We start from the raw sequence: 60,948 nt of genomic DNA on the forward strand, positions 1-60,948 counted from the left end.
CAAATGAATATGTTGTTTTCATTTTTGGTGGGTTTCATACTATCCACACCAGCTTCCAGGTTTCTCTCCTTTTACATACCAAGCAATCAGCTTCCTTTCTCTTTGCTACAGAGCACCTCTTTTCTGTCCACACCTGCTTGGCTGGTAGCTCTCAGAAGCCTTACCTTCCTCACCTGTGCTTTTCTGGTTGCGGTGGCCATATGTGGGTCTGGATGTGACTCTGGAGACACATCCTCTCTCCACAACAGCCCGCACACTCTCAGCGGGGGAATCATCCCACCCAAAGAAGCCCACCAAATTGACATTGAAGCCAAAGCAAAGAGCATCACCAAAACTATGCAAATGTGGAATGACCTGGTGGGTATTCTGCCAGAGAGAGGCAATAGAGAATATCAAGTTGATCTGGTAGTCTGGAAGCAACCACCAGATGGCTGTTGCTTCTGTTGGCCTTTTGACTTCCATCAACATCTACTCAGGCAGTAAAAAGAAATGGTGTACTGGGAGGTAGTAAATCTTGCTAATCAGTACTTGTTTTTGGCCTGTGAAAATACAAACAAACAATACACATATTCAAACACTTCTGAACTACAATTGCTTATCAGGATTTACACAGGCTTATGTTCTTAATAGCTCTTTGCTTACAACTTCATCAAAGCGGTTTTGTTCTACAGTATGTGCAAAGTCTACTTTCCCACACAGTTCACATGAGTCTTGGTTCGTCCTGCTGGTTCTTCATGTCTGTGAATGTGAAAAATCAAACTTTTTTGCTTGGCTTCAAGCAGTGATCCTTTGATTGCATCATTCATGATTCATTTAGGATTACAACCAAGTGGGTCAATATCCAGCCAGAGGTGTACTCAAGTGAGGTAATAAAATGAAATTATTAATGTAATAATATGATGGCAGGAATTGTAAAAGACCAAATTAGGCTTCAGAAGTAAGCAGGAAGTGAGAATGACCAAATATGGCCTCTGTGGCAAGTCCGGGATTGAGGCCAGGATACCACCTAAAGATACAATTTTAATAAAAAATGGTTTTGTAACTTGATGAAAATGTATAAAGATTGAACCCACCTGAGACTGTTAGACATTCTGTGGACAATACCTCGTCTGTATGCAACATTGAGCTCAGAATAAAGATGGCACTGGCTATTCCCTTCAATTAATTACTTTATTTTCTATTTAAAGTGTACTTGAGAAAAGGACTGGAATGTGGGAAAAATCTAGGAACCACACAAGAATGTCTGGAAGTAAAAATTCAAGGCTGCATAGCTATACCTTAATGTGAGAGATCCTCCATTTCAGAGTCTGCTGTGTGAGAGTCCTGTGCCTTTTTTCTCTAGCTTGGAATAGGACTGTTGCTTCTCCTCCTTAAGGTTTTCAATCAACAAGGACGGTGGCTCCACCTGCAATGAACCATGAGCTTGTTATATTGAACTGCACAAGACAGTAAATTAACTCTTGTATTCATTCTGTATGAAGTGTGCCTCACTTGAGATGTCAGTCAAAGTTTAGCAGTAAATATGGTTATCTGCAGTTAAGTGTGTTGCTATTGATGGACATCTTCAGCTAAAAATAAGTCTTCCTTGACCCTACTACACCAAGCCCAGATACAACACAGACATGCATGTGCTGTAGTTGGCTTCAAAACATTCAATGAACTTGTCAGCAACATGGTCCAGATTCCTGCAGCATGTGACATGCGTCTGCACCCATCCTGCCCCCACAGTCTCTGCCTGGCTCCCCCCACCCTCCTCCACCCCCAGTTTGCTCTCTCATCCTGCCCACCAGCAGCTAATGTCCGCCGCCGCAGCGAAGCACCTCCCACTGTATGATGCGTGCTCCACTGTGTGCCTGTGGTAAAACCTCGCCAAGTTTAGTGTTCTAGCCACTGCACTCCCCTCCCCAACTCACACATCAATCTCAGAGGCAGATGGATTCCTGTCTCCCAGCCGCATCCCAACTTTTTGACCAGTACACATACTTGGATAAATGTTCTCTGTGAATACAAAACAGCAACATTTGTCTAGTGTACCGGAGACCTCTTGGAAGTTTTGTAGACAGATGAGGCCGGGCTGTGCTAGCTGAGAGAGACGATATTTGAGCTTGAATCTGACTAGCACATGCACAGAAGCATAGGGTGTTATGAAGGCTCTGCATGATATCGTGACCCAAGGTTGAGCTTACAGTAGGTGGCCATATTGCCTCATATCAAGGGTAGTGTACGTTGGAAGACCATAGCAGAGACGTGTGACCGAACTATGTGCACGAGCGCATAACATGCTGCATTCCTTGTTTTCTCCCATTTTTGAGTGAAGCTAATTGATAGTGCCATCTGCCATCTCCTTTTAGAAAGCCAGTGCAGTGCCTTGGCTGTTGATGTGAGTTGTTTTGTCAAAGGAAAGAATTGAAAATGTGAGCGGTGATCTCCATGTAATACTTAGGCTTTAATGCCCTTTACCACTCATTCAGTGCTTGTCTGTGTTTATGTTTTCAGTGTTACAGTGTGATTTTATTTAGGTGAAATTTGTTTTCAGTCTATCTGCAGTAGTGCACTTAAAGGGCCAGGAAGGTTAGTGGAACACATTTGCTCTGCCTCTGACCTCAAAATTCCACTGTAACAACAGTGTTCAATTCCGTCATTAAAAAAAAAAACAAAAAACTTGGTTTGGTTTAAATTTGTTTAAAGATTTGTTTAAATTGTGTGTGCCAGTGTATGTGAGCGTGTTACAGTCTCTCTGACCCTCCACACCCATTAGTGCGTTCTTCCACTAGCTTCTCTCTCGTTCCTGCTTCAATATTCAAGGGAGGATTGAGATCCATTCAGGTAATTTTGCAGTCTTCAAAAAATGCATTGAAAGACATTCCAGTAGCTCAGTGGTGCACCTGCGCTCCACTCTGCTCCCCAGTTCGGAGGATGCCAGCACCTATGTTTAGTCTTTTATGTTTAGTCTTTTTTAGTCTGTTTCTCTTTATTTCCTTTGGACTCCAGTGCTTTTTAATAATCTGTTTTGGACATGGTATGGCTGCTCCATTACCCAGGAGCCCATACAAAGGTTCATTTCTGCCTGCCTGCATAACTGCTGGAGGGAGGATTTTATGTCCAGAAAATGTTAAGATGGCAACAGCTCGGTAGGAGACAGTATGTGAGAATCACCTCTTAGGCTCATTTTACTGTTTCTCATGTAGAAGGAATTCCCTCACTATGTTCCCATTCTGAGCATCAAAGCCAACTGGGATGGGGGTTTGTCACATTCTGAATTCTAGCTCATGTCATATTTTGTCAGCATTGGCTTTGATAGACTCAGGTTATCAGTACAAATTTACATTCAAGATTAGATTAGTCTTTTACATATATATCCCCTCTCCTGCAATCATGGCTAATTAGCTGCATCCGTCATTGTAATTGTTTAATTTTTCATGCTAGTTCATTCACCCTTGTATTAGTGCCATGCATGTGAAACAGACTCTTGAAAGGTTTTCTTTTTGTATCTTGCATGCCTAGCATAATAGGACATTCAAAATCCCTTGAAAATTTTAAACTTTTTTTTTTTATGTATATATCTCCTCAACATTCCCAGTACAACTGCTGTAGAGTCCACGACTCAACTCTTGACTAAAGTCTTCACTCCGAGCGTCTGAGCCGGCTGCTGCGGCATACGCCACGCTGCTCTGTGACCCTCACTCTCCACTCCTCTCCTCTCCCAGCTTTTCCAGATCCCTCAGATGCAGACAGCCCAGCCTGCCGTTCCAAGTAACAGCGCTTCCTTTCGACCCGTGTCCAGCCAGCTCATCATGATGTTCCTGACACCCATGCCCTTCACCTCATCCCAGACCGCCCAGTACTACATACTCCAGTACTACGTGCCTCAGGTACCCAGAGCAGAGAAAAGCGCCTGTGCAAATATGTACACAGTGTAGCAAATGGGTTGAAAATCTGTCTATAAACAGGTTGGCCAGCAATAAATAAACTGCTCCTAAAATGTGTAGATAAAAATATGTTTTATCTTGGAAGCAGAAATGAGAAGTTCTAGTTTAGTTTTTTTTCAGTGTAAAAACTAAATGTTTTTGTATTTTTTGCTTGTTTACTGCTTTGAATATCTCTTAGAAGTGTCCTATATGAATGGCCATGTCTGGTGCTAGGCCCTTTACCTCTGCTGTTCTGTTTCATTCTCAGTATCACCACAGTGGCCTTCCTTACGTGGGACATCCCCAGCAGTACTCCGTCCAGCCCACAGGACCCAGTACATTCTACCCTGGGCTCTTTCCTGCAGACTGCCCACTAGCATATGGTGAGTTTGGACTTCCGTTTCTCTACCCCCACCTGGGAAACCCACATGCGTGCTCTCACCGATAAAGAGACCTTTCTTCTGGGTATTCCCGCTGGCTGAAACTGGTTTTTCGTTTGCTCTCTAACTGAAACCAGTGCTTTTTTTTGGTCACCACTAGTGGCAGGGCCTTCATACTATCCTGGCCAGACCATATACACCAAATCTCCATCCATAATAGTGCATACAGCTTAGCAGCCTCCACCCACTAAGAGGGTAAAGAAAACAGTGAGTATTCCCCCTGCCTCAGAGATGAAATTAATTTAATTGTGGATTGACTTAATAGATGCAAATAACTTGCTGTTCGCTAAGATCCGTATCCAAGACCCTAACCAGGATGGCAAGGATATCACAGAGGAGATCATGTCAGGAGTAGGCATTAGCCAGAACACAAGCCCACCAGTGGGATGTCCCTGCACTACCCTTACTGCTCCACAGGTAAGCCATTCAGTCCCACAGCCCGAGCCCCTGATCTGCTACAGGCCGCTGCTGCGCGTGATCCACTCCACAGGTCAAAGTACTCTCTCATCTAGTCCTCCCTCATAATAAGCTCTGAGCTGATTGTTTGGTTGTTTGGCTGGCTTTCATTCTCTTGTCCTATTAAAAGCATCATACAATCAGCAACAAAATCTGATGGTGTAGTTTGATTTCCGGCCATTCTCTCTTCCTTCTTCAGTGATTCGGTCGCACCGTTGACCCTCCTCCGTCATATTTGACTGGTTCCAGTAGCTTGTGTGATTGTGGCTGTTCTGATTTAAGAAGGCTTCTCAGATGTGTTTTGATATTCCGACTTGCCGTGCCTATTCTTTCGTCTGCCTCCATCTTAGTTCTCCCTCACAGCCACTCGAATCCTCCTGATCTTCCCTCGTGTTCCCTCTACACAGACAGCCCACGTAAAGGTCCTGTAAGAAGGATTCAGCCAAACCCTGAGCACCTCAGCTCCTCTGAGGAAAGGCCTCTCTGTAAAGGGAACACTCACTACTGCGCTGTTGCACTTACTTTGTGTCCTCTTTCCCTAAATGTTAAGTGTTCCTCTTTCCTCTCTTTCTCTATTTCTCCTGCCCATTTATTTAAGCACCCCATGCTTGTCTGCTATCTCTTGCTGTCTTTGTGTCTTCACCCCCCCCCCCCCCCCCCACCTCCACACACACACATTTTGTGCCTTTGCGGCTGGATCTTTTGCCCTCTTGTGCTTTCTCATTTCCTCTCTCTCTCTCTTTGCCTCTTTCTCTACTCACTTCTCTAATTATGCTGTGCTGTGCTGTGCTGTGCTGTGCTGTGCTCACCCCCCCACCCTCATTGCCATTCCCCTTCTTCTGCATGTGTGTGCAGTATCTCTCTCTCTCTTTCTCTCTCTCTCTTTCTCTCTCTCTCTCTCCCCCTCTCCCTCTCCATCTTTTCCGTCTTTTGCTAGTTATTATGTCCACACCCTCATTATCCTCGCATTTTCTACCTCAAATCCCAGCAGCTGAACAGCCAGCTAGCAGAGCAGGGGAATGTCAGTGTCGGCCTGGCCCTGGAGGCCCACTGTCCGGCGAAGGCTGCAAGTCCAGCAGCCGGAGAGGCGGTTGCCTCAGGCATGCTGACGCCCTCATTGCCTTCCAGCACTGCTGCTCCTTCAGGCCTCACTCTCCCAGGCCAGGCTGTTATAGAGGCAGTCCAGGCCTGTGGAGCCTCCACTGGGGCAGAGCTGAAAGAGACTGGGAAGGAGCCAGAGGTCTTGCTGGAGGATAAAGTGGAGCCCATCTTACAGTCCAAGCTTAGGCGAAGCTTGAGTCAAGGTAAATAACCACATGCATGACATGCTATGTTAGGACACTAAAAAGACACCAGACTGATTTGTTATGTTTTACAGCTATTAGTTTATCCAACACCTGGAAGAAGCCAAAAGAGGACACTCCTGTGGGGCAGGCCCAGTGTCCTGACAGAGAGGTGATTCCTCTCTCCAGGTGCTCACTGTACCCCTCTCTGCATGCAGAGCCAGAGCTGAAGGATGGGAAGAGGCAGTATGATAGAGACTTCCTGTTGACCTTCCAGTTCATGCCTGCCTGCATGCAGAAGCCAGAGGGGCTTCCTCCCATCTCTAATGTGGTACTGGACAAGGTTAGCCTGCTAAAACATTGGCCTTAGGGGACCTTTAAAACCATTCCATGGAGAGGGGCTGATGGACTTCGACTTGACTCTGTTGTTTTCTAGATCAAACAAAACAAGCTGCCCCTGCAGCAGGTGGGCCCTCGCATTATCGCCAGAGACCCAGGCTTCAACCCAGCCTCTGCAGACTTCAGCAGGCCACTTCCTGGAGGCAGGGGTGCACCGGTGGGTCTCTCCGCTCATCCCTTCTCTTCTGTCACAAATGAATGAGCGCCTGGTCATCTTATGTGACCGAGGTCTTTGTGACATTGTTACCGCCCATAATAAAGAGCACCCATTCGTTGCTTCAGCTGCTCAGTGTAGGCCCGAGACGGCCGTCTCCCCGCAAGATCATCACCAACGTGTCCATGAACGACGAGGTGCAGCTGAAGAAGGCCGAGAATGCCTGGAAACCTGGCAGGAAAAGGGAGAACACCCAGAACCCCGAGACCCAGAAAACTCAGGTCAGCACCTCACTCCGCCATGCCCTGTTTTCAGATTTCAGAGTCACAGCCTGTTATGGTTGGCTTGAAAGCTACTTAATTTTTTTTGCGATATGCTCTTCAAGAATTGGATATTTAAATTATAGAGTCGTTGTTTAATTGGGTGGGTGTGTGGGGAGTGTGCACGAATGTAGCTATGCAGGGGGACATTGGTTTCTAGTGTAAACAGGGGGTGTGATGATACTGAGGGCCAGATCTTGTGTGCTTGTTGTTCCTTTTGTTGATTGTGGTGTTGATTTTGGTGAGAGAGTATTGTAGATTATTGAAGTGAGGTGTTCAGACTTGAGTTAAAAAGAGTAGTTTTGTTTTTGATGCATGCATAAAACTTTTGCCATTGCAATTCAGTAGTAAGTTTCTCTAGTGAGTAATGGTACTTTCTTGTTTGTCAGTTCAGAAGTATGGTTTTCTTGGATTAATGTTGTATGCTTTGGAGGCCCTCTCTGTCCCAGTGATTGCTGATGTGTCTCCTAGCAGACACTGCTGGAGATGAGGGCCGAAGGATATTTAGAGAGTGTGATAAAAGGTTGGCAGCTCCCTGCCAAAAATGTTTTATGGGTGTACTGTGCCATATGGCATGCATAGTTATCTACGGTGTTTTGTGTGAACAGTAGTGTATTCTGTGGATGATCTTGTATAGGTTAGCGCCCAGTGGTTGTGTTTAAAATATTCTTGCAAATTTGTGCGCAATTCAGCATTGGGAGAGATTGACAGATCTTCATTGCATTGTCTGGTCGGTAGGGTTATTATTGGATCAGATTTGGTTATTATGTATATATTATTTTGTTTGTAGGAGTTATATGTTGATTAAATTCTTGTAGGTAGTTCTAATGGGTTTTCTTTTAATTTGAATTTGGAGCACATGAGGGGTTTTAGTTGATAAGATTTGATAAACTGTTTGCTGCCAGTGCTACACTTCTGGGAAAGTGTGATTGATGTATGATGCCTTTATCGGTCTATATAGTAAAGCTGAGTGATTTTTGTTCATGACGAAGTTCCAAATGGCAGAGTAAATATTTGGTGAAAGTGAGGAGTTAGTCATTATGTGGAAGAACTGCTGAATTTAACAAAAGATTGGGTTCTTTGTAATGGAAAGCTTAGTCGGTAGTCTGTTTTCCTCTCCAGGAGCTTTTCCAGAAGGTATGCAGTATCTTGAACAAACTGACACCACAGATGTTTAACCAGCTGATGAAGCAGGTGATGGACCTCACCATCGACACGGAGGAGCGCCTCAAAGGCGTGGTTGACCTGGTTTTTGAAAAAGCCATTGATGAGCCCAGCTTCTCTATGGCCTATGGCAATATGTGCAGCTGCCTGGCTATGGTGAGTAACATGTTCCCATACATTGCTGCTGAAGTTCCATACAAAAGCATATGCCACACAGAAGTGAACTCTCTTTGAACCACTCTAAACTGACATGGAGCTTTAATCAGCTTCTATTTAGTAACAGAACTCTCAACACTGTCTTATACCCAAGTGTTTCTCCTATATGTCTTTCCTGTGTAGTTAAAAGTGCCCATGGCAGACAAGCCCACCAGCACTGTGAGTTTCCAAAAGCTGCTGCTGAACCGCTGTCAGAAGGAGTTTGAGAAGGACAAGGTCAACGATGATGTTTTGGAGAAGCTGCGGCACCAGCTGGAAGCGGCCAGTTCAGTAAGCAGCACTCCTGTCTAATTTACCCGACTCACCAACCCACAGATCAGGAGAAAGGGGACTGAAATCGGCAGCAGTGCTGGGAGGCGGCCAGGTCGTTATCGGGTCCAAACGCGCTGTTTCTTGCTTTTGTCTTTGTTCTGGTTATTCCTCGCAAGGCCAGCGAGCGGGAGAGGCTGGAGGAGGATCTGGAGGAGGCGAAGGACAAGGCCCACAGGAGGTCCATCGGCAACATCAAGTTCATTGGGGAGCTGTTCAAGCTGCACATGCTGTCGGAGGCCATCATGCAGGACTGTGTGGTCAAGCTGTTCATGAACCACAGCGAGGAGAGCCTGGAGCGTCTGTGCCACCTCCTCACAGCCATCGGCAAAGACCTGGACTTGGAGAAGGCCAGGGTAAGCAGGCCGCGGGCCTGGTCTGGGTTGATTTAATATTCTCAGCAGATGCTCAGCACTTGCATCGGTTTATCTTTAATATGTCATGTAAAGGTTTACGGTGCATGTGTAGATGAGTGCTAGTGTGCAGTGCAGCGACTGCACATTTTTCCGGATTTTGTCCATTATGTGTTTTTCATAGCAAGTACTTTACACAACAAAACTGAATGAAGATATTTTGAATATTGTATCTTGACTGTCCATTTTGTCTCTGGTAGGAACAACAGTTGTAATGTTGACAGTTCAGTCACCACCTAGTGTGACAGTTATTTGTGTTCAATTTTCCTGGTCTTTTTTATTGTATATTTTTTTTCTCCATGCACGCTTTTAACCAAAAAACAAGCATGTTGAAATGTTGTCTATAAAAGTTTTGCCGTCAGTGTTTTCTGTTGCTTGCCTGTTGCCTGCACTCTGACTACAGGGTAGCCAACTAATTAGGATCATCATCTATAGTGCGACTAGCATGCTGTGCTGATATCAGTGTATTATTAGGCCTTGGCAATGATTTTAAAAGTGTCCAAGTTCATGTTGTTTAGAGAAGTTGTTAGTGTGGTTGTTAGCTCTGCTCCTACTGCAGCTGACAAAATGAAAGGCTTTTATTCAGGACTGGTCAGCTGTTAGAAGGTTTTGCTCTCACAGCCTCCTCCACGTTTGCCGCCTCCTGCTGCTGCACCCTGGATTCCCCAAAGCCAAGTGCAGCTGATGACAGCACAGCTACACCCACAGTGGCAGTGAACTGCTTTACAGCACTGACCAACGTGCAAGGCAGCAGGGTTTACATAAGAGTCATAAACGTCTTGCGACATGAGTTCAGCTGAGAGCACACCTGATCGAATCGAAAGGTGAAGAATATCTGAAATTTGTCAACGTTTCTCTTACACACTCTCTCCTCTCTCTCTCTCTCTCTCTCTCTCTCTCTCTCAGCCAAAAATGGATCACTACTTTAAATATATAGAAAAGACAGTGAAGGAGAGGAGGGGTTCCTCACGCATTCGGTTCCTGCTCCAGGACGTCATCGACCTGCGATTGGTTAGAGACTCTGCCTGTGTTTGTGTGTTTGTGTTTGCCATTCCAGCGCATGGTGATGCAAAAGTATGCATCTGCTGATTTTGCTTTTCTAGAATAACTGGGTGTCGCGGCGAGCTGACCACGGGCCCAAGACCATTGAGCAGATCCATAAGGAGGCCAAACTTGAGGAGCAGGAGGAGCAGAGGAAGGTGCACCAGCAGCTGCTGTCCAAGCACAACAAGAGGCAAAGGTGTGGCCCTCAATTCCGTGACAGCCTTTTTCACCTGGCTGTGTGAGGCCGAGGACAAGTCCAAGGACAATCGACAAGAGGATGGACACATTTGCCAATGTGTGCTAAAAGACAATACAATAATTCAAAAAAATAATAAAATTGTGTGACAAAGAAACAAAAGTTTGACTCTAATGTATTTTTGCTTTTTCCTTTATGAACTGCAGACAAAACTATATTTAACATTTGCAGATGTTCAAAAGAAAAGACAGAGGTGAATATAGAAATAATATTATTTATTTTTTATTTTATTCTTCCTTGGCTTCTCCTGAATTCATTAGATTTCACTTTTTTGTTTGTTTGTTTTTTTTTTTAATTTTTTTGCTAATTTCAAACCAGTCCTAGGATTTTCGCACAATCTGAGTGAAATTGGTGTCAAAATATTTGCAAGAGTCTGAATCTCAATAATGATTTAAACAAAAACCTGATATAAAAAATACAGCTGTCCTATTCCAGTCTAATATTAGTCGTACAAATTAGTAGTACAAAGGTCAGGCTTTAACTTTAACTAGCTGTAACTCCTGAAGGACATGTTCAGATTTCATGAAATTTAAAAGACTTATACCAGTATTGACTTTGAGGTAGCTTACCAAATGTAGCAGTTTTGTCAATATGGGGCATTATAATATTGCAAATAACTGTTTCTCAACGACTGCTCTTCTGATCAAGATGAAATTTTGCATACTGCTTCTGTAAGCAAGCTGAAGGATTCCTAAGGATGACTCAAACATTGGCTAATGTTTTTCAGGTAATTGGCTAATCATAGAACTGGCTTCAGTGGACTGCTATAACGTTGATTCTTGTAGAAATTACTTTAAATTTAAATATCCTACTACTTTTTATGTTGCTGATGAACTGTAACACACTAGTCGTAGGACCTTTCTCCAATCTTCACAAATTTGGTATCAAAATGTTGATGAGACTGAAACATGTTGATATTTGTATGGTATATGGCCCTTACATACCTATCAATCCTTCCAAGGTGTACTGATTCATTCAAAACAGCTGAAGACTTCTTTGAGTAATTCTTATGAAACTTGACATGAGCATTGATTTATGGACTTTGAGCTAGAATGGCAATTATAGGACATTTTTGCCAACAGAGCCCCTCTGACATATGAAAAGGTATTTAAAAAAAGAAAAATGAGTCAATCCCATTGTGTACCAATTGTGCATGAGAAATGCAGTTTATACAGTGCAATACTTTGTGACTATTTCATAAAAAAAGTTCAATACGTTTCGTAAACCTTTTTTTAGCCTGATTTTTGATACCTAAATTAGTTGGGCAAATGCACCTTTCAAACAAGTCAGTGACCTTTTGATCTAGAGATACCTTTTAAATGTAAAAAATGCAGATCTTCTTGTAAATAATTATCAAAAATATGTGTATTTAACTATCAATCCCCAAGAGCAGGATTTTTATTAATAGGCTAAAACTTAGCCATAGAGTGTTAGATTATCACCAAACTTCAATGGTGTATATGAACATACTGTGAATGCAAGTACATTTGGGGTGAACTGACCTTCTGGGGGAACTATATTTCTTAGTCATGTCGAATCAGAAAAATAATATTTATATAAAGCAATTCAGCAGAGAAAATTGAGAGATTGGTTTCAAAATACAACATTCCTGGAAACAAAACCTCAAAACCAACCACAAAGGCTGGTGAACTTAATATGGGATGTCATCAGCAACCAAGTTGTGCAGATGTGATAAAATGATTGGACCCCTTAATTGCCACCTGCAGCTATAATAAATGTAATTCTAATGTATGTCATGAATTCCCCACATGCTGGGGAGTACTTTACTATTCTTAATGATGTGTGGAGATTTTATTAATTTTTTAAAGTCCATTATCATCTAAGGCATCTCTTAAATTGTCACTTGTCCCTGTCCTGTTTAGTGGCTTCATACCCTCCTTTTTACTCTCAATGAACCAGATTGGACAGGAAAAATATATTTTAGTCAACAAGTGACAGCCTCTCGGTGCATCTATGAAGCCTATATGAGTGTGTACAGCAGGATGAGACGAGTGTAATGGCATTATGGGCTCTATCTCTCTCCTTCACCTACCGGTATCCTCATACACTCTCCTTTGAATGAAAGCATGACCATGAAAAACAGCAGTAAACAATGAGGAATGGATTATTGGTGATTTATCTGATTGGTAGTTGTCAGGAAAGACTGAGGACTCTCTTCAACATTTGTATCTGACTAGTATTCATTTTCTCACGGTGAAATTTTTTTTTTTCTGAAAATATGTTATTGCCACTCTTCCTCTTGTGCATGCCTTGCTGTGAATGAAAGCTGACTAATGAGAATCTTTCACTTTTTAAAAGTAACACCAATAAAGCCATTTATCATAAACAGGTACAGCTACACAGGATATTATATGAGCATACAATACATTAAAACTGCTACTCTACATGTTCACATGCGTCACTACAATGACTGACGCATTAGACTTCATGTGGGATTTCTAATATATATAACTAAATATCAAAGCATTGTTAGTTGGATATGACGGTGAGCGTTGTTGGATTCTGCATGGACCACCACAAACCCAGAACTGTACAGTACATCCCTCCCCCACCAGATCTCTATCAGGTCCCGTAAAATATACAGAACACTTCTACATGTTTATCTCTGTTTAAAGTGAAGAGACACATCCATGCAGTGTCTCTGTTTAAGCATGTCCATCTGACATTAATAAGATCAATGTAATACATTTTCATGGAAAGGAAAAATAAAATTTTATCTGAAAAGGATGTTAGGACGTTTTGAGAAACAACCTTCATGTTGTTATAATTTTGATCATAATTCTGTGTCTAAAAGATAATTTTGTATTCCTCACAACTCCAGCCTACATCTAACCTTCATCAAGACTAGATGTATGAAAGGAATAACAATGGCTCCAAAATATTTCTAAACAAAAATAAAGTGAAACATGGATATTTGATGGATTCAAATGCTCAACAAACAAACAGCCAAACTCAATTCCACCCATGTGAGAAGGAAACAAACAAACCAGAAGTGAACATTAAGGCCTGTACAATTAATGCAGCCTCTGGTACTACCGCAATATTACTGTTATGCTTAATATCAGCCCAATATCATTTCTAGCTCTTGGTACTCACTCGTAGGTTCCTTTAATTGGTTAGATAATGGCTGAAAAGAGTTTGAACAGGTGATTCTTATGAGCTAACTTTAATGAGAGGCTTAAAAGGAATGCAGACAAACTGGGAACTTGTGTCTGTCTGTGCTTCTCCCAGGGGGAAGGGTTGGTGTATGAAACTGGGTATTGGGGTTTCCCATGTCTAGCAGTACAATGTGGTGGAGCAGAAGGTAGTCATATCCTGTGCTTATGTTATGGTGTTACCTTGTATGTGTTTAAGAGAGTTGATTTTCATGTTTAAATGCCTTTTTGTCTTGTAGGCTCTGGTTACTCCTTGTCATATTTCAGCTGAGGGATGCAGAGGGGCTTGGTGGTAAGAAACTGTTCAGATCAAACCACAAATGGTGATGCTTTGTGTCTATATTCAGGAATTTAAGCAATCTCTGCTCTGTTCATCCCCTTCAAGTGTGGAACAAATCTGCACCACATTGGTATGGTGTAGCAACATCAGCTTCTGTGGCTCAGCCCCAAGAAGTTGGCTACCTACCTTATCTGACCAAGATGGAGGGCTCTCCTTCCAGTGTTGCATCTAAGCAAAGTAGCTCTGTGTTCCCTCAGCAAGGCCTGGAACCCAGTCAGACTGCGGGTGGATGTTTAAGGAGCGGTTCCAGAAGTCAAATGGATTCAAGTGCACAGACTGCAAGTGGCTCTGCTGGGTATTACCAGTCTGTGTTCCAAGGTGGCCAGCGATTCCCTGGACTTGTAGCCAAAGCTCAACTGCAGGATTCTTCTGGTAATGGTGAAATTCAGTTTCAGGGGCAGAGTGCTAATCGTGTCTTTGGCACCCCCCAGACTTCTAGTGGTCTGTTTCAACAAGGTGTCTGGCATCAGGGGTCTGCTGGCAGCTTGGACTCTATATCCAGTGCTCAAGGTTTCCCAATTCAGTATACTGGTTCAACAATGCACACTGTGTCTGTTCAATCTGCTCCTACCCATGAGGGAGACTACAGGGCTCCATCCTCAGGCCACCCAACATACCATCCTTCAAAGAAGGTCCAACCTTCTCGTGTTCCTTCCCCTCAATCTCAAAGCTACACACAGCTGAAATCCAGACTCTTAGCTAGCCAAAGTGCCAGTGGGAGTTCTGGTGTAACCTCTACTAGCCGACAGCCCGTCAAGGATACTGAACAACATGGCAGCTCTCGCGGGGCTGTTCCTTTTCGGTTTGCAAATGGATGGCAGACATGGAGAGGGCAGACTAGCCAGTTGCAGATGCAGGGCTCCAGTGCTGGTTCTTCTATTGCCTCTACAAGCCAACAGTCTGCCAGTGATGCTTCACAAAAAAGCAGCTACTATGGGCCTTTGCCAGCCCAGGGTGCAGGTACAGGGCAGACCACTGGTTGGCAGTCTGCAATGCAACCTGCCCAGTTCCAAATGCAGGGCTCCTGTGTGGATTCTGGTTTGACCTCTACTAGCCAACAGCCTGTCAAGAATGCAGTGCAACATGGCAGCTGTCTTGGGTCTGGTCCTTCTCAGACTGCAAGTAGATGGCTGACATCGAGCAAACCATTTGCATCACAGACGCGGGGCTCCAGTGTGAGTTCAAATGTCTTTACTAGCCAACAGTCTGCCAGTGATGCTCCACAAAAAAGCAGCTACTATGGGCCTCTGCCAGTCCAGGGTGCAGGCACAGGGCAGAACACTGGCTGGCAGTCTGCACAGCAAGCTGGTCAGTCTCAAATGCAGAGGTTGAGCTCCACCCACCAGCAGTCAGCTAGTGATGTGCAAAAAAGCAGCAGTTATTATGCACCTGTGCTTACCCACAGTGTAGGAACCCAGCCCTCTAGTTATGATCATGCTTCAATACAGACTGGACCTGTGCTGGGTACAGGTATGTGGCAGTCCACTAGCCAACAGTCTGCACTACAGACTGCCCAGTCCCAAATGCAGGGCTCCAGTACTGGTTCTGGTGTGACATCTAGTAGCCAACAGTCTGCCAGTGATGCTCCACAAAAAAGCAGCTCCTCTAGGTTCCTCCATTCTCAGGTTGGGAGTACATGGCAGACAGGAAGCCACCAGTCTGCCCAGGCCCAGTTGCAGGGTTCCGGTACAAGTTCTGCCATGACCTCCCCCAGCCAGCGATCCAATGATGCTGCTCAAAGCAGCAGCTCATGTAGGGCCTCCCCTTCACAGGTTGGGAGCATGGGCCAAACTTGGAGCCACCAGACTGCATTGCACACTGACCAGTCCCAGAAGGGGGTCCCAAATCCTCCCCGAACTGCCTCCCGCACAGTAACCTTCAACCAATACAACCCAGCAAGTCAGACCCCATCCAGCATGAATGGGTTTGGGTTGTCCAAAGGGCATCTTGGCAGGTACTCTAGTGGGTGGGGACAGAATGCTGTGATGCAGGCAGGTGGAAGACAGCCAGTATCTGCTGTAGATTTTAATGTGGACCAACAATCTTCTGACGTGCAGTTACCCTACACTGGTTCCCCATCAAGTGTGTCCAGTGGTTCTAGCAGCTACAGCTTCACTCAGGACTTGCCTAGTCACTCCAACTACCCCCACAGTAAACCCCAACTGCCTCCTACTCAGTTCAGTGGGATGGTCAAGCACTAGGCTCAGGCTAATGCTGTTCAACAAAATGATGCTGAAACTATTCTTGGTTCTTCTTAATCCTGCTTTCTTAAATAAAATGTGTTGGCAACACTGCTGTCTGCTTGGTTTCTGTTGGTTAAACAATGCTGTGTGAAATTTGAAGGGGACACTAGACAAACAGGGGACTCTGTAGTGAGGTGGCTTTTTGGTTTGTTTGTTTTTTGGCCCCCTTTTTCTTGTATGCCACAATTACACTAGTTGGAATGAGGATGTCCAAACTGCTTGAGGTCTAAAGCTGTGTGGGTTTAGTGCATGTTCAGCAGAATTCACTCTGACTGTTTACAGTTCACATTTTCACATGAACCTTCATAAGACTGTATTTGAAATGGGACCTGTGAAGTACATTGACTACTGTGTGGAAGTCCTCATTCTGAATTGAGGGTTGTTTAAAACTGGCTCATGTTTACCTAAATGGTGTTCACTTTAAGGTGTATGGGAAGTGTTTTCGTTTAGTTGGTTGGTTCCTCTGTAGTGATTCTATTGAGGCTGAAGGAGCAATGCAGTTTTAGTTGAACTTGGTTTAACACATAAATCACTTATGTAAAAATTGCGTGAGGTGCTGAGACACCACCCAGTCATTTTTAGAAGAGGGTGATTTTGAAAGAAGGTGAACATCCTCTTAAAGAACACTACAAAGTCTTCCTTTCTTGAGAAACTTTTTTTTTTCCTTTTCTAAAAACATTTGTTGAAGGAAGAGGTTGGGGGCACAAACTTAAATCATTAAATGAATCAAATAGATAAGTCAGATTTTTTTTAAAAACACAAATGCTTTATGAAACCTGGTTAAAGAGCTGGCTGAGGCTGTGTTCAACATGAAGTGCAGGCTCTACAGTCCCTGTTTTCTCCTTGTCTTTATTGTTGATCTGTGTGAATGATGTTTCCACTTGTTTCTTGTAACCTGGTTCATGGTCCCTGTAACTTCTCTTTCCTAAGAAAGCAAAACAGGTTGAGCCTTATACTGAAATGAGGATGTAAACGCGTATGTACAATATATATTTATTTCAAGATGGCACCAGTGAAGTCGGCTGCCGTCACGACTGCTCCATCCACACCTGTCACTTTTCGCTATCTTCTTTGCCCTTTTTGTTCTTCCTGCTATTCCTGACATCTATAAAGCCCTTCTTTCTTTCTTCACCACGATACGCATCTCGTACAGCAGAGATGCTCTTATTTCTCTTAGTCTACATAGCACTCACCTCAAGCCATCTCTAACCCCAGACCCAAGATGGCCGACGGAGATCCTGAAGGAGAACAAAAGACGCGACATTAGGAAAAGGCCTCGAGGAAAACGAGCCACCGTCAGGAACAGGCTGAGGGCTCAGGCACACCAAGCTCCCTTACCTAGCATCCTGCTAGCCAATGTCCAGTCTCTGGACAACAAGCTCGACGACCTCCGGGCCAGGATAAAGTTCCAGAGGGACATTCGGGACTGCAACCTCCTCTGCTTCACCGAGTCGTGGCTGAACTCAGCGGTACTGAGCTGAAACGGGAAACTCCAATTCAGAGGAAGGTCACACGCTGGACAGACCAATTGCTGGCTACTCTGCAGGACGCTCTGGATGACACGGACTGGGACATGTTTCAGTGCAGCAATGATGATGTCAGCGAATTTATGGAGGCAGTAGTAGGGTTTATTGGGATTCCAAGAGCCACTATCAAGAAGTTTCCCAACCTGAAGCCCTGGGTGGACAAAACCATCTACGAGGCTCTGAACTCTCACACTGCCACCTGCAACGCGGGGATCATCAGTGGGAACATGGAGGAGTACAAGTCTGTGGCATACAGAGTGCGCAGGGCAGTGAGGGAGGTGAAGCGGCGCTATTGGAGGAAACTAGAGACATAGTTCCAGCAGAGTGGCTCTAGATCCCTGTGGCAGGGAATATGGACCATCACGGACTACAGAAGCCCACCCTGCGGACTGATGAGTGCAGATGAGTCTCTGGTGAATGAGCTAAACACGTCCTTCGCTTGCTTCGAGGCTACATCTAGCAGTGCTAATGCTAACAGCGCTAGCGCTAACAACGCTAATGGTGCTATCGGAGCAGCCAACATGCGCAGAGCCCACCATAAGCCAGTGCCCTCTCATCATCATGGAGAGTGAGGAGAGTATTTAAAAGGGTGAATACCAGGAAGGCGGCGGTAGAGTCCTCAAAGCCTGCGCAAACCAGCTAGCCCCGGTATTCACTAACATCTTCAACCTCTCCCTGATGCTCGGTATCGTCCCATCCAGCTTCAAGTGATCCACCATCGTCCACGTCCCAAAGAAAGCTCGACCCTCTGGCCTCAATGACTACCACCCCATTGCCCTCACATCAGTCGTGATGAAGTGTTTTGAAAAGGTAGTCAGAGACTTCATCACCTCTTCACTGCCAGCCTCCATGGACCCACTGCAGTTTGCATACCGCCACAACCGCTCCACTGATGATGCAATTGCACATCTGCTCCACACCACACTGACCCACCTGGACAAAGGGAGGGGTAATTATGTTAAAATGCTGTTTGTCAACTACAGTTCAGCATTTAATACCCTCATCCCCTCCAGACTCACTACTAAGTTGGAGGATCCAGGATTGCATCCATATGACAAGAGGGCCTACCTGGAGGAGATTAAACACCTGGAGAGCTGGTGCCAGGAAAATAATCTCCTCCTTAACATCAGCCAGACAAAGGAGCTGATTGTGGACTGCAGCAAGAAGCAGGAGCGGCACTACCAACCTGTGAGGATCAATGGAACCACGGTGGAGAGAGTAGACAGTTTCAGGTACCTTGGAGTTCACATCTCGCAGGACCTGTCCTGGTCCCGCCACACCAACTGCCTGGCAAAGAAGGCTTGTCAGCGTCTTTACCACCTCAGATGCTTAAGAGAAAGAGATCATTCCAAATTACCTCTATAAGGCTTCATATAATAAGCTCTGTTAGCTTCAGAGATGTACTATATCTGTAGCCTTTAACAGCAGGCTACGCTTCACACCACGTCTCTTCTGCCCTCAGGCGGTTGGCAGAGATTGCTAACCTGCAGGAGTACCTGGAGAAAGAGGACATCAAGAAGGAGTTATCAACAATTCTTATCAATGCACATGTTCTGGAAAAAACTTATGTGAGGGAAAGGCTATCATGTTATTTGAATAGTCAAAATTTTAGCACAGAGTTACTGTGTGTGGTTCCCACAAGTGGATATATTTCAAAACACTATAAAACTCTTAATGACAGTCCTCTGAACTTGCATAAAGCCTATTCCTTACCCTTCAATGATCCACTGGCGTGATGTTGAATCGTCTTTGAAAACTGAAACATTCTCATAAAACAAATTCAGTGCATTGCAAGCATGTTTAGCATTGATTCTAGTCTTAAATCAAAGATGAGGAATAATACCCGTTTCTTGAAATATTGCAAAATTTCTCTTTGAATTTGGAAAAGAAATGCATTTTAGTCATTTTACATATTTTTGAACCCTGAGTGATACCTTACACCTTGGACAGCTCCTTTTTAAACAGCAGGCTGATCTCTTGCCAATAAAGTCATCAAATGAACTCTAAGTTGATAAAAAAAATAATTAAAAATTGTAACAAATCAGTAATGCCAATTAACCCCTATATGCGCCAACGCAGATACATACACATACAATTAGATGGAAAATAGCCTTCTGTAATTACAAAATTGACTTATTCAACCGTACCTTGTTCAATAAAGTTCACCTATGATTAGGTTTAATTCACTCTATTGTCTTCCAACTTTATAACTGCTGAAATCTGTCAAGTGAAATGACATAAATGCTTGCGCTCACCTTTATATACTTGTAGTGACGTCAAAGCTGTTGTGATGTCATATGCATTGTGACATTTCTAGAATGCTGCACTGACATTTTGGCTATTGGGAAAATAAGTCAATAGTTCAAAAAATATTTGAAATCCCTATTTTTAGCAGCAGCCGAGTAAGTAGCTGATAGATGGGTACTGGTAGATGGGTGCATCTTTCTTCAAAAGAACCCTTATATGACTTTCAACTTTTTTTTCGTATAGAGACCCTTTTGTGTGTAACAAAAAATAATGTGATTTGTCAAACATCCAGTTTCAACAATATTTGCCCCAAAAAAGGCCAAACCAAAGACATAAAGAATAATCATTGTGACATTGTGACAATTGTGACATTTCTAGAATGCTGCACTGACATTTTGGTTATTGGGAAAATAAGTCAATAGTTCAAAAAATATTTGAAATCCCTATTTTTAGCAGCAGCCGAGTAAGTAGCTGATAGATGGGTACTGGTAGATGGGTGCATCTTTCTTCAAAAGAACCCTTATATGACTTTCAACTTTTTTTTCGTATAGAGACCCTTTTGTGTGTAACAAAAAATAATGTGATTTGTCAAACATCCAGTTTCAAACAATATTTGCCCCAAAAAAGGCCAAACCAAAGACATAAAGAATAATCATAATAAATTAATTCTCTGCAAAGTTTACAAAGATTTGTATTGCAAAGAATGACATTTACTGTTTGTGAACAAGTCAGTAACAATAATATCCAGTAAAGTGGTGGTATATTTCAGAGAAAAGTTACATATTAAACTTATTTTCCTCAAAATCTTCATTTTGATTAACATTTGAGGTATGAAACCTAATATTTAAGCAGTTCTTGAAACATTGGTTGTACATGCACTTGCATAAAGTGATCAATCGGTCTGGTTACAAACCGGCACATTCTACAGAAACGGCCCTCATAGCAGTGACGAAAAAATTTGCTGCTAAAGCTGCCAAACTGTCATGTGTTTTGATTCTTCTAGTCCTTTCAGCAGCCTTTGACATTCTTCTCTAATCTAACACGGTCTTGCAGATTTCTCCTTTGTAACATACGAAGGATTCGGCCCGTTCTCTCACAGGAAGCTACCCAGGTGCTTGTGCAGTCTCTTGTAATCTCAAGGCTAGACTACTGCAACTCGCTACTTGCTGGTCTTCCTCCGAGACATCAGACCTCTACAATTTGTCCAAAACACATCAGCAAGACTGTTCTCGACTGGTCTCCCTTTATTGGCTTCCAATAGCTGCACACATCAGATTAAAACCTGAATGTTTGCCTACAAAGCCAAAAATGTCCCTCAATATTTGATGTCAATGGTAAAAGCCCGATCTGTACCTTGAGTACGTCGAACCTCAAGTATGGCTTGGCTTGAAACACCATACTTGAAGTCTCATGGAAGACAAGTATCGAGAGTATTCTCTATCTTGGATCCTAGATGGTGGAACAAATGTCTGCTTACTGTCTGGACAGTAGAGTCCCTTATGGTCTTCAAACGCAGACTGAAGACCCATCTATTTGTGGAATATTTAAATGAGCACTGATCCTACACCTATGTTGAGTAACTGAACCTCTGGTACTTATTATAGAGTATTGTTTACCGAACTTATCGATATCTGTTATAGAGTATTTTGCACTTCTAGGCATCAGCACTGATCCCTGTATTTCAACAGTATTCTAGTTCAATGGTATCTTGGACTCTAACTTACTGCACTGGCTAGGATGTATTCATTCCTTGAGTAAATGATAAAGCACTTTTGTAAGTCACTCTGGATAAAAACATCTGCTAAATATCGTGAATGGAAATGTAAATAAGCCTAGAAAAGAATGGAATTAATAACATCACATACAGAAAAATAAACTTGGTAAAAAAAAATCAAGAAAACAGACACAATCTTTCATAGGTACTGAAAACAAAAAGAAATTTTACACATCAATATGAAATTAACAATAAGTCTCTAACATATGTTACTTATACTGAAACTTGCTAATGTGGTTGGAAATATTTCCAAGAGGAACCTGTGGATACCCAATGTCCTCCTCATGATACATTCCATAATTGAAGCATTCCGAGGGATTCGCCTTTGGAATCAGACTCTGTTTGGACTGCTGACACCTCTAAACCGATCACACAAGTTAAAGACGGGATGCAGGGCTTTTGGGCAGCTGGACATCAACTTATTCTCACAATTTTTCTTCATCTGAAGTTGAACTGAGTGAATTGAGTGAAGTAACCTCATGTACCACAGAAACTATTCAGCCTCCTCTCAACGGCTGCCAACGCTTTTCTCATCTTCATAGTTTCTACATCCTCCAGAGCATCTTTGAAATGGAATTTCATTGCTCCTGCAAACCTGGTGTACATGTAAATGGAGTACTGTATCTGCTTTTACCTCCTGTAATTATACTGTTTATAAACAGAGAAAGAAATGATGCTCATGAAAGAGAAAATGTAGACGTATGGCTTGATCCTCATGGCTGGTGGATTGTTTCTATGGTACCTCTTAAGCAGCTGTGGTGTTACTCACGACTCATTTTGCCTTTAGGTTTGCTTTAAATGCAATTGTGAATGGAACAGCTATAAGCAGCACTACGATACACTCCTCTCTGAGACAACCAACAGCATTTTGTTGCAGGAAATGAAGAAAATTGCCAGGGAAAAAGCAGACATAGCATATTCAAAATACACAACACCAATCAGGAGGAATGAATTGGAAGTAGCTGTAAGGCTGCAAAGACCAAATGATGTTGAAAGTGCATACAGGGCAATCTCTGAGCATACCTACATGGTACAGGAAATGGAGGAGCAAAGACTCAGTTCTGCAGAACCACAACCAGCACGGCAACCAGCACTCCAACCAGGACAGCAACAACAACGGCAACCAGCACGGCAACAGGAATGGCAACCAGCACATCGACCAGCTCAGCAACCAGCAAAGCAACAAGAACAGCGCCAAGCATGGCAACAAGAAAAGCAACCAGCATGGCAACAAGAACGGCCAACAGCATGGCAACAAGAAGAGCAACCAGCATGGCAACCAGCATGGCACCCAGGACAGCAAGAAGAATAGCAACCAGCATGGCAACCAGCACGGCAACCAGGACAGCAACAAGAACATTAGCATTATATGACTAATAGAATATCCTAAATTTCAGCAAAAGCTCAGTAAATATGTTTTGCTGAAAAACCCAGTTAAAACTCAAAGGTTAATGCAGAAATGATTATATAATTTGGGAGCACTGGACTTACTGTGTGGTAGGAGGGACTTGCTCCCAAAGTGCTAAAGAGGAACATTGCTGGGATCATGCAGGCAGTCTGTGCTTTCGCAAGGCAATCAGCATGTGGAGTCTGGTGTTTTCTGCTGAGGTTAGATGTGATGTGAGCTGTTCCTTGAGGGCTGATCCACACTGCAGACGTCATGGACAAATACAGAGCGCTCTGGACGGGCCTGCTAAAGCTATGCGCACCATCGTCACTAGAGTGCACTTTACACACTTTCATCATTGCTAGAGTGAGCCTTACACACTTTCATTGCCGCAAGAGTGCGCTTTACTCACACACTTTCAGACTCTTATATGGATTTGGTCCAACCACATTCTTCCAATCGAGAACCCTCTGGTTGGATTTCTGTGCCATAAATTTGAACATCCTGCTCTTCCAGGCATGTCTACACACACCAGCACACATGTCTGTTCAGAACCAGAGGCTTCAGATGGGTCTAAATGAACAGTTTAATCATGAGTGCCTAAGGAGGTGCTGTGAAGCTCAGAGATATAAACCACTTGGTCTCCCTGTTGCTGGGTGTAGATGTTTTGCAGATCTGCAGCAGTCCCGCCTAACCAGTCGGAGCACAAAGCAGAAGGTTCAGCTCCTGGGAGCCCTGCTTGAGTGTGTTTCAGCCCGCTGCCCTGCATTTGAAGAAGACTATGATCAGGTCCAGTTAAACGGCCCCCTCAGCCATTCAGAACACCTCAGAACCTCACGCAGTACCCTGCAGGAACTGAACACAGGCACCTTTGTGTTTTCACTGCTGTTGAAGTCCAGGAGCAAAGCCCCTTCTGATGTTCTCCTGTGCTGTCCTCCAAAGGATGCCCATGACTTCCTGAGTTACTGCAGCTGAAAGAGGAGGAAGAGAGGCTCGGGGCCTCTTTCTTCTCTTACATCTGCCCTGTGGAAAACTTTTGAGTTTCATATCAAGTCTGTGCTCACATGCACCAGGTAATTATGTATCACTGTTCCATATCTCATTTGTGTTAATGGACTGGTCTTAACCAGTCTTAACGTGTTTGTTTAAAGTGTACATTTTCTCACCGAGAGCAGGCGCTTTCTCCGGACAACTGTTTTAAGTGTTCATGAAAGTTTCATAACATACATAACTTAAATGTGAACATTTAAAATGCTCACCAGTTCAGCTTCTATTCATCACATAACTTTCAAATCCCAGAGTGTGTGAGTTTGGGAAAACATAACTGACATGGACTGAGCATTCTACGTGCTCTGCTGGCTTTGCATTAGTGTACATGTTTACTGTTTTGTTGCTCCACATTAGATAAGCTGTTATCTACTAGTAAAACATACACAAGCATATTAGCATGTGATAACTCACACACTGTATAAGGGATGCAGCAAGTTATTTCTGTGCAAATGTTTTAATATTTCTGTTCTCCATTTTGTGAAAGCTGTGGACAGCAGAGCTGCAGAGTGGATGTCTACAACTACCTCTGTGTTAATCGGAGCCCTACTATGACCGACAGTCTACACACTTACTTTAAGGTCTGTCACGTCACACACCCTCTTTGGATAACACTTCATTACTGTGTTGTAAAGGAGAGAATACAGTTATGACATGCTGCCATTTTGATTTTATCACTCTCAATGAAAGAGTCTCTTTCTTTTTTCAGCCAACACTACTGGAGCGTTTTTGTGAGTGTGAAGTAGGCTGCAAGGCAACTGAAGAGGTGAAGTTTTTCACACTGCCACGGTGAGTCTCGTCTGACGTAGATGACCTTAAAGAATGAGTTTTAAACCAGTCCAACACACACACCCTCCTCCACTTACACACACTTCCAGTCCTTAAGTCACTTTTCCTCTTGGAACAGTATTCTCATCCTTCACATTAAGCGGTTTGACATGCTGGGCCAAAAGCTCTCAGACGTGATGGACGTCCCGTCCGAGCTGGATCTCTCTGCCCTTCCTGGGGTGGCTTCTCTCAGGCAGCAGTCAAGTTGAGCTCGTACCATCAACCCGTGCCCACATACTTCTCTGTCCACCCATTCCCCTTTAGCTACAAAATGCTGACTGAATGAAAAGAAAAGCAAAACTATAAACTGGGGGAAAACTCCAGTCCCCAGCCAGGTAGAGTTGTGCCATTTTCTTTCAGTGGAGTGATAATACAGCTGTGTATAAGTATCTGCCATAATGACTAAGTTCTTTTAACCCATCAGTAGTAAATGAGAGAGGAGAAGGACAGGGAGCTAGAGGACAGCACGTAAGCCCACCGGTGAGGAGAGAGAGAGACCAAAAAGAAGAGAGATACAGGCTGAGAGAGACACAGAGACAGAATGAGAAAGAATGAAAGAGGCCTGTTAATACAGAGATGGGGTTTCAACGATCCATGATGCATTTTCAGTTAATCGTATGAAAAAAACAGATGTAGTTGTTGGTTGCAGGAATGTGCACCCACCGGCACCCACAGACTCCTGGCTGTGGTTTCTCATTTAGGTGACAGCCTTGACCATGGAGAGTAATCTGATATTATTCATACATGTGCAGTAGAAACCATTAAGTGACTAAGGAAAACCAGAAAGCTGGTTATGATTTTCGAGTCCTTTGAAATTATTTTTACTAGCATAATGTAGTCCACCCAGCCTCTTCCACTAATTGCCAATCTACAGGCAACGAGGACACTACTCAGTACAATTAGGACTGTGAACTAAAGTAGTGAAGTACCGTAAAACACGGCTTTAAGGAAGAAGTGTAGGTGGAAAAAAGAAAAGCTGTAAATTACAATCCACCCCTCCCCAACACCACTCTCAGATGTGGAATGCACTGAAAAGTGTTAAGGGCCCAAAGTGTGCTATTGACCATCCTAGTCAGCGTCAGCACACATGCCTGTACGATCCGGATGAATCCTATTTCAGCCTCAACGCACCTAAGCTGATACAATAAACTGTTCAAGCCATGGTTCATACATACTCTAGCCAGAGCTTTGAAGCTGTGCGGCATTCAGATACCTCCATCCTCTAGCAAGATTCAGGCAATCGCTGAGGTAGTGGTAAATGACCTGCAGGAAGAACAGAATATCAAATCCACTCTCAAAGAGTTCATAGTAAAAAACAATAGCGTGTGCGGGGAGCAGGTACAAGACGACGTTGTGGACTATTGGAAGCTGCACGTAAACCTGAATGAAAAAAATGATAGTATGTGCATGGAGCAGGTACATGACGACGTCATGGACTATTGGAAGCTGCATGAAAACCTGAACAATGAAAACGATAGCGTGCGGGGAGCAGGTACACGACGATGTCGAGTACTACTGGAAGCTGCACACAAACCTGAACCCTGGTACTTGAGCCAAATGGGAATCTGCATGGACAGCAGCGCTGGTCCTTCAACCGAGAAAAAAAAAAGAGTGCTGAGGATGAAGTTGATCACGCTGTTCTGTAAAACCTGTAAAATATATATATATATATATGTCATGTTATTTCACATATGTTTGAAAACCCGATGAATGTAAAAACGGGCATATATTATATATATTCACATATGTAATAGATGTATGTGTTTTGAAACTAAGTAACGATGAAAAGGTTGATGTATATAAAACCTTTGATTGCATGCTTTCATTTTTAATTTAATGTAATGTAAACATAACCTCTTTTGCTGAAAAGATGCTAATAAAACCATAATCCAATCCAGCACTCTCTTCATTGTGTTTCAATCATTTCGCCATGACTGAACGTCTGCTGAAAAATATTTATTACACTCCTTCAAACCCAGGATCCTATGGAGGGGTCAAGAGTCTGCAAAGGTCCGTGGTGGATGAAATCGGTAAACGGGTTGATGATAAGGAAATCAAAAACTGGTTAGCAGCTCAGGATGCATACATGCAACATAAAACAATCTCTGTGAAATTTAAAAGAAACAGAGTCATTGTAAAAACAGATGAACAATGGCAGGCCGATTTGGTGGACATGACCAACATAACGGGAACATGAAATTTATGCTAACGTGTATCGATATACTTTCCAAGTATGCTTGGGTACTCATGATGAAAAACAAGACAGGTTACCAAAGCCTTTGTTTCTATTCTAAAAGAAGGCAGAGTTCCTAAAAAACTTCAGACTGATGAAGGGAAAGAATTTTTTAATGAAAGTTTCAAAACATTAATGAAAAAAACAACGTCAATCAATTTGCTACTGGGACGGGACAAAAAGCATCAGTGTGTGAACGGTTCAACAGGATGTGGAGATACTTCACAGCTGTCAATACGAGAAAATACATCGATGTGGTACAAGACTTGGTTTATGCTTATAACAACAGCTATCACAGAAGCATTCAAATGAAACCCGTTGAAGTGAACGAAGGAAATTCCTTCACGGTGTTTAAAACCTTGTATGGGTTGTTTCAACTGAAAAAGGTGGAAAAACTAAGATTGAAGTTTAGAGTCGGTGATACCATCAGAATGTCACGATTAAAAAGACATTTTGAGAAAGGGTACGAGCAGGATTATGGATGTGCATGACTGCACATTCCTTGACCAATGCATTCTTAATGATCCATTTTATTTCTGTTTGTTCATTCATACCACATCAAAGCCAGTTCACGTAATTTTCAAAGCTAGTGTGCGTGCCCTAAAAGTATGCAAACTGTTCAAAACATATGCCTTAAATTAGAAAATGATATGTTACTGATCACTGAAATAACCAACTTTCTGGAGAAGCAGATCCAGTCTGGTTATCAGTGGCTCGCACTGCTGTCTGTGCAAACAGTGTGCACAGTGTGTTTGCTTTAACAGAGTCCTCTTGTGGTGACTTGTCACAACTACGGCAAGAGGCAGCCGCAGACGAGCTCTTGGACGCCAAAGATCACAATAGCTTGGACTTTCATGTTCTATTTGTGCTTCATTATGTGTACAGTAGTTGTGGCATGTTTTATTTTTCCTTTCATAGCATCTCATAACATAGTAAAGTGAACAGTGGGAAAGTGGAACCAAAGAAAGGCATTAACATTGGGTCCCATGACAGTGTTGCAGTAAAGAAAGGGAAATAGGACATGACGTTTATTGACAGACACAATGAAGACAACTTAGCACATATGCTCACGTAAGGTTAAACACAAGCAACCAATGACTACACAAGACTTTATATTCATAAACCGTAACGACACGAAAAGAGGAAGAAGTTTGATATATGGGGAGGGCATGGCAATGCAGACGAACACACACACATGCACACCCACACACACACACACGTCTGGGACGAGGGGGCTGTATCGTGACAGATAGAGGATAGCGTTTGAGTTTAAAAGAAATCCTTCTTTGTCATTTCAAAGGGTAGTTGTTCTACCCAATATAACTGTCTTAATGTCAATACCCAAAAATCTGAGCAAGCTTGTTCTCTTTGCATGGAACACTCTGTTAGGTGCAGCAATGAAACTGCATTGTCAGTGAATTTGTAAAGCACAGATAAAATTCTTCCAGCTATCATTATTGGAAGGCATAGTCAATTACTGTCAGACAAGACAAAGGTGTAAGGATACCGCATACTAATATCTGATATTAAAGTGGAATAATATGGATTTACAATGGTCTGTGTTTGATATGGCAAAATTATTTACCATGTCTTTGTCTGTGCATTTGAAATATTACATTTTTATACTGTATAGTCTGTACTTTATACTGTGCTGATATATTGAAGCATATTTTGTTTATTATCTTTTTATGATTTAAAAAGGCTTCATGAGGAAGGTAACAGTTTTTTATCTTCAGTCTGCAATAATGTAATAGTATGAACAGTTTATCTGTAACTATGCAAAACTGTTGCAAAACAGCAGAAATTGTCTTAGCTCTTAGTACATATGATCCCCACGTGCCCTTCTTCTGTTTCCCTGCAGTAATCGAGGTGGTATCGGGGGAGTATGTCCATCTGAACCCCGTGCTGTTCAAGGCAGTGCAGGGCGACTTGTGCTCGGAGAGCGGCAAGAAGAACTCCAGTGACAAGAGCGACTCCACGTCATCCTGCCCCAACCAGTGTAACAGCGTGAATGATGCCCAATCGTGCATGCATGGGCACACCCAGGCACACGCAGTGGATATGCTGCCCATGTGAGTGCATGTCCCAATGTATGCTCTGGCAACCTTTCACGTATTTTATTGTGTGCCCTGCACAGGAGTCTGGATATATAGAGAAACACACCTTTGACACCAGCATCATCACCCAGTTCTGCATTCTATTCAAAAGTACCTTTTTATGACTTTCAAATTTTTTTTCTTCATGTAAAGAGACCCTTTTATGTGTAACAAAAAAATAATGTGTTTTGTCAAACATCCAATTTCAAACAAAATATGCCCCAAAAAAGATCAAACCAAAAACTTAAAGAATACTAATAAGAGATTAATTATCTGCAAAATTTACAAAGATTTGTACTGTAAAGCATGACATTTACTGTTTGTGAACAAATCAGGATCAATAATATCCAGTAAAGTGGTGGGTATACTTTGGAGAAAAGTTACATATTAAACTTATTTTCCTCAAAATCTTCATTTTGATTAACATTTGAGGTATGAAACCTAATAAGTAAGAAGTTCCTGAAACATTGGTTGTACATGCACTTGCATAAAGTGATCAATCGGTCTGGCTACAAACCGGCACATTCTACAACAACGGCCCTCATAGCATGTGACGAAAAAACTTCATGCTGGTAAAGATGCCAAACGGTCATCTGTTTTGATTCTTCTAGTCCTTTCAGCAGCCTTTGACAATCTTCTCTAATCTAACACGGTCTTGCAGATTTCTCCTTTGTAACATATGAAAGATTCTGCCCTATCTCTCGCAGGACACTACCCAGGTGCTTGTGTAGTCTTTTGTGATCTCAAAGCTAGACTACTGCAACTCGCTACTTGCTGGTCTTCCTCTAAGAGCCATCAGCCCTCTACAACTTGTCCAGAATGCAGCAGCACGACTGGTCTTCAATCTTCCGAAGTTTACACGTTACTCCACTGCTGCACTCCCTTCACTGGCTCCCAGTAGCTGCACACATCAGATTTAAAACCTTGGTGCTTGCCTACAAAAGCCAAAAATGGATCATCCCCTTCATACATGAAGTCAATGGTCAAAGCCCGATCCGTTGCTTGAGCACTTTGAACCTCAAGTACGGCTCGGCTTGAAATTCCTTGCTTCAGTTCTCATTGACGACAAGCATCGAGACTATTTTCTGTCCTGGCTCCAAGATGGTGAAATGAACTCCCACTTGCTGTCCGGTCAGCAGAGTCCCTTGCAGTCTTCAAATGCAGACTGAAGACCCATCTATTTGCAGACTAGTTAAAGGACAACTGACATTGGTCCCATATTGACTGACTAAATTTGTACTTATTGTAGGGTATTGTTTATGTTGTTTAAAAAACTCTAGCACTTATTGTTTATTGCACTTATCATTGTTTAAGATAGACCTTATGTATTTTGTACTTCTAGGTATCAGCATTGATCCCTGTATTCTACAGTATTCTAGTTCATTGGTATGTGGGACTCTAACCTACTGTACTGTACTAAGATATTCTATGAGTAAAGGACAAAGCACTTTTGTAAGTCGCTCTGGATAAGAGCATCTGCTAAATGCTGTAAATGTAAATGTAATCAAAAACCAGCCATTTTTGCACATTTTCAGCAAATTGATGTTTCAGGCTTTATTGATGATTTGAGCGTTGCCTTGTAAAGAACAATAACATCCTCGTGAAACGTGACGAGATGGGGGAAACATCTTCACTACCTATCATAAGACAAAAAAGTTATTGATTTTTAAAAAATGGATATAACTGTGATATTCTGTCTAACAACTAAATTAACAAGGTACTTTAAAACTCTAGACTTTTCAAGAGGTAACCCATATTTCAAAAACTGATACTCCACCGTCAAATGTTTCTTTCTAAGAAAACAAGCTAAGGTAGCAAGCAAATTTCCAGAAAACACTAATGTCTGCTGAGAGCCCTGTTTTCTTTACTATTTAGGTTACTTTACTCATAACAAGAAGGCACAGAAAGCACACCCATATGTATGCACAGGTTATGTCTTGATTTTATATGTTGCAGCTGACCAAAAGGGTCGCTGCTACCTTTCATGGTGTTACAATAAATTATCATCAAAAAATGGAACTCTCTTTTGAGTTAAGGGCCAAAAAATTTGCTCATAACATAAAACCCATTTCCGCTTCACTGCTTCAAGCAATAAGTCCTTTTTTTTGATAATTCTTTTACATATATTGGTTTCCACAACGGGCCGAAAATGACAGGGACTGAAAGGCACCCATTAACACTCACTAGCTTACGTGTTATCCAACAGTCATTTCCAAATATTCAACCTGCGGCTCGGCACCGCTAAAATGATTTTATAACGTAGACGGCATCTGACAAAATCAATACATAACCGACAACTGCTGTGAAAGTTAGAAAGCACAGAATACATACATTGTTTTCACTCACACAGCGCACAAAGTGTTAATGGTCAAAATTATCAAATTAAATTGTTTATATTAAGCAGATTCTCTCTAGTGAGTGAACAGAGGTAGACGCAGAGAGAGGGGCGCTACTGTGGACCGACTCTTCTCTGCTAAGCAGAGCTGTTCGTCTCAAACTGCCCGCACTTAGGAACGTTATACGCACCTGCAGCATGGACGTACCACATCGAAATACGTCACCAAGTGTGGGCAGACGAGAAAGGGCGGGTATGGTGATGAAATTTGGTTTAATCACTTATACTACTTGTCTTGTACCTTTAAAATAGCAAAATCTAAATAGCATGAAAAGCAGTCGCTTATGCTTGACATAAAGCCTTGTATGAGAAAACAGGTGGAACGTCAATGCATTCCATAACTATATAAAACTACAGCAGACAGACCGTTTATCATAAAATTAGAAAAGCTCCAGCTATAGTAGCTAAGCGGACATTTAGACAGACAAACAACCCAAACTGCAATACAGACAGAGGTGGGTAGAGTAGCCAAAAAGTAAAACCACTAAATTATCTGTTAAGTGGACGTACCGAACCAGGAATGGGTTTGCTCTTCCTCGACTCGTTTTGGCCAAGGGTGAGCGAGGGACTGTGGGTTCCATCAGTGCACATTCCTTGACCAATGTATTCTTAATGATCCATTTTATTTCTCATTCACACTACATCAAAGCCAGTTCACTTAATTTTCAAATCCAGTGTGCATGCCTTAAAAGTATGCAAACTGTTCAAAACATATGCCTTAAATTAGAAAATGATATGCTGCTGATCATTGAAATAATCAACTTTCTGGAGAAGGAGAACCAGTCTCGATTGCAGTGGCTCGCACTGCTCTGTGCAAACAGTGTGCACAGAAAACAGGGATCCTCACGATTCTTTCCCAGCTGTTCGTCTTGGTTTTATTTGATAATGATTCTCTCATCAGAAATGCAAAATCTAAGTACTGAACTCTGTTAAAATTCTTATAATAAATGCATTTATCTATTATATTTACACATATTTTCTGTGTTTGAACAGGCATGGTATGGATATATATACTTTGACATTTCCCAGATCTATAAACAAATCTCACATACAAGACAGAATTCTGATACCGCACCTTTTGCAAAATTGTACATTTGCCATTAGATCATGTTTGGCTTCTGTTTTAACCTGTGCTAGAAGCCTCCAGGGTAAAACACAAACCAAACATGATGCCTTGCCGGCTCCTGAATATCCCTTTCAGTATCTACAGATAGACTACGCACATGCCACCTTGTAGTCAGTTGAAGTACCTGCTGGTGATTGTAGACAGGTTTTCCAAGTGGACTGAGGCATTTCCTTGTTCTTAGGTTAAAATCCTAGCCAAGGAGATAATACGGAGGTACTGTGTGCCTTGGGTAATAGATTCAGGTTAGGGACCCTGTTTCATTTCCAAGGTAACTCAGAAACTATGCACCTACCTAACTATTGACTGGAAATTTCACATCCCTTATCATCCTCAGTCATCTGGCATTGTTGAGAGAATGAAACATACCTTGAAAGAAAGGTTAACAAAGGCTATGATGGAAACAGGAAAGAAGCGGATACATCTACTGCCAGCGGTGTTATGTGAGATCAGAATGACGCCCAGTGCCACCAATAAATTGTCACCGTTTGATGTAACTTTTGGTAGACCATTTACCATTCCATGGGTCAGATGTAACCCAGGTGTTTCTCATTCAGGTGACATGGACGTGATCTTGGTGGACTACACCCAAATGTTGATTGAGAAATTGAACAGTGTGCATGGTAATGTCGCTTGCTCTCTCCCTCTTCCCGCAGACAAGCCTACTCATGCATTTATTCTAGGTGACACTGTTTTGGTCAAATCACTGAACCCTTGGAAAGCTGGTAAAGCTGCGTATGGACCCCCAACAACCGTGATCGCAGTGACCCGAACCGCTGTGCTAACATCGGGATCAGCACAGTGGATACACACCAGCCGGCTGAAGAAATCACCAGTAGCTGACGCGTCCGACAAGCAAAATGCACCTAAACACATTCACATATAGTACAAAATTTGTTATATGATTTCATGCTGAGGGACTGGCCCTTGGCTGCACCACACACCAAGGAAGTACTCCTTGGCCCTGTATGTCAATACACTTTAGCATTGGTATTATAACTTGATAGATATCCTTTCTGCCTATTAACATCCTTTTGCTGACTCTTTGGTCCTTTCCTGAAAGGTTCTTGCAAAACCTTACTATAGGAATAATGGGCCCCATTCATTTGATTATATTGGCATTATTTTCAGTCTCAAAAAGTACAAAATGGGGGATAGTGGGCTTTCAGAGTCATCAACAACAGTGTAATGGTAAATTAGCTTGTGTGGTCTCCCTGGTAGCGGTAGGAGAGGTGGAGCCAGGGAAGGACTGTTTGGTTTGTCAAGCATTCCATACACCCTGGGTACCAGTCCTGGTAGATGATGTTATGGCAGCAGCACTTAATCATAATTCATCCGACTGTCAGATCAATATGGGAGTACGGTTTATACGAAATGTATCTAAGGCAGCAGCTGCCAGTGGTAATCTCCCCGCATGGGCCTTGTTTGGTCGTTCATGGCCAAACCACAGGACAGACTGTGACATTGGCAGTTGTAAATGGTATTACCCCCATTTCAGAAATATGACCCTAGCAGTATTACCTGTGAAAGGTAGCACCTGTCTATGTTCTGCAGGCTTGCCTGATTGTCCATTTTTTGGTCACACGCTGTGTATAAATGAGGTATGGACATTAGGCACGGGACTGGGCAGATGCACAATAAATAATATAACAGGCACACCGTCTCTTTGCCCTGCGATCCTGGGCACTGGCATATCTGCAGCTATCATGTGGGTATGCGGTAGGATGGAATACTCCAGCCTACCCACTTTGATTGTTAGTCATACCTGTCATCAATTTCCCTGAAAAGGATGTTGTACCCCAGCATTAACTATCCCATCTCTGGTCATATATACATGTTCGCAGTTGACATCTGACAGAGCTAAAAGGTCTGTAATTAATGGCACCCCTAATAGGTATGGTGGGTATGTACTGGCCAACCCATGGACTAATCCTGGAATGAACGCGGGTGGGAGTTTGTTCCTGGGAGGAGGAACTACTGCAGCCCTTAATAAAATTAATGGTTTGGCATGGCGGGTACTTAATTTAGCCAATAGGAGTGAAAACGCCATGGCATTACTCAATGATAAGGTAAATAAGATCCGTACCGCTGTCATGCAGAACCGCCTAGCCCTAGATCTCCTCTTGGCAAAGGAGGGAGGCATCTGCAAGGTCATTAATGAAACGTGTTGCTTTGACATCCCTAGTTACTATAACAGCATTACTGACATCATTTTGCACATGAAGACCGCTATTGCTGAGCCTCCACCCGCCGATGATTCTTGGTTCAGTTGGTTAACTGAGCTTGTCGGCCCTTGGGGATCTTGGCTCATAAACATATGTTTTCCCGTACTCCTGATTATTGTGTTGATTCTTGTTTGTGGACCCTGTTTATTGTCACTCCTGTCTTCTTTCATAACTCTCATTTCTACCTCCGTGATTAATCATGCTAATGTTGCCTTGGTGCCTGCGTATGAGAAAGGTCTATATACTGATATGTGATTCCTTTGGAATCAAAGAGGGGCGTGTTAGATACTGGAGCCTTTCTGTCTTCAGGCACCCAACGCAAGGTCTCTGCCTATCAGCCATGACATGGCGGTTTGACCGCGAGCTGGTCGCCCGAGGTCATCCGCTCCCTCTTCTTGTCTCCTTTACCGCTCCCTTTCTGTTTCTCTCTCTCCCTGTCTCTCTTTAAGGACAGCAGTGGCTCATGACGGGCACGGGAACAGCTAGTGGCTCGTTCATGCAGAGAACATCTAATCTTTACTAACCTTGTTTCTTTCCTTTCTACATAGACCCTTAGAACATGCCTCACTTTTCCCCGTCATCCTGTAGATTTAGGACACATATATACTCTGCTCTTATCACAGTGTGTTCAGTTCTTCTTAAAAGGGTAACATCGCAATTCTAAATTGTATTACAGTAAAGCAAAACATTAAAGGTTATTTGGTTGTACTATTCTATTGATCCTATAATCAGTGGCTATCAACAAGAAATGATCAAGCACAGTTTTATTGGGTGTGTGTCTGGAAAGAGAACTACAGCACCCGGTGAGATTTTTGGTTCAAGATTAATCATCATGCAAATGATTGTGATTAACGCTTTGTCTGTTTAATTCAACTATTATACTATAAACCTAATATTTTAATAGGGCTGGCAACTTTCTAGATCCGATTATTACACGTGTGTGAAGTACAGGTGCTGTAGCTTTACAAAATAGAAAATGTCCACAGTAGCCTAATTATAATATATACATCCAAAATAAACACCAGAAGCCTGGACTAATACTAATGTACATAAGTGCATTAAATCTAGGTAGGACTGCTCTTTAGGTAGGATAACAAAACACTTGTCCCGCCATATAAAAGAAATGAGAGCGTGATAAGGACTCCAAGTCGCCACCAGATGGCGCCCGAGACCGCTTAAACGTATTCCAGTCGGAGCTGCCATTTACATTAACATGCCAGGATACACACACTGGATGTTTAATCTTTCTAATGGGTAAACTATATTTTAATAGTCAGGAAATATTTTTTTAAATTATTAATCAGTTAAGGAATTCAAGCTGTTGCATTTTTCTGAGTTGAGGGAATATTGCATAACCCTGTACTGGCCAAATAATTCGATTTGATGTGCTAGTTTGTGGATTAATACCATACCAGGTATGGTGGCAACTTCCATCGAAAACTACTTTATCATCACAAACTACATCTAAGGAACTACCAGAAACGTAAGTAACGTTAACATTTTGCTTTTTGCAACATGTTTATTCTTCGTCGTTAGCGATAGTTTTATCTGTGAGAAGTGTAGTTGAATTGCTAGTCTGACGGAGAAGACTCAAGCGCTAGAAGTGCTCTGGTTATAGGGGACTTTATTTTGCGACACGTGAAATTAGCAGGCCTTTAGGGAGACCAGCAGCAACAGTTAGCTGTATAGCAGGTGCCAGGGCGCCGGATGTTGCAGGTAGTGTTAAGGTTTTAGGCAAGCATGGGTTTTCTAAGATAGTTATTCACGTAGGAGCTAACGATATACGCCTTCGTCAGTCAGAGATTACTAAAAATAATATTGAAGAGGTGTGTCAATTAGCGAAGGCGATGTCCGATGCTGTAGTATGCGCTTAATAACATAATTAGTATTAAAGTAACTGATTCACAGAAAACTCCTTTTATCTAAAGCTGGGTTTGCTAACTGTTAGATCATCAGCGTCTAAAATGCTCATGATAACTGAAATACTAACAGATCATAGATGTAATGTACTTTTCCTAACAGAAACCTGGATCAAGCCAAACGAGTACATAGCTTTAAATGCAGCGTGTCCTTCTGGCTACAGCTATGTACACCACCCTCGTCTAACTAGCCGCGGAGCTGACATTGCAGTTATTTCTATTGACACATTAAGCATAAACCAGAAAGCCTTTGAAATGATTTTTACTAGCATAAATCATGTAGCCAGCGATAAAAAGCCCATCCAGCCTCTTCCAGTAATTGGCATCTACAGGCCACCAGGACGCTACTCAGAATTTATTAAGGAATTTGCAGATTTCCTTTACATTTTTGTTGGTGATTTCAACAATATTCACTTTGATAGTGGCCAAGACCCTCTGATGGGCCTTTAGTTCTATATTAGAATCAGTTCGTTTTACCCAATGTATAACAGAACCCATACACTCTGGTGGACATACGCCTGACTTAGTACTGAGCTATGGTGTAGATGTAGTTATACTACTCCATCTCAGACCATTCCTTAATTTCATTTGAACTATGTACGCACAATCACATCAGCCACTGCACCTGGTTTTATTGGCAATCTACCAGACATATCATTTGCGACTAGGATGCCCTCACACCCTACAGAACTTGGTCAAATAACTGAATGCTTAGAATCAGTATTCTGCTGCACACAACTCCGAGGACTGGAAATCATTATACCAGTCATGGTAGTCGGACGCAGTCCCTTGTGACTCCTCCACTTCCGTCCCAGGACCACATTCCCGTATTGTGGGAGTCAGCAGGGTAGCCAAGAACACGGGGGAATTGCATGCACGAGCTGGGGAAGTGTGTCTACTCCCCTTCCTCCCCTTCTTCCTACCCTTCCCAGGCATCCTTGTTCGGTTGGTGTTTCTGTAACGTCTCGAGGTAAACAGGATGCGGGGAAGAGGCACGATTAACCAGACGTTTATTACACACACGAATGATACATAAAACAACCCACATGCTCTGTACACCTTAAACATCAACAAACACACTACGACACAGGGGATGTATATACATTAAAGACGATTACACATAATGCAGAACAGGTGGACAACACGAGAGGACATGGCAACACGGATGAACACACAAACCAAGACGTTTGAGGAGGGGGTGGGGCCATAACATGACATTGGCAGTCTCCCAGACATACTATTTGTGACTAGGATGCCCTCAAACGCCACAGAACTTCATCAAATAACTGAATGCTTAGAATCAGTATTCTGCTGCACACTTAATGATGTTGCCCCACTTAAGAATAAAAAAATTAGGGACAAAAAATTGGTACCTTGGTATAATGACCACATTTGCAATTTAAATCAAAACACTTTCACATTTTAAATAAAAAATTGAACGTAAATGGCGCCACACTAAGCTTGTAGTCTTCCGGCTTGCATGGAAGGAGAACCTTCTCAAGTTTAGAAAAGCACTTATTACCGCTCGAACAGCTTATCTCTCAAACCTAATAGAAAAAGAAAAAAATAATCCTAGATTTCTTTTTAGTACAATTGCCCATCTAACTAAGAATAAGATTGACACCAATGCTCAGATTACATCACCACCATAGTAGTAAAGAGTTCATGAATTTCTACAATGAGAAAATAAAGCACATTAGAGATAACGTTAAGAGCATTAATATGACATCGGGCAACTACTTAGGTACAACCAAGAACAACCAAGCCAAAAATGACTTTTGAATCCTTTACACCTATCCAAGAGCCAGAAATTGCATATCTGATGTTGCGCTCAAAGTCCTCCAGTGCTTACTAGATTCACTGCCCACACACTTTCTTAAAGAAATTCTACCTGAAGTAATTGAACCTTTACTAAATTTAATAAACTAATCCTTAAATATTGGCTACGTTACTAAATCATTCAAATTTGCAGTAATCAGACCACTTCTCAAAAAATCTAACCTCAACCCATGTCAGCTGTCAAACTACAGACCGATCTCAAACCTACCATTTATTTCCAAGATCCTAGAAAAAGCTGTAGTTCAGCAGCTAAGCGCATATCTGAATCAGAACCGAATGCATAAAGGATGTTGAGAAACTTTCTCTCACTTAATCCTGACAAAACAGAGGTGCTTCTATTAGACACAGAGACAGCTAGATCCTCTAATTACTCAAAGAACCTCAATGAAATCACAGTCACATCTTCCCTCACAGATAAAGATCTTGGCGGTATCATGGATCCCAGTCTCTCGTTCGAAGCTCATGTAAATAATATTTCTAGGAAGGCCTTTCTCCACCTTAGGAACATTTCTAAGATTAGAAACATGCTCTCCTCACATGATGCAGAAAAGCTAGTCCATGCATTTATTACTTCAAGATTGGACTATTGTAATGCCCTACTATTAGGCTGTACTACTAAGTGGTTAAACAAGCTCCAGCTAGTTCAAAATGCAGCAGGCAGAGTGCTCATTAGAACGACAAAATCTGAATCCATCACGGCTATCTAAGATACTTTACATTGGCTCCCAATAAAATTTCATATTGATTATAAAATACTTCTAATTACCTACAAAGCATTGAATGGTCTTGCCCCACAGTTCCTTAGAGAACTCTTAGTTCATTATAAACCACCATGTCTGCTTAGATCGAAAGGTGCAGGTTCTTTACCTGTACCAAGACACTTTACTTGTTTTTTCATTTTATAATTATATTTTTCTCGGTAATTGTTATTATTGTGGTGACTGTTGTCGGCCAGAGGAGGATGGGCCCACCGTTTAGTTTTAGTTCCTCTCAAGGTTTCTTCCTCATGCTCTAGTGGGGTTTTTTCTTGCCACTGTCAGCCTTGGCTTGCTCACTGGTGGCTTGGACTTGGACATTTGTAAAGGTGCTTTGTGACATCTGTTCTAAAAAGCGCTATATAAATAACTTTTGATTTTGATTTTTGATTTGATCCCCTGAGGAAAAGCCAGAGTAGCTCCCACTCTGAGGCAGATGCTTCCTCTGTGAGCCATTTCCCACCACTGGATGAGCCCCAGAGAGAGTGAAGGATCCGCGGCCCACAGGCTGCTGTCAGAGAAGAGCGGCCCCACTTCAGGCAGGTGGCAAAGAGCTATAATTACAGAGCATACCTAAAAATACACAAATGGCATGCTTTGGAAAAATAAATATAAAAATTAGTGAGGGTCACCCTGACAGCGAATACATTTGTTTCTGTGTTTTTAAAAGTTGATTTTATTAATGAAACCTGTTTAGCATTACCGATATCATAACACCAGGTATGTACACCGTGTTCTAACGCTGTTTTAGGGAGAAGAAGAAGGGGAGCTTGACTCTGGTGCAGTCTCTGGCCCAGAACCACACCGACATCCTGCTTCCCAAGCTCCACGATGTGTGCCTGACTGTGGTCCAGAGGGGCCCTCTCAGGGACAAAAGATTCTCTAATCAAATCATATAAACAATGGCCCAAAAAGGATCTTCGCATTTTGCTGTCCGAGCTGGAATTGCTCTGTTTTGTGACCAAAATGGTTCTAACCTGATGAAGAGTCAATTTGGAATGTTCTAGCGAGGAATATCTTGTCCTTAAACATGGTAGGTAGTACAAACTGATGCTTTTCCTTCTCTGACACACCAAGTAAATCTGCCACATATCGGATGAGTCCGATCGGCGTGTTTAAACAGGCACATCCCCATGGAGTGCCTGAACACCTGAGCCCCATGTCCACTGTCTCAGTTGAAGAATCTGAGCTCCATGGTGTCGCGTGCTTCCATGACAACACTGGCGCACATGTCCACCGACCTGTGGAGGGCCATGGACGCCAAGGCGGAGTTGGTTGCCTGCATGCTGCCGCACAAGGCGGGCGAAAGCAACCTCTTCATCAGGGAGGACAAGGACCTTGCGCTCGGTGCCATGGTGCAGAGCTGCTCGCCCACTCAGGTCATTCATGCTCTGCTGGCCGGGGAACTCAGGAAGGATCACCTCACCAACACCTCTATAAATTTGTTTTGAAAACGGTCATGCAGCCATTTGACCAAAATAAATTACACTGCCAAAAGAGACTTTTAGTAGAAGACAGAAACACATTTATAGTACAGCAGAGCCCTGCTACTACGAGGCAGTAATAGTGGAATCTAGACGCTATAATAGGTTCATAATAATTACACGCTATAATAGGTTTCCAATGTTGGGCAGTAGTTTAGCTGGGGCCTGGGAATATTGACATACCTATCGATATCTTGGTGCCCTTTTTTTTTTTTTGGCTCCTCCTACAGGTCCAGCAGTCTGTGATGTCATCCCACGATAGATCAGGAAGCAGCTCCCTTCGTCACCAGCTCCCTGACCAGCCCTACCATTGGCCCGTGGCCTACTCGCTCGGCCAGAGGAAAGCCTGTATCCTTACCTGTGAGAGGAAGAGGAACACGGAGAGACATGAGGGATTCGGACATTGAACATCAGCTCGATTATTGAACTTGATTATTGTAGTTTCTGGGCTTATTGTTTGTTTTAATGCCTTCATTTTTTTTAAAAAAATAGTGTTTTTTACAAACAGACTAACAAACTGTATTAAATGTATCTCAAATGCAATGTGTGATTAATGTGTTTAACAAGTTGATTGTTGTATTTTGAATTCCATGGGAGGTGTAACTATAAAAAATAGTTCTTTGGCACTTAGTGGCAGTATTTGTTCAAAACACATGTAACATCAAGCTCTTATGTAACCTTTATAGGATCTTCACCTCAGACTTTGAATTTTGGCTTAATTTAAAGGGATATTGTGGGGTAATTGGAGCTAATTCTATAACTATAGTAGTGAACTGTATTACTACAGAGAAATCTTTTTGGGATTGTGTGTGTTTAAAATAGAAAACAAAAATTGAAACAGGTAATTTATCAGGTTTCAGATTTCCTGTTCTGCTGGACTGAGGGCATGTTGCTATATTGACAAAATCCAAGTAACTGCAAAATCTTTAAATAGTACAATATATAAACACAGGCAGTGGTAGTTCAACGGTTAAGGTACTTGACTTGTTCTCGGAAGATTGCTGGTTCACTGCCACGTTGCCACTGTTGGGCCCCCGCGCAAAACCCTTAACCCTCAATTGCTCAAATCGTACTCAGTCATAATTGTCGCTTTGAATAAAAGTGTCAGCTAAATGACATAAATGTAATCAGCACAGTCAAAGATTGATTAACCACACTAAGTCCAATACTAAGAGACTGGTACAGTGGATGAGGCACAGAGCAGGATACAGCACTATTTTTTGCTTTCCATCAGCAAGTGCTACCTGGATGCAGTCTTGCTACTTGGGGATTTTGCAGGCTTTGACTCCTTGGGTGTGTGATGAGGATTTTGCTTCAGTTAAACTCCTCATGAACATGTCTGACAAACCTGCACGTATGCTCTACCAGGACCTCATTTAATACTTCTCTTTCAGTAACTTGGAGCCTGTGGTTTTTGTTTGCTATTTCTGACATAACTGGGCAACATTTTACATTTAATGTATATATGGAATCCACAGAATCTATACCATAATACTGTAAAGAAATAGTATACTTTATACATTGTAGCTAGTCCATGCTAGAAGCTCCCAAACAACTCCACATAAACTTCAGCTCAAATAAGCCTCTTCCTTTCCATGATGTCCAAAAGTATTGGCGTTCAAATCATTCTTATGGCTGCATGAGTTTCGCCAAACAGCGTCAAATAAATGGGAAGCTGATTGACAGCACGCGGACCTTTAAACGGTTAAAAGGAGAACTAAATAAGACAAGTGAAGGGTCTACGTTTTCATCTAAACCTCCTCCATTTGTTGAAACACCTGCCAATCACGCCACTTGCCCAGGAAACATGAAGTAAATAATAGTCACCCACCCCACTTTTTATGTAATTGAATTTTCTTTGACAAAATCTGAAGTTATCTTATACTGGAAGCATGTTTTAAAATGCCATTTAAAATGACAGGCACGATTGTTGTGGAAATTTACCAGCAAAGCACGAAATATTTAGCGTGGGATTCTGGAGAACGGATGCATGTAGACGGCTGAAATCGGTAAGCAGGTACATGTATTAGTCCTAAGAAATGTTATGTTGATAAATGTAGTACTTAATATTCGATGCTATCAAGTGATTTATATGAGTCTGCCAGTTTGGGCCTGTAGGTGCAGCAGGCGGACAAGCAGACACTACAGTTTTGATTATGTCTGGACAAAGAGTAAAATAAATGTGAGCTTTTATCTTGTCTACTGGCGAGGTTCAATACGTGCACTTGAAATTCCACTTTATGACGTTACACCTGTCCATGTCACCTTGTTGCCATGGAACGAAGAGTCCGTAGAGTAGCGAATTGATATTTGGTGGAAATCTTCTCACTCCGGTCGATATAGCGTGCTAATAATTTCAATTCTTTAAATTAAGAACCACAGAACAACATGGATGATCATGAATTATATCCGTTCGGTTTTCTTGAGCCTTCTTTCCGTAAGGTTAAAGGTGGGAAAATAATCAACACTGAGGGTAAGTTATGAAGTTAACTAGCGGTTAGCGTTAGCGTTAGCTAGCTAGCGTTAGCTAAATCATAGATCGTGTTGTTGTTGTTGTTGTTGTTGTTTTTTTTTAAATCTGCTGTTTTAGTTTTAATTTTGAATATAGCCCCTAACTAGATCTGCATAGCATTCCTTTGGTTAGTGGCCCTGTTTTCATCTTTCCCTAAAGGAATATTCTCTTCCCCTTCAGATTCCTCCAGTGGGATCGCCAAGAAAGTAAAATTCGAGAGCAATTACTACCTGCGGAGTCCTGGTCCTCGGATTCGGCCGGGGACGCCCTGGCCCTCGGATCCAGGGTTCAGTTCAACCGATGGCTTACCTGCCCTGGTCTTTTCCCCCTCTGGAGCCTCAGACAAGGCTGCGTCGTCGTCCAGCCAGCGGGGAGAAGACGCCTGTCAGAAGCGGTGCAGCCTGAAGAGGAAGAGAGAAGGGGAACACAGCAGCGACAGCGTACAGATCCTGGAGGATCTCTACACTCCTTCGTTGTCCAAGCGCGTGGCCAGGAGCGGAACAACCACCTCTTCCACCCAGTCCATTGCGTACTCCGGTTGTACCGCAGATAGCAGCAAATCGATAAGTGATTGCGAATACCAGCTGGTGCAGAATGAAATCCTCTGCTCTGCCTCCAACAGCTACGAGGTTCTGCACTACCTTGGTTGTGGAAGTTTTGGCCAGGTGGCCAAATGCTCCAAGAAGGACACCAATGAAATGGTTGCCATCAAGATCCTGAAAAACCATCCATTCTTTGCTCGACAGGGTCAGATCGAGGTGGGAAAGTTTTGCCTGCTTTTTTGGAGCTTTTGATATGGAATCAGCTGTAGCCCCGATTCTGTTTGTTGGTATCAGATGTGCTAACTCACACTGTGGAATCTGTATACAGCCAGGGTAGCACAAAAACACTTGTGTTTGGTATCAGCACACTAGTTCTAATTTTCAAAGCATCAGTAGGAACTAGTTCAGATAACACATCGACAGCTTGAAGCTTACTATAAAAAGAAGGCTTAGCTACAATTGCATAAGCCATACCTGTTTGGATGTGTATTAAAAAAAAAAGTGCAGAAAAATTAAATCTGTCTTTCCTCATTTGCTCCTCCTCAGGTGAGCATCCTGAGACGGCTGAGCAGGGAGAACGCAGACGAGTTCAACTTCGTGCGTGCGTATGAGTGCTTCCAGCACAAGAAGCACATGTGCCTGGTGTTCGAGATGCTGGGGCAGAGCCTCTACGACTTCCTGAAGGACAGCATGTTCAGCCCGCTTCTGTTGAAGTGCGTCCGGCCCGTGCTGCAGCAGGTCGCCAAAGCGCTCATGAAGCTGAAGAGCCTGGGCCTGATCCACACCGACCTCAAGCCCGAAAACATCATGCTGGTGGACCCCGTCAGGCAGCCATACAGGGTCAAAGTCATCGACTTCGGCTCGGCTAGCCACGTCTCCGAGGCCGTGTGCTCCAGCTACCTGCAGACCAGATACTACCGGTGAGGGACACGTGCTGAGGCGTGTTAGAAATAAGTGTGCACTTGTTGCACTCGAGTGTGCTTTAGAGTAGAGCTGCACATTTTGGCAGTTGCGATGACCCTGCTACACATTAAAATCGTGATAAGCATTACAGTTAACTGGAGCACGACTGATTCATATTTGATTTATAAGTGGTTTAATTTTAGTGATTCATGTGAGTGCTGTTATTTAGCAAAATACCTGATGAACCCTCTTCAATGTCTGAGATTAGTTAAGATGCTCCGAGTTGCAGGCTTTGGTAATATTAGTATTGGTCATGTCTGTACAAAACTGCTGTTGCATTGTAGCTATACCGTTAATTAACCGTGTTGTTTACCGAGTAACAGTGTTTAACTGCATTGATACTCTGTATTTACTTAATGGAAAACAGAACATCATTGTAGTGTCAGTGCATTTTTGCATATAGTTCCATGTTAGAATAGTGGGTGTGTAATGTAAAGTGGTGTGTAGGGGGGAAAAAAAAACCTGGACTCATCAACAAAATACTATTTAAACCTTTTACATTTTCATGAATGAATTCAGCACTGTTTGTGTTAAAGCAATTGCCGCCGAATCACCACAAACTACGGAATCAGCCGAGACTGATTTCATGATGGCGATATCTGTGTTTTTGGTCTAGGTCACCTGAGATCATCCTGGGTCTCCCTTTCTGCGAGGCCGTGGATATGTGGTCGCTGGGCTGTGTCATCGCCGAGCTGTTTATGGGCTCCCCCCTGTATCCGGGAGCCTCTGAATATGATCAGGTAAGCACACGGGCCTTTGAGCTGTGCCTAGTCTTTTTCACGCATCTTGGGCTTGGATTCACGGAGCTCTGTAGAATTTCGCTGATTTGGGGTCGGTTCTTTCACTTTCTTTTCACACTTTTCTCACTGTGTGATGATGACGTAAATCTTGTTTGTGAAAAGAGTGGCGTAGTGTTGCTAATGGAAATGGCCGTTCTTCTAACTATGCAGTTTGTTAGGGAGTCCATAATGGCTAGCAAGGAAGAGAGTGAATGTATGGTTTGAGCTTTTAGCTGCTGCTTTGGCTAGCTCATTTTTAGGAATAATATAAATAAGAGTTTCTATGGCCTGTTTTTCTTTTCTTTTTTTTTTTATACATGCATTTTGAAAATGGAAGGATGAACACAAAATAAAGTCGTAATCCTCTTGCCGTGTGGTGTCTCTGCAGATCCGTTACATCTCCCAGACGCAGGGCCTACCAGCAGAGTACCTGCTGAGCGCAGGGACCAAGAGCAACTATTATTTCCACAGGAGCCCTGACTCCAGCTGCCCCCTGTGGAGACTCAAGGTTTGCCAGTCTTTCAATGCCAAATACCATGTGTTTGTTTCATAAGGGATGTAACTTAATGATGTCATGTAACTTTATGGTGGAGCTGAATGGTTGATTTTTTTTCTTTCCTTTCTCCAGACGCCTTCAGAGCATGAGGCAGAGCATGGCATCAAGTCCAAAGAGACACGGAAGTACATTTTCACCTGTCTTGACGACATGATGCAGGTTATTTTGGCTTTTGTGCACATAACTGTACGCATTGCTTTACTGTTGTGATGTGAATTTGAAGAACGTGAGAAACAGCTTCCACGGCTCACGTTGTAGAGCAGGTCGAGCAAGGTGCTAGCTCAAAGGTCGAGCGTTCGTGCCGTTATAATGAGGAACGCACATGAATCGCTCTGGAGAACGGCATCTACGAAAGGCAGAGCAATGCATAGTAACTTGCTGCAGAACTTGCTGCGTCTTAGGTGGATCGGTGCCCTCTGCTGGTGTTTAATATGACTCACCCCTGGGTCTCTCACGCAGGTCAATGCGACCAGTCTGGAAGGCGCAGATGTCTCGGCGGAGAAGGCAGACCGGCGGGAGTTCATCGACCTGCTGAACAAGATGCTCACGCTGGACGCTGACAAACGGATCACGCCGATGAAGGCCCTGAAGCACCCGTTTGTCACCATGAGCCACCTCCTCCAGTTCCCTCAAAGTGCCCAGTGAGTTGTTCCAGGCCTTCCAATCTACATGTCACAGTTTTTAAAAAAAATTAAGGAACACCATCTTAATTTACAAATCCAAATGGTAGTACTGTAACTTGCCCCCCGCCCATGTCTCTCTCTCTCTCTCTCTCTCTCGCTGCAGTGTGAAATCTTGCTTCCAGAAAATGGAGATCTGCAATCGGCAGTGCACAGGGTGTGATGGCAGCAAGAGCCTGTTTGGCAGTGGGGGTGGGGCGGGGGGCGGGGCCAGCACAGCTGCCAACCTCAATGACACCTTCAGCAGCTGGCTCGCCCAGCACAGCCAGGTGGGACAACCGGCACAGCAGGGCGGGTTCAAGAGGTCAAAAGATCGCCAAGCAGAGAGCCGGGCTAGGTACTCCCTGCTTCTTATTGCACTTTATAATGGCTGGCATTAACGCTAAAACTCCACACTAATTCAGTGCAAGGGAACCCTAGAACAGGACTCGAGACCTACTGGTCTAGTGTGTGGGTCTGCATTGTGGGTACAACTGTTGTAACAAGTGCTGGATGGCTCTGTGGCATCACACTTTGGTGATAGGTTGTGTGTGTTCACTCGAGTGTGCAGTGTGTGTTGAGAGTGTTGACGTGCTCCTCTGACCCTGTGCCAGACCTGTGTCCTCCCCCGTGCATGGCATGGGCGACGCATCGGAGCCCATTATCATCTCTGACACGCCCAGCCCAGCTATGAGCGTCATCATCATCTCCAGCGACTCGGAGGACGAAGATGACACCAAAGTCCAGCCCACCAGGTGCCCTCGCCTCGCCTTTTTAAAGCCATTATGAAATCCTTCCTAACACTTTCCTTGCTGTCACTCATCTTGTTGTTTAACCCTTCCTTCCCTTCCTTGGCCCCAACTCCCAGCTGCGGCGGGCGAACGTCATGAGCTGGGTGACGGCGCAGCACTCCGACATGTCCACATACATCCCGCTCAGCCCCAAGCGTCTGTCCAAGTTCGTGTAGAGCGCCACCAACCTGCCCAAGTGTTTTTTTGTTTTTGTTTTTTTTTACTTTGAATAAAAAACTTTGAATTGAAGTCGCTGACTGTGCCATGCCTTTCTGTGGGAGGCCCCATTTTTAACATTTTTTTTAACAATACCCATATTTTTATACATTTATATTTTGATGTTGATGGTTTTGGTTCTGTGTGAAGTTAAAATATTTTTTTATGCTGCACTTGGCCTCAATTAATGTATTTTAAACATATTGGATGTGAGTCCTTGACCAGCATGTCAATAAAGCTTCATCTAGTTGCTCTTGTCACAATGTGTTCAGTTCTTCTTAAAAGGGTAACATCGCAATTCTAAATTGTATTACAGTAAAGCAAAACATTAAAGGTTATTTGGTTGTACTATTCTATTGATCCTATAGTCAGTGGCTATCAATAAGAAATGATCAAGCACAGTTTTATTGGGTGTGTGTCTGGAAAGAGAACTACAGCTCCCGGCGAGATTTTTGGTTCAAGATTAATCATCATGCAAATTATTGTGATTAACGCGTTGTCTGTTTAATGAAACTATTATACTATAAATCTAATATTTTAATAGGGCTGGCAACTTTCTAGATCCGATTACTACACGTGTGTGAAGTACAGGTGCTGTAGCTATACAAAATACAAATGTCCACAGTAGCCTAATTATAATATATGCATCCAAAATAAACACCAGAAGCCTGGACTAATGCTAATGTACATAAGTGCATTAAATCTAGGTAGAACTGTTCGATAGGTAGGATAACAAAACACTTGTCCCGCCATACAAAAGAAATGAGAGCGTGATAAGGACTCCAAGTCGCCACCAGATGGCGCCCGAAACCGCTTAAATGTATTCCAGTCGGAGATGCCTTTTACCTTAACATGCCAGGATACACACTCACTGGATGTTTAATCTTTCGAATGGGTCAGCTATATTTTTATAGTCAGGAAAGATTTTTTATTATTATTAATCAGTTAAGTAATTCAAGCTGTTGCATTTTGCTGAGTTGAGGGAATATTGCATAACCCTGTACTAGCCAAATAATTAGATTTGATGTGCTATTTTGTGGATTAATACCATACCTGGCATGGTTTTAATGGCACATGGTCAATACTTGCTGTCAAAATACAGAGGTTCATAAGGACCTCCTTCCTTCATAAGGAGACTCCTGTTTTTGAAACTGTTTCACGCTAACACCACTGTTTCTGCATACTAGCTCTTACTGCTTTTTTGCAACATGTTTATTCTTCGCCGTTAGCAATAGTTTTATCTGTGAGAAGTGTAGATGAATTGCTGTTCTGTGACGTGGGAGACAAGGCAGGATGCAAAGACGAGCCGTGGTTCACATGAGACAGATGTTTATTAACACACAAAACAAAATGAAACCAAACACGAAGAACATTAAGCACTAACATCGGAGGCTCGTTGCTTTCAGAGTCCTCTGACCCGGTCTATAAACCACAGGAAGGATCCTCATGGCGGGCCTCCTCCACCTCCACTGATGGATCCTCAGAGCGGTCGGATTCGGTGTCCGACCTGAGGCCGACGTCAACATACTCCTCACTCCTGCTGTAATCCTCATAGTCCTCCTGGTAGTCCGTGGGGGGAGAGTAGGACCCTGCAGAGTCAGACCCTGGATATTGGTAGTCGTAATCGTACGGGTCCCGGTAATCCAGTGAAGGTAGGCAGGACTCTGCAGCATCTGATCCTGGACCACCACCAGGGCCCCCCCAAAATCCTCCAGAGATACTCTCCCCCGATGTGATGACAGGGAGTGTTCCCACAAGCATGGAGGATTCTCCTGCATGGGTTGGGTAGAAGCAGCTACACTGCTTCTTCCCCTTTTTCTTCTTTCCCTTGGCTCGAGGCAACCTTCAACGGTCGGTGTTCCTGTGACGTGAAGACGGATGCAAAGATGAGCTGCGGTTCAGATGCCACAGACGTTTATTATCATACAGAACAAGACAAAACCAAACACGAAGAACATTAAGCATTAACACTACTTAGAACATAACAGGCAGTCTTAAAACACAGCAAAGCAGCATACATGGGGTCAAACACTGACAAGCAACAACAAAACAAGGGTTTAAATATGTGTGCTCACAATTAAAAGAACTATAGACAGATGCTGGTTCACTCCTAACATCTGCAAATTAAAATACAAGTTGGTTATTTCTCAAAAAGGACTGAAGCTCTTCCTCTGTCAGTGAAGCACCCTGGTAGTGTTCTCATATGTGGCGATGGAAGTGACGTCCATGTAAATAGGTGTTTAATCCCTGCCATGTGCTACTTGGAAAAGAAATTAATCTTTTAGTATGAACAATGTTGGGGATAAAGAATGGGGACTTGTACATCTCCAATAGCGATTAGAAGACAATAACTGACACTAGGACACCTCATCTAAATATGTTGACTTGACAAGTATAGTATTATTCATGTTATAAATCTATGGCATAAAAATATGGAAAAAGTGTTTTAACAAGAACGCCAGAGGGGGCATTTACTATTTTGTGGAGAATAAAAAATGGCTCATTTTAATGGGTTAAATTTTTTTTAATTCTTTTACAGAGAGGGAAGGGTGAAAGGACTGAGAAAGAAGGTTAGCACCTGCCAACCAGTGCTGGGAGTAGGCCTCACTCACCTGTCATGCACAAGAGACCTGCAGTCCCAGGGCACAGTAAAGGCTAATTTACTCCCTACATATATAAGCTTGTAAAACTTGTTTCTGTTAGAGTGCTCCTAGACTGAGGTACCTACATTCCCAAGTCTGAAAGGTGAGATTCTACCTGTGCACGTAGAAAATCAGGTAGGCTGTTTTTGTCCTGCTCTTCAGGATGGCTGGCTCAGTGCTTCTTGATACTTTTAAGTCACTGAATGACAACCAGCTCTGTCCTTCTCCCTCAGCTGTGTCACTGATATAGTGGCCTGTCGGAGTAGTCGGTGGTCCTTAGTCATTTAATAGTTTCCACTGCACGTGTATAAATAATGTCAGATTACTCACCATGGTCCATGCTGTCACCTAAATGAGAAACCACCGCCTGGAGTCTGTAGGTGCCAGTGGGTGCACATTCCTGCAACAAACAAATACAACTTTTTTTTCATACGATTAACTGAAAACGCATCACGGATCGAACGCCATCTCTGTATTAACAGGCCTCGTTCATTCTCTCTCATTCTGTCTCTGTGTCTCTCTCAGCTTGCATCTCTCTTCTTTTTGGTCTCTCTCTCTCCTCTCTCCTGTTATGTTTTCCCAAATTCACACACACTCTGAGATTTGAAAGCTATATGATGAATACAAGCTGAACTTGTGAGCATTTTACATGTTCATATTTAAGTTATGTATGTTATGAAACTTTCATGAATACTTTAAACAGAGATGTCCGGAGAAAGCGCCTACTCTCGGTGAGAAAATGTACTTTAAACAAACACGTTAAGACTGGTTAAGACCAGTCAATTAACACAAAGGAGATATGCAACAGTGATACCTAATTACCTGGTGCATGTGAGCACAGACTTGATATGAAACTCAAAGTTTGCCACAGGGCAGATGTAAGAGAAGAAAGAGGCCCTGAGTCTCTCTCCCTCCTCTTTCAGCTGCAGTAAGCAGAGCATCAGGAACTCATGAGCATCCTGTGGAGGACAGCACAGGAGAACATCAGTGGAGGATTTGCTCCTGGACTTCAACAGCAGCACGGTGAGAAAACAAAGGTGGCCATGTGCAGTTCCTGCAGGGTACTGCGTGAGGTTCTGATGTGTTCTGAATGGCTGAGGGGGCCATTTAAAACACAATCTCTTGCCCTGAAACAGTGTTTAGGGCGATTACAATGCTGTTTCAATGTGTTTAAAAGTCAAAGAACAGAGTTGCAATGTAAAGATTCCAATTATAATGCATTACATTTTAGTCTAAAACACAATCTCTTCCCCTGAAACAGTGTTTAGGGCGATTACAATGCTGTTTCAATGTGTTTAAAAGGTAAAGAACAGAGTAGCAATGTAAAGATTCCATTTATAATGCATTACATTTTAGTCTAAAACACAATCTCTTGCCCTGAAACAGTGTTTAGGGCGATTACAATGCTGTTTCAATGTGTTTAAAAGTCAAAGAACAGAGTTGCAATGTAAAGATTCCAATTATAATGCATTACATTTTAGTCTAAAACACAATCTCTTGCCCTGAAACAGTGTTTAGGGCGAATACAATGCTTGGAAACGCTGTTTCAATGTCTTTAAAAGGTAAAGAACAGAGTAGCAATGTAAAGATTCCATTTATAATGCATTACATTTTAGTATAAAACACAATCTCTTGCCCTGAAACAGTGTTTACGGCGAATACAATGCTTTGAAACGCTGTTTCAATGTGTTTAAAAGTCAAAGAACAGAGTTGCAATGTAAAGATTCCATTTATAATGCTTTACATTTTAGTCTAAAACAAAATCTCTTGCCTTGAAACAGTGTTTAGGGCGATTACAATGCTGTTTCAATATGTTTAAAAGGTAAAGAACAGAGTAGAATGGAAAGATTCCATTTATAATGCTTTACATTTTAGTCTAAAACAATCTCTTGCCCTGAAACAGTGTTTAGGGCGATTACATTGCTGTTTCAATGTGTTTAAAAGGTAAAGAACAGAGTAGCAATGTAAAGATTCCATTTATAATGCTTTACATTTTAGTCTAAAACACAATCTCTTGCCCTGAAACAGTGTTTAGGGCGATGACAATGCTGTTTCAGTGTGTTCAAAAGGTAAAGAACAGAGTAGCAATGTAAAGATACCATTTATAATGCATTACATTTTATTCTAAAACACAATCTCCTGTCCTGAAACAGTGTTTAGGGCGAATACAATGCTTTGAAACGCTGTTTCAATGTGTTTAAAAGGTAAAGAACAGAGTAGCAATGTAAAGATACCATTTAGAATGCATTACATTTTAGCCTAAAACACAATCTCTTGCCCTGAAACAGTGTTTAGGGCGATTTCAATGCTGTTTAAAAGGTAAAGAACAGAGTAGCAATGTAAAGATTCCATTTATAATGCATTACATTTTAGTCTAAAACACAATCTCTTGCCATGAAACAGTGTTTAGGGCGAATACATTGCTGTTGCAATGTGTTTAAAAGGTAAAGAACAGAGTAGCAATGTGAAGATACCATTTATAATGCATTACATTTTAGTCTAAAACACAATCTCTTGCCCTGAAACAGTGTTTAGGGCGAATATAATGCTTGGAAACGCTGTTTCAATGTCTTTAAAAGGTAAAGAACAGAGTAGCAATGTAAAGATTCCATTTATAATGCATTACATTTTAGTCTAAAACACAATCTCTTGCCCTGAAACAGTGTTTAGGGCGAATACAATGCTTTGAAACGCTGTTTCAATGTGTTTAAAAGTCAAAGAACAGAGTTGCAATGTAAAGATTCCATTTATAATGCATTACATTTTAGTCTAAAACACAATCTCTTGCCCTGAAACAGTGTTTAGGGCGATTACAATGCTGTTTCAATGTTTTTTAAAAAGGTAAAGAACAGAGTAGCGATGTAAAGATACCATTTAAAATGCATTACATTTTAGTCTAAAACACAATCTCTTGCCCTGAAACAGTGTTTAGGGCGAATACAATGTTTGGAAACGCTGTTTCAATGTGTTTAAAAGGTAAAGAACAGAGTAGCAATGTAAAGATTCCATTTATAATGCATTACATTTTAGTCTAAAACACAATCTCTTGCCATGAAACAGTATTTAGGGCGATTACAATGCTGTTTTAATGTGTTTAAAAGTCAAAGAACAGAGTAGCAATGTAAAGATTCCATTTATAATGCATTACATTTTAGTCTAAAACACAATCTCTTGCCATGAACCAGTGTTTAGGGCGAATACAATGCTTTGAAACGCTGTTTCAATGTGTTTAAAAGTCAAAGAACAGAGTTGCAATGTAAAGATTCCATTTATAATGCTTTACATTTTAGTCTAAAACACAATCTCTTGCCCTGAAACAGTGTTTAGGGCGAATACAATGCTTTGAAACGCTGTTTCAATGTGTTTAAAAGTCAAAGAAAAGAGTTGCAATCTAAAGATTCCAATTATAATGCATTACATTTTAGTCTAAAACACAATCTCTTGCCCTGAAACAGTGTTTAGGGCGATTACAATGCTGTTTCAATGTGTTTAAAAGGTAAAGAACAGAGTAGCAATGTAAAGATATCATTTAAAATGCATTACATTTTAGTCTAAAACACAATCTCTTGCCCTGAAACAGTGTTTAGGGCGATTTCAATGCTGTTTAAAAGGTAAAGAATAGAGTAGCAATGTAAAGATTCCATTTAGAATGCATTACATTTTAGTCTAAAACACAATCTCTTGCCCTGAAAAAGTGTTTAGGGCGATTTCAATGCTGTTTAAAAGGTAAAGAATAGAGTAGCAATGTAAAGATTCCATTTATAATGCATTACATTTTAGTCTAAAACACAATCTCTTGCCATGAAACAGTGTTTAGGGTGAAAACAATGCTGTTGCAATGTGTTTAAAAGGTAAAGAACAGAGTAGCAATGTGAAGATACCATTTATAATGCATTACATTTTAGTCTAAAACACAATCCCTTGCCCTGAAACAGTGTTTAGGGCGAATACAATGCTGTTTCGATATGTTTAAAAGGTAAAGAACAGAGTAGCAATGTAAAGATTCCATTTATAATGCATTACATTTTAGTCTAAAACACAATCTCTTGCCCTGAAACAGTGTTTAGGGCGAATACAATGCTTTGAAACGCTGTTTCAATGTGTTTAAAAGTCAAAGAAAAGAGTTGCAATCTAAAGATTCCAATTATAATGCATTACATTTTAGTCTAAAACACAATCTCTTGCCCTGACACAGTGTTTAGGGTGATTACAATGCTGTTTCAATATGTTTAAAAGGTAAAGAACAGAGTAGCAATGTGAAGATACCATTTAGAATGCATTACATTTTAGTCTAAAACACAATCTCTTGCCCTGAAACAGTGTTTAGGGCGAATACAATGCTTTGAAACGCTGTTTCAATGTGTTTAAAAGTCAAAGAAAAGAGTTGCAATGTAAAGATTCCAATTATAATGCATTACATTTTAGTCTAAAACACAATCTCTTGCCCTGAAACAGTGTTTAGGGCGATTACAATGCTGTTTCAATGTGTTTAAAAGGTAAAGAACAGACTTGCCATGTAAAGATACCATTTAGAATGCATTACATTTTAGTCTAAAACACAATCTCTTGCCCTGAAACAGTGTTTAGGGTGATTACAATGCTGTTTCAATGTGTTTAAAAGGTAAAGAACAGAGTAGCAATGTAAAGATTCCAATTATAATGCATTACATTTTAGTCTAAAACACAATCTCTTGCCCTGAAACAGTGTTTGGGGTGATTACAATGCTGTTTCAGTGTGTTCAAAAGGTAAAGAACAGAGTAGCAATGTAAAGATACCATTTATAATGCATTACATTTTATTCTAAAACACAATCTCCTGTCCTGAAACAGTGTTTAGGGCGAATACAATGCTTTGAAACGCTGTTTCAATGTGTTTAAAAGGTAAAGAACAGAGTAGCAATGTAAAGATACCATTTAGAATGCATTACATTTTAGCCTAAAACACAATCTCTTGCCCTGAAACAGTGTTTAGGGCGATTTCAATGCTGTTTAAAAGGTAAAGAACAGAGTAGCAATGTAAAGATTCCATTTATAATGCATTACATTTTAGTCTAAAACACAATCTCTTGCCATGAAACAGTGTTTAGGGCGAATACATTGCTGTTGCAATGTGTTTAAAAGGTAAAGAACAGAGTAGCAATGTGAAGATACCATTTATAATGCATTACATTTTAGTCTAAAACACAATCTCTTGCCCTGAAACAGTGTTTAGGGCGAATATAATGCTTGGAAACGCTGTTTCAATGTCTTTAAAAGGTAAAGAACAGAGTAGCAATGTAAAGATTCCATTTATAATGCATTACATTTTAGTCTAAAACACAATCTCTTGCCCTGAAACAGTGTTTAGGGCGAATACAATGCTTTGAAACGCTGTTTCAATGTGTTTAAAAGTCAAAGAACAGAGTTGCAATGTAAAGATTCCATTTATAATGCATTACATTTTAGTCTAAAACACAATCTCTTGCCCTGAAACAGTGTTTAGGGCGATTACAATGCTGTTTCAATGTTTTTTAAAAAGGTAAAGAACAGAGTAGCGATGTAAAGATACCATTTAAAATGCATTACATTTTAGTCTAAAACACAATCTCTTGCCCTGAAACAGTGTTTAGGGCGAATACAATGTTTGGAAACGCTGTTTCAATGTGTTTAAAAGGTAAAGAACAGAGTAGCAATGTAAAGATTCCATTTATAATGCATTACATTTTAGTCTAAAACACAATCTCTTGCCATGAAACAGTATTTAGGGCGATTACAATGCTGTTTTAATGTGTTTAAAAGTCAAAGAACAGAGTAGCAATGTAAAGATTCCATTTATAATGCATTACATTTTAGTCTAAAACACAATCTCTTGCCATGAACCAGTGTTTAGGGCGAATACAATGCTTTGAAACGCTGTTTCAATGTGTTTAAAAGTCAAAGAAAAGAGTTGCAATCTAAAGATTCCAATTATAATGCATTACATTTTAGTCTAAAACACAATCTCTTGCCCTGAAACAGTGTTTAGGGCGATTACAATGCTGTTTCAATGTGTTTAAAAGGTAAAGAACAGAGTAGCAATGTAAAGATATCATTTAGAATGCATTACATTTTAGTCTAAAACACAATCTCTTGCCCTGAAAAAGTGTTTAGGGCGATTTCAATGCTGTTTAAAAGGTAAAGAATAGAGTAGCAATGTAAAGATTCCATTTATAATGCATTACATTTTAGTCTAAAACACAATCTCTTGCCATGAAACAGTGTTTAGGGCGAAAACAATGCTGTTGCAATGTGTTTAAAAGGTAAAGAACAGAGTAGCAATGTGAAGATACCATTTATAATGCATTACATTTTAGTCTAAAACACAATCCCTTGCCCTGAAACAGTGTTTAGGGCGAATACAATGCTGTTTCGATATGTTTAAAAGGTAAAGAACAGAGTAGCAATGTAAAGATTCCATTTATAATGCATTACATTTTAGTCTAAAACACAATCTCTTGCCCTGAAACAGTGTTTAGGGTGAATACAATGCTTTGAAACGCTGTTTCAATGTGTTTAAAAGTCAAAGAAAAGAGTTGCAATCTAAAGATTCCAATTATAATGCATTACATTTTAGTCTAAAACACAATCTCTTGCCCTGACACAGTGTTTAGGGTGATTACAATGCTGTTTCAATATGTTTAAAAGGTAAAGAACAGAGTAGCAATGTGAAGATACCATTTAGAATGCATTACATTTTAGTCTAAAACACAATCTCTTGCCCTGAAACAGTGTTTAGGGCGAATACAATGCTTTGAAACGCTGTTTCAATGTGTTTAAAAGTCAAAGAAAAGAGTTGCAATGTAAAGATTCCAATTATAATGCATTACATTTTAGTCTAAAACACAATCTCTTGCCCTGAAACAGTGTTTAGGGCGATTACAATGCTGTTTCAATGTGTTTAAAAGGTAAAGAACAGAGTAGCAATGTAAAGATTCCAATTATAATGCATTACATTTTAGTCTAAAACACAATCTCTTGCCCTGAAACAGTGTTTAGGGCGAATACAATGCTTTGAAACGCTGTTTCAATGTGTTTAAAAGGTAAAGAACAGAGTAGCAATGTAAAGATACCATTTAGAATGCATTACATTTTAGTCTAAAACACAATCTCTTGCCCTGACACAGTGTTTAGGGTGATTACAATGCTGTTTCAATGTGTTTAAAAGGTAAAGAACAGACTTGCCATGTAAAGATACCATTTAGAATGCATTACATTTTAGTCTAAAACACAATCTCTTGCCCTGAAACAGTGTTTAGGGTGATTACAATGCTGTTTCAATGTGTTTAAAAGGTAAAGAACAGAGTAGCAATGTAAAGATTCCAATTATAATGCATTACATTTTAGTCTAAAACACAATCTCTTGCCCTGAAACAGTGTTTGGGGTGATTACAATGCTGTTTCAATGTGTTTAAAAGGTAAAGAACAGAGTAGCAATGTAAAGATTCCAATTATAATGCATTACATTTTAGTCTAAAACACAATCTCTTGCCCTGAAACAGTGTTTAGGGCGATTACAATGCTGTTTCAATGTGATTAAAAGGTAAAGAACAGAGTAGCGATGTAAAGATACCATTTATAATGCATTACATTTTAGTCTAAAACACAATCTCTTGCCCTGAAACAGTGTTTAGGGCGATTACAATGCTGTTTCAATGTGTTTAAAAGGTAAAGAACAGAGTAGCGATGTAAAGATACCATTTAAAATGCATTACATTTTAGTCTAAAACATAATCTCTTGCCCTGAAACAGTGTTTAGGGCGAATACACTGCTTGGAAACGCTGTTTCAATGTCTTTAAGTGGGAGTTCATTCCACCATCTTGGAGCCAGGACAGAAAATGGTCTCGATGCTTGTCGTCCATGAGATCTGAAGCAAGGTATTTCAAGCCGAGCCAGACTTGAGGTTCGAAGTACTCCAGGTACGGATCGGGGTTTGACCATTGACCTAATGTATGAAGGGGATGGTTCATTTTTGGCTTTGTAGGCAAACATCAAGGTTTTAAATCTGATGCGTGCAACTAGAGGGAGCCAATGAATTATTACCATACTGAGGTAATATCAAGTATTATTCTTTAAGAGATGCTAACAGCTGACAGTGTGTGTTGGAACTCTACATAGACTATAGTTTGAATTAAATATGTGTTGTATCAACAGTTTTAAAAATTGAAAAAATATTATGTATTCAAGATATTCAGATATATTGCAGTATATTGTAAAGAATTCTCACGAAAATCAAAAATGAATTAAATAATATTTTCCAGAATAGTACGTATCAGCTAAGTAAACTTGTACATTTGCTTATTTCATTTTTAATTAATTTTTCTCTTTAAACTGTTATCATTGTGGTGACCGTTGTCAGCCAGAGGAGGATGCCTCCCACCTCCCCCCCGCCTTGAGTCTTGATTCTTCTCAAGGTTTCTTCCTCATGCTCTAGGGAGCTTTGCCTTGCCACTGTCGCTCTTGGCTTGGACATTTGTAAAGCTGCTTTTTGACAACATCTGTTGTAAAAAGCACTGAATAAATACATTTTGAATTTGAATTTTGAATTTGAATTTATATTAGCTTTGCATAAATCATGGAATAAACATGAAGTTCTTGGTAATCATCTAAGACTTTGGACTGTATTGTATGTGATTACAGAAATTTCTTAAAGATGTTATATTTGTATCATAAAATATGAGCTGGACCCTCAAAAAAACAATGATAAATCTGATGCATGCAGCTACAGGGAGCGCAGCTGTGGAGTAACGTGTGAACTTCGGAAGATTGAAGACCAGTCGGGTTGCTGCATTCTGGACAAGTTGTAGAGGTTTGATGGCTCTTAGAGGAAGACCAGCAAGTAGCGAGTTGCAGTAGTATAGCTTTGAGATCACAAGAGACTGCACAAGCACCTGGGTAGCTTCCTGCGAGAGAAAGGGTCGAATCCTCTGTATGCTACAAAGGAGGAATCTGCAAGACCGTGTTAGATTAGAAACATGAGTTGAGAACGACAACCTATTGTCCAAAGTTATGCCCAGGCTACGGGCAGCTTCGGATGGTGATACCAGGGAGTTCTCGAAGGAAACTGTGAGGTCATGGTAAGGGTTGGGATTACCTGAGATGAACAGAAGCTCGGTTTTACTGGGGTTGAGCTTCAAGGGTTGGACTGTCATCCATGATGCGATGTCAGTCAAGCATGCTGAGATACGTCTGGAGACCTGCATGTCAGAGAGTGGAAAAGAAAGCAATAATCGAATGTCCTCAGCATAGCAGTGGTAGGACAAACTATGAGAAGATATTACATCACCAAGAGAACGAGTATACAAAGAGAAGAGAAGGGGGCCTGATACTTAGCCTTGTGGAACACCAGTGGAGAGTCTACACGGTTTGGATGTGGATCCTTTCCATGTCACCTGATAGGACCGTCCCTCCAGGTAGGACTGAAACCATCTCCAAGCAGAGCCAGTCACACCAAGCCTGGAGAGAACAGAGAGAAGAATGTTGTGGTTCACTGTGTCAAAGGCTGCTGAAAGGTCTAGAAGAATCAAAACAGATGACAGTTTGACAGCTTTAGCAGCATGAAGTTTCTCAGTCACTGCTATGAGGGCCATTTCTATAGAATGTGCCGGTTTGTAGCCAGACTGATTGGGATCATGCAGCTGGTTCTGTGTGAGAAAAAGAGACAATTGATTTTAAACTGCTCGTTCAAGGGCTCTTGAGAGGAAAGAGAGAAGTGATACCGGTCTGTAGTTGGTAACGCTGGAGCTGTCAAGTGTGGCCTTCTTCAGGATTGGTACCACCCTGCCGGTTTTGAATGCAGTAGAATGATACATTTCTCTATGATTTTGGTCTTTCAATAAGCACTGACTTTTGGTGCCTGACTAAAATATAGAGGACCCTTGAAATTTCACTTTTCAAAATATGCTTGATGGGTTTTTTTGTTCATATATTTTCTTACGTAAAATGTGTCCCATGAATCATGCATAATTACTTAAATTTTATTAATATTTTAAAGAACCACCACATGGTGGCAGCATGTGCATAACTATAGATTGTATATATACAGCTTATGTTCACAATGCAGTACGTCCTATCATCCACATCTTGAAAAAGCACTGGATAAAATTAAACGTCGCTTTTGGTTAATACTTTTTAATCACAGCTTCTTTGTATGGGGTGTTAACATGGCGAGTTTACAGCTGTAATTGGGACCACATAACAAAAAGATTATTACTTCTAACAAGGTTCAGAACACAAAGCTATGTTTTGATTATTGCTGTTAAAGTGAATGGGA

General features: G+C 41.7%; 2 protein-coding genes across 2 annotated transcripts; both read left to right on the forward strand.

Moving 5' to 3' along the window:
* Positions 1–1,833: 1,833 nt before the first annotated feature.
* On the forward strand, positions 1,834–10,348 carry LOC145656004 (eukaryotic translation initiation factor 4 gamma 3-like). The gene is made up of 9 exons (XM_081709465.1): positions 1,834–1,858; positions 6,306–6,430; positions 6,524–6,643; positions 6,769–6,921; positions 8,083–8,280; positions 8,464–8,610; positions 8,769–9,005; positions 9,969–10,073; positions 10,166–10,348. Exons 1-9 carry the CDS (start codon positions 1,834–1,836, stop codon positions 10,346–10,348), a joined length of 1,293 nt encoding a protein of 430 aa, XP_081565591.1.
* A 16,013-nt stretch (positions 10,349–26,361) lies between these two features.
* LOC145656005 (homeodomain-interacting protein kinase 1-like) lies at positions 26,362–47,977 on the forward strand. Its single transcript, XM_081709466.1, has 12 exons — positions 26,362–26,422; positions 29,025–29,170; positions 40,691–40,862; positions 43,854–44,269; positions 44,600–44,973; positions 45,633–45,756; positions 46,184–46,303; positions 46,424–46,510; positions 46,811–46,992; positions 47,138–47,368; positions 47,625–47,751; positions 47,879–47,977. Exons 1-12 carry the CDS (start codon positions 26,362–26,364, stop codon positions 47,975–47,977), a joined length of 2,139 nt encoding a protein of 712 aa, XP_081565592.1.
* The last annotated feature ends 12,971 nt before the right edge of the window (positions 47,978–60,948 follow it).

This window comes from Electrophorus electricus, unplaced genomic scaffold (assembly GCF_041902795.1).
Source record: "Electrophorus electricus isolate QZ-2024a unplaced genomic scaffold, ASM4190279v1 Scaffold43, whole genome shotgun sequence".
Classification (NCBI taxonomy): Eukaryota; Metazoa; Chordata; class Actinopteri; order Gymnotiformes; family Gymnotidae; genus Electrophorus; species Electrophorus electricus.

Coding starts and splice junctions, on each gene's coding strand:
- LOC145656004 (XM_081709465.1), top strand. CDS start 1,834: ATGCGTGCTCCACTGTGTGCCTGTG. Junction 9,006..9,968: donor TGGACTTGGAGAAGGCCAGG/GTAAGCAGGCCG, acceptor TCTCTCTCTCAG/CCAAAAATGGATCACTACTT. Junction 10,074..10,165: donor ACGTCATCGACCTGCGATTG/GTTAGAGACTCT, acceptor TTGCTTTTCTAG/AATAACTGGGTGTCGCGGCG.
- LOC145656005 (XM_081709466.1), top strand. CDS start 26,362: ATGGACTATTGGAAGCTGCATGAAAACCTGAACAATGAAAACGATAGC. Junction 29,171..40,690: donor GCCCCAACCAGTGTAACAGC/GTGAATGATGCC, acceptor CCACTGTCTCAG/TTGAAGAATCTGAGCTCCAT. Junction 44,270..44,599: donor CTCGACAGGGTCAGATCGAG/GTGGGAAAGTTT, acceptor GCTCCTCCTCAG/GTGAGCATCCTGAGACGGCT.